We start from the raw sequence: 72,089 nt of genomic DNA on the forward strand, positions 1-72,089 counted from the left end.
GGCACCGGGAACCATGATGGAGGTTTGGCTACTCAGCGGAGTGTGGTGCCAGGCATGCAGTCACACAGGGCCCTCTGCTCTGCCCGCAACACCAAGCTCTCCGTCTGAGAGGAGAGGACAGCAGAGAGAGGAATGGACAGAGCAAAGAGGACACGGACCGTTTTTAAGAGGAAAAACAAAAACGGAGTGATATTAGATTGCATTTGTATTTATATGACAGAACACAGACACACAAACACACACACCCACACATACACACACACACAGTAATTAGTATCATGTGCTCTCTGTTGATAGAGCACTCCAAATTGTATGATGTCTTCCTTACATCATATCTTGTGGATTACCTTGGGAGCAATAATCTTACCCACAAGGATTACTATGGCTTCTGGTTTACAGTCCAATTGGACATCAACAAACTATGCTATAATAATAGTCCATCACTTGAAGAACACATGCAGCGACTGACAAAGCAAGGTTTGCAGATAACCAACAGCCATCAAAACTCCAGTAACACAACCTGTTCAGTCCTATGGAATGAGTGTCTCACCCGGGAGTCCAGGTTAAAGGCTGTCTTCTTTAAGTCCTGCAGAGCCCTCTGCATGAATTCAAAGGCATGACAATCCACACATGGCCGGCCTAGAGAGAAGGTGCAAGTGTTGCAGGGTTACTTGCTGCACAGATTGCCTCCTGTGTCTTATTTCCTATCAGCTGTTTCCAATAACCTTTTCTGAGGCACTCTGATGTCCCACCATCAACAACTGACAGGACTAACAAGACAGTCATGCAGCGAGATTTGCATGTGTTCACCACACACTTTACCCTTAAAGTTGCTGTGAATGTGCCATTTCTTAACAGGTTAGTCGATTTGTTCAACTGTTTTTTCGTGTGTGTGAAGGCCATTTACACAGTTCATGAAAGCCAGACTGATAAACCTCTTAAACCTCATGATGTTCCTAGGCCTAGTCTAGGATAACAAAATGCATGCACTGCATGGTGCTGTTCATGGCTACACCTTGTTGTTGTAAGATGCAGAAAAAGGCCACAACCTAATACTCAGTGAAAATGGCTTACTCTCAGCAGGAATGACTGTACCAGCCTCCTGCTCGGCGCTGATCGGTCTGAGGCAGAGAAGCTGGACCGCCAGGAGCAGCATCATCGCCCGCAGAGCTGCACTCGACACCATCCCGCTACACAACATGCCACTGATTCGGATTAAGATCCTGAAAAAAATAAAAGCAAATTATGTTTGGGGTGTGGTGTGGTGCATGAACGCAATAACATTCATTCTGCAATAATAAGACAGGACCTAAGGGAAGCGTTACCTATCTGACATAATTTGCATTATGCTCACTGTTAACAGTAAAATATATATATTTCAAATCAATCACATAGGCTAAAATTTGGTAATGCATATACTAGGCTACATTATGTGCAGGACCTCCGTAGGCCCACAATAGGCCTACAAGAACAATAGGCTAATATAAAACCATATGTGTTTACCTTTCGCCTCTGATGCGGAAAGCACCTTGATGCTACTCAAACTGTCTACAACAGCTGCCGAATAGACTTATAACAACTAACCTCCGTTTTTTATAGACACTCGTGCATTGACCAAACATCCAGGTTGTCCTTTATAAATGCGTTCGCTAGTGCTTAAAATGATATATTCTGCAGTTGCCGTGTGCTCTGATTCGCCCGAAGAGATCACATGAGCATCTGCGCTGAGTGCGCTCTGATTTTGGTTAGGCTACGTTTTGGAACTGGATCTCCTGCCTTAAGACATTAAGACATGAATATTAACAATGCAATAGTGATTTAAAAGGAACTTCACGAGTCTGTGTTTGTCTGAATGGGCATCGTTGATATTATGGAATTTAATGATGTAACCTAGATGAATAGTAATAATTAAAAACGATGATTTTATTAATGATATCACTACGCCCGCAATGCTACAGTTTGCAGTTTACTGAACATTCCAACAAGTCCAGATGAAACAAGCCAGTTATTTTATTTCATGTCAATCGGACAACTGCGATATGATACAGTATAACTACTCTTGAGTTCTCTGATACTCCAAAACGGTGGTCACGTGAGCTTGAACCGTATGTTTTCTTAGGTAGCCTGCTAAAATGCCCGAACTAATAGTACTTCTTTTTCCAAGATGGCGTCGATGAGGGATAGCGACACCGGCCTGTGGCTTCACAACAAACTAGGCTCAACAGATGAACTCTGGGCACCTCCCAGCATTGCTTCGTTGCTCACAGTGTCGGTTATTGACAACATACGATTATGTTTTTCGAGTTTGTCGCCGCCAGTGAAGCTGAAACTGCTGCTTGGGATGCTGCATCTGCCGCGGCGGACTGTTGATGAGGTGGGTTTGCGAGTTGCAATGAACTCCCAACTACTGGCTGCAGAGTGCACGGTTACGTTGCTGTCTTCTAGCTGCTTGTAGAATGGTGAACCTTCTGTCAGTTGGTCGCTCACAAGACCTGTCAGCATCGAAGGGTAGTTTGATGCTATCTTTAGTGATCTTGGTTGTCCTGCATTCGGCAGACAGCATCGGTGGGAAAATCCCGCTTACATCAAGCTAGCTAAGTTATGTTAGCTGGAAGCACTTGAGCATTAGCAATGTTACGTTATTAGCTAGCCATAGTTTGCAAGTTAGGTAGCAATAAAGTTAGTGGTAACGTTGCCTGCCTGTACTATTACTGCTGTCTTCCCAAGGCACGGGATCGCTATCTATATATTTGTCATACAACAGCAATGTTGACAGTTTAGAGAAGACACATATGTTAGGCTAAGTCTTGTCACACCAGCTAACTTAGCTGCTGGTTGTAAGGACTTGTCACAACCTCGGCTAGCCTAACTTACGTGTTCAATAGCCCTTAAGTTCTAATGTACCCAATGATGTTAAAGCTCACAGACAGACAGTCCTGTTATGTACTTACGGACAAAGTAACTGACTGACTCAGAGACTGACTACCTGTTAAACAATGGGGTTAGGGAGGGAAATGTTAGGGTCAGGGCAGGTGCTTGTATGTTAACGGATAAGTTATGACAGCCCAAACGTTACTTGGTAGTAACATTACTAGCTAGTTAGATGGTAACGAAAGCGTTAGATATTTAACGTTAATGTCCGAAGCAGTTTTTGGATGCGTATGGGAGGAAAAAAGTGTGACATGACTGCAGGCTGTCTATATCCACTTGTGTTTTAGGATAACTAGCCTTAGTCCAGGTAATGGCATGGCGAGTAATGCAACCATATGCTAACCCCGTCTGGCGTCTGCTCAAAGCGTGTATTCAAGTTCGAGTTTGCCCAGGCACCAGTAGACTTTCTCACATGCTGAAATTTGCGCACATGAAGTTGTTGCGGTGTCCGCAGCTTAAGGTTGACCTGCTATCTTGTTCAAATCCATTTCCAGTCACCCGCCACACTGGTGTCTACACTGCCTGCCCGCCCCGACTCAAATGTGAAATTCCTCGACCTTCCTGAAATCCAGCTTGAGTTTGTTTATTGTTTATTTATGGCTCCTCGCAGACGATTTTGTCAGAAGCGACTTACAGTAAACATTACATTAACATTATAACTAACAGTTTATTGTCAAGTATGGCCTAAATATATATGGGAAAAACAGAATCATCTTGAGTTAACATCACTTTCCTCCAGTGTTGTATTAATTATTATTATTATTATTATTATTATTGTTATTAAATAAGGCATGCATGCAAATATGTCTGCAGCTGAAGTTTGGTTGTTTGGAACAATGTTAGTATGAAAAATTACAATACTAAGTAGCATAAGGTCTACATGAAAATATAACTGTGTTATAGCCATAGATCAGCAGGTAGAGCAAGATGCTAGCAACATGGAGGCCATGTGTTTGGTACCCAGGGAGCAGATACACTGATTAAATTATGTATTGCAGGACTGATTTGCTTTGGATAAAAGTGTTTGCGAAATGTGATATGGTCAGTTAAAACCAGTGCTGTTGTACAGCTTGATTGATTTTCCAGGCCACGGCTTACTGATTTTCTTTTGTGTCTGCCAACTATGTTTCCCAGATGAAGGAGGCTTTGACGGAGATCATTCAGCTTGCCACGGTGGATTCCGAGCCCTGGGTCCTGATGGTGGCCGACATACTCAAGACCTTCCCAGAGACAGGGTCACTCAACCTGGACCTGGAGGAGCAGAACCCCAATGTGCAGGACATACTGGGAGAGCTCCGTGAAAAGGGTCAGTCTGAAGCGCACACACAGTTTTGATTTGACTGTCCTGCTTTTTACATCTGTCCATATGTGCAAGTGCGGGATTATATACTGCTCAAAAAAAATTAAGGGAACACTTACAGTTTTCCACAATTGTTGAAACACATTTTTTGAAACTTTCCACCCTTTTCTCCATTCTCAAACTACATTCACAGAATGACTGACAGTTCTTGCAAAAAAAAACACTCGCCTCAAAAGTTTTACTTGTGAACCAAACAGTGTCAGAGTACCGATCCAGTGTATGGTTGAAGTGTTCCCTTAACGTGACCATGCAAATACTGTTTTTGCCAATATGACTTTTCCTCCAGAAATCTTAATGTAGCCCCTTGTTTTAGTGTTACTGTTTACTTTGAGAAATTTTATGAAATTTTCACCCCATCCCAAAATGGATCACTTGGTCATCATGGATGCTGATCATGGATCACTCCTCTCCATACAAATCAGCTTAACCTTTGTATGGGCACACCTGGACAAAGAATTTAGCTTTCGCTGTATTTTCTTTTGACCCAGTGACTTGGCCTGACATTGCCATAAAAAAGTAAGCATTAAATCCAAATGACACTATCTCTATTTCAATTGTGGGGGTGAGAAAATTATTCTTTTGGGATGTTTTTCAACCAGGGGGACCTGGTGACTTTCTTAGAATAAACGGTAACACTAAAACAAGAGGCTACATTAAAATTCTGGAGGAAAATATCAGGCAGTGTGCCGAGAGACCTGCCACAATAGGCGGCATTTGACCATTAAACCACACAATGATCCAAAACATACAGCCAAAAAAGGCAAGAAATGGTTAACAGAGAACAATATCGACATTTTAGAGTGGCCCACCCAGAGTCTGGACCAGACCTTAATCCGTCAAAAAAGTGAGCACAAGGCCAGAGTGATGGCAAATAATTGTTCTAGCCTCAAAACCCAGGTTAAAAAGGTGTGGTCTAAAATCATCGTGGAGACATGGAGAGGCTTGGTAGGTATTATATGAACCATTTTGAGAGCTGTGAATGCAAATAAAGATGTTTCCAGTTATTGTTAAAAAAGGGTATGAATAATTTTGGACACACCATTTTTCATAAAAATGACAAAACTCCTTTTTTTGATTCCTTTTGTCATGTGGCAGTGTCATTTTTAGTCAGAACAAACATATTATTGGTCAAGAGAAAATCAACTTTAAATCAGTATTTGCCAGGGGTATGAATAATTTTGTTCTTAAATGTATATATCAAGTAGTATGTGTAAGGGAAGTCAGAGTAAGTGGTAAACTTCCCCCTTACCTCACTGGTGAGGTAAACCATTACCAGTCATCAGCCATCCTGTGTTTGGCCCTCATCGCACCTGAAGTCCCATCCCTATGACTGCCCTACCATCGCCTGTTGCTGTCCCCTTGCCTGGATTCCTGGCTCGCGCAGCCTAGCCACTACTTGCCCTATGACAACTCCTAATCCCTATGGACAATTCATTCCCTACACTGGACTATTTGAACTTTCTGACACTAAATAGGATTCATGCATTATCATACTGGATATGTAACCATCCTACCTCTTTGTAACATATACCTCAGGTGGCTTTAAACACCATGTTCTATTCTCTACACCTAACTAACCTATTCATTTATCATGTATACAGACCTTACTGCCCTGTAAGTGACCCTAGGCAGATGGGTGAGGCCCTTGAGTCGTGGATCTGCTCGAGGTTTCTTCCTATATGTGTCTCCAATTCTAGGGAGTTTTTCCTCGCCTCTGTTGCTCATGGGCTCTCTCTGAATGTTTAATACTCTGTAAAGCGCCATGAGACATGTGTAATGTTTTGGCACTCTCTAAGTGAAATTAAATTGAAAATGTAAAATTAAACCTCCTGAAAGCAGCCCTATGGCTGGCTGTTGGTCTGTTCTTGTGTTTTTACTCCAGTGTGTAAATGTGTGATTGTGCGCATTCTTTACAGTGAATGAGTGCGATGCGTCGTCCATGCTGCCGCTGGAGTGCCAGTACCTGAACAAGAGTGCTCTGACCACACTGGTGGGACCCCTCAACCCCCCTATCAAGCATTTCCAACTCAAGAGGAAACCCAAGAGCGCCACCCTCAGGGCAGAGCTGCTACAGAAATGTAAGCCCCAAAAGTGTTCCTGTTGCTCAAATGGATTGATAGACTTGTAGATTGTGATGACCACCAACGGTTACAGATTTGATGACCAGAAAGAGCACATAAGAATCACACTTATGAAATCTGCAATTCTTATCCCGTACAGTTCTTGTCAACTGCTACAAATTTCCACACCAAACCACAACTGCTACAAATATGTGGCTATGTGCAAGCACAAAGGCAAACTCTACTTTGAAAGTGTGTTTTCTACTTTTAGCCACAGAGACGGCGCAGCAGCTGAAGAAGACTGCAGGAGTACCCTTCCACGCCAAAGGCAGAGGCCTCGTCAAGAAAATAGACACCACCAGTGAGTTTTCCTTCTCTCTGCCTCTTTTAATTGTCAGCCACTCTCTCTTTCTCTCCCTCTCTCTATTCAAGGTCCTATTCTCTCTTCTCCCTTCTCGATGCCTGTCCACAGCAGTCCTTCTTTGTCTATCTTAATGGTGACTCTCTTAGGATCACTAATGCATGCTTATTGTGTCTTGCTTTAATTGTGGCTTGGGTTGTACACACATACAGTACACACCCTTGCTCACTTCTAAAGATACACGCCCTGCCTTGGAAACCAAAAGACAACAATTTTATCACTAAAATTCTATAGCTGATGTTTTTAGTAAGGTCCCACCTTTGAAGGTTTTAGAATATCTTACTAGCATAGATTTTAAAAAACATATTTAAGTTTCTCTAACACACAATGCTCTGGCCATTTAATAGCCTTAGTTGCTGAAATGGCCTTAAATTATACAAACAAACAATCAATCTTAAGGTACACCATTTCTGTGACGCACAATATGTACACACTTGCTCACCTAGTGTTTGTCTCTCAATTTCTCTTCTCTCTCTCAGCTCCCTTAAAGGGGATACCTAAGGCCCCATTCCGTAGCCCAACTGCCCCCAGCATGTTCAGTCCCCCCAGCACACGCACACCTATCGCCCCTGCACGCACCCCCTTGCGCAAGGAAAGGGGCGTCAAGGTAATCATCTGTTCACAGTGCACACAGACATATTGATTCATAAACATATATATTGTACTGCTATAGGTTTTCCTGTATGTTAACTCATTGAGTGCCAAAAACGTAATATTACGTTTTTAGCTTCTTTTTTTAAAATATATATGTGATTTTGGGAACTCTGTGATGAATGGAAATGAAATATATGACGATTGTGAAACTCATGAAAACGCACAATCTGGACATTTTATCTGGACATTTTATCATAACTCGGTTGCTGCTTTGGGTCGAATCAGTGACGCATGCACGTCAGGTCAAAACCAGGCCATTTTCGCCAGGTCTCGCTGATTACTTCCCAGAATGTTTACACAAGTAAGTAACAGGCAACGCTTCATATTTCACGAAAGACGTTATATCTCCATTTCTAGAAAAAAAACTGTGTAGAAATACACGGTTTGCACCACGAGAGCTTAAAGTCTCACCTTTTAATCGAGCTATTCTACGTGTTCATAGCTATAACACAGAATATGCTGTGGCTGTACAAAAATCATCAACAATGGTCTAGATTGCTTGCACTTTAGGACAAAGCTCCCGAAAACAGCTTGGCATTCAATGAGTTAACATATTGCAAGATAATGTGAGTGTAAGCTGCATTGACGACGAAGCGTACTATACACATGTATTGCACATTTTAGCTTTTAAAGACAAAGCACTGATGTATGCAATTTAATGCTAATGTTTGTGGGCTTTTTTGTTTCCCTGTAGTTATTAGATATTTCAGAACTGGACATGGTTGGAGCAGGCAGAGAAGCCAAGAGGAGAAGAAAGACACTGGGTAAAACACACACACACACACACACACACACACACACACACACACACACACACACACACATATATATATATATATATATATATATATATATATATATATATATATATATATATATATATATATATATATATACATACATACATACACAAATACACATACAAACACAAATATACAAATTTTAACATTTACCATTCTTTTGAGAAAAGAACTTGGCTTGATAACTAAACCAAACCAACTAAACTGGAAAGATGGTCTCTGCACTTGGCTGTATTGCACACATCACACTCAGAGTCTGAAATGGGCTGTTATTTTAGCTTGTATTTTTGCTGTTGAGTTTAGGCCAAAGATTCATGCCTTTCTTTTGTTCACAGACACAGAGACCGGAGAGAAGGCTGCCAAAGAGGAAGCCGTGGTTGAGAATGCCACGCCTGACTACGCTGCTGGCCTGGTGTCCACACAGGTGTGAAACAGACTTTTACACATATGACACATGACCTCACACACATGATCACGCCTGCATGCAGACACACACAAACACACCAATGTTTCCCATATATTGACTTATTTGTGGCAGCCCACCACAATATCAACATTGACCACCACACAATGATTTTTTATGTTGTACTAATTTATATGGGATGAAATCCTTTCTTTTTATCTCTCTCTCTCTAATTAAGTTATGTGCAAGCATATAAGAAGCAGTATCCCTACGCTTACATTAGAATATTGTTGGGTTGTCGAGGTTAGCACACTACAACGTTACAACTACTTGTCAATATCGACTTGTCATGCAAGGCAAGTATAACTATAGGCTATTCATTTTATTGACTCCGACACAGAATGTTTGCTCAACACCCCCAGCACCTACCACCACAAATACAATTCAATTCTGTGGGAAACACTGCACACACACACTATGACTAATAAACCACCAAAATAATTAGGCATCTCACAATTAGTGCATCTACACTTAACTGAATTTTAAGATATCACCAGAGAGAAACACACGAGAGAAACAAGAGTCTTACTACATTGTGAGTTTCATCAGAGTGAATTCCTTGGGTGTGTTTCAGAAACTGGGGGCTCTGAACGAGAGCGCCCTGCCCTCCACCAGCTACCTACCAGCCACGCCCAGCATGGTCCCCTCGTCCTCCTACATTCCCAGCTCCGAGTCACAGCCTGGTGAGACTAGCATGCCCGCTCTGCTGTGGCAGACTACTGGTCTAGTTTTGCCCTCTGTTAACTTTACATTTCTACTTGTGTGGAGTGGTAGTTTCCCAGTTACATTTGCACCTTTATTGTGGTGTAGTAACAGGCTAGTATTTGCTTGTGCGGTATTTCATCTCTGATCTTGTACTGTACTAGGGCTGTGACGGTGTGGATTATTTCTCACCGTGATGAAAAAGCAACATTTACCTGTAGTTTTGCCTTTGGAAGATGGTCAGTTGTGATTGCTAAGGTTTCTTGTGTTTATTTCATGTCTCGTATTTATGATTGTAACTTTGAAAAGGTAAATAAAAATACAAATGTGGTGATTGCAGTAATGATGGTTATCGCCACAGCTTTATACTAGCAGTCTAGTGTTCACCTCTACTTTTGTGATGCATGTTTTTCCTGTTGTGTTTTCCCCTACTGTTCCTTCTCCTCTATCTCATACTCACTCGCTTTTTCTGTATCCCAGCAGGTGCAGGTGGTGTCGCACGCGAGGCCGGTCGACAGCCTGAGGAAACGGCGCCCCCTGGGGGCGGTGCCCAGCTGGCTGGACAGTTCAAGCAGCGGCCGCCCATGTACAACGCCAGCACGGCCAGCCCCTCAACCCCCACCTCGCCCAGCCAGCCAATCAGCACGCCAGTCAACAACGCCCCTCCCGCCGCCGCCACGCCCACCCAGCCGGAGGCTCCGACGCCCACACAGCCAGCCGCGGCCCAGCCCTCGCCAACCCCTGCACCCATCGCCGCCCCCCAGCAGCCTCAGCCCAAAAAGAACCTCTCTCACAGTGAGCTCCAATTGGCTGGGCTGGGAATTACTGATGAATCGGTGACTTAGTATGCCAGTGAATCCTTGTATCATTCATTCGTTTTTCCAAAATAAAACCAAAGAACGAAAAACCATTTGTTTCCAAAACCAAAATTTAAAAAAAGCAGATGAGTTGGATAACGACTGATTCACAGATTCCAGTGCATTTAAGATATCTATACTACCAAGTACCATTTACCAATTTAGACATCTAAAGTACCATTTACTATTATTATATATTTACGAACAGTTTTAAAAGTAAAGTTTATTGTGAAAAATTTGGAAAATGTACAAGACTATTTCAACATCAGCTTTGATTGATGGCTCCAGTGTGAACTCAGTTTGTGGATGACTGCTTAACATGTTTGTTGGTTCATATTTTGTGTGTGTGTGTGTGCGCGCGCGCAGAGAGAACAGATGTATGCCGCACAGGAGATGTTCAAGACGGCCAACAAGGTCACAAGACCAGAGAAAGCTCTCATCCTCGGCTTTATGGCTGGATCCCGAGGTGAAGCATTTGCACACCTTCACTCATATCCACTGTTTCTGACCGGTTCAATGATTCATGGCATTCAGCCAAAAACAATTTCTATGTTTTATTTGGAAAGCAATGAAATCCTCCACCTGCTGAATAGTAGCACAATTAACCTAGCAGTATCCTACTCTCTCTATCCCTGTTTTATCTCCCGTTCTCTCTCTACATATTTTTTGTTTCACAAATCTTCACAACAACTCTTTCCTTTTCTTCCCCCATCCCTTCTTTTATTACTCTCCCATTGATGCTCTCAATCTCTCTCATCTTTCCCTCATCTAACCATTTGGCCTGTCCTCTCATCCATCCCACAGAGAATCCGTGCCCGGAGCAGGGTGACATCATCCAGATCAAACTGAGCGAACACACGGAGGTCCTGCCCAAGGCGGACGGCACAGGCAGCACCACCATGCTGGTGGACACAGTGTTCGAGATGAACTACTCCACCGGCCAGTGGACCCGCCTCAAGAAGTACAAGCCCATCACCAACGTCTCCTGAGTTGAGCGGAACCCACAAACTTGAACAGACATGTTTATGTTACACGCAGATACACACACACACACACACACACACACACACACCAAAACGATGAATAACTGTACAGATTATCACACACACACACACACACACACACACACACACACTTACAGCTACAATTACACTCTCAGATATGTGCATACATACAGAGACAGACATACACACACACCACACACACACATTCACACTCATGGGCCAAAAGCTTAAAGGGGGGTGTGGGCTCCAGTGGATGGGAGGGTTCCACCCTGCTGCGCTCCTGCGCTGCCAAAAGACAAAAACACTGGAAAGGAACTTTCCAGAACCTTCTACTTAGACCTCTTCATCCTGTTCGTTTTGTTTTTTTCTTCTGTTCAGTTTTTTAATCGACATTTAACCCCTCTTCCTTCTGGATTGCTGAATGTTTGTGAGGGGGTGTGGTACAAGATGTGATGTGAAATCGCTGTGTTCGACAGCTCCGGTTCTTTTGGAGAAAACAACCTAGCCTAAAAATCTCTAAAGAAGACAACATGGAAAAAAAAGACTGAATGTAACATGTTCCCAATGCTAAATGAGAGACAAAAACGTCAGTTTCAGTATCAATGCCTGATTTACTTTTTCCCTGGAGATTTTGGCAGAATGATTGATTATCAACCTCAGCAAGAAGGGAAGAAATAAAAGCAAAATTTCTCCAGGCGTGTTTGTTCAAGGCATGTTCATACAGGTCTGAAGTACTGTAAGTAAGTGTATGAGAGACCAAAACCAGATAAGTGAGTAGGGGTCTACATCTTTGAACAAGTCCATTTTTGGAATTATTTTTATTGTTGTACTGACAGTATAACATTTAAATCAGTGTTTCCCACAGAATTGAATTCTATTTGTGGTGGTAGGTTTGCAGAATTAACTTGAATGCAACAGTTTTTAACAAATTAACACAGCGTGGTTATGATGCAAATGTAAGCACAATTTAGCCAGTTGACTTTTATGCCAACAATTGCAGGATTGTTAATGTTTTCTTTAAACGTGCATGTAGGTTTGTTTAGAGACAAGGCTGCACAAAGGTGTACATAACTCTTCAAAGAACAAATTCCATCCATTTTAAACAGTACAACATGGAAAATCATTGTGTGGTGGTCCGCCACAAATAAGTCAATGTATGGGAAACACTGAAAATGCATCCTGCTAATAATATTGGAGATGGATGACTCCTTTTTTGCTACTGGGCTCCCCTACAGATAGATATAATCTCTGAAGAGCCATTTCTACATCCAAAGTAATATTACACAATTTCATACAAATAGTAGGACATTGTACTTGCCATAAAGCATGATTCTTTGGTCAAGGATAGCGAAGTCACAAAGCTGGTTTCTCTAGACGGGTAAGGTTCGGCTGCAAAGCCGCGCCATCAAGTTCACTTACCATCAAAATTACTTTGAATATGTTAGATTACGGTTAAAAAAAAAAAAAAAAACTTGCATAAGATGCCTTTAAATGCAACGGATAGTCTACATTTTCCAGGTGAGGGAGCAGACACAGACAAAGCTTATAATCAAATCAACATTGAGCTTGTATGTTGGAGTAAACTGAAAAGAATCCATAGGAGAAAAAATATGCTTGCCTGCCTGCTTCAATGAAATCAGCCTACATTGATGAGGCGACCCTATTAGCAGGGGCGTCCTTCAACCCTTTTTACTGGGACACGTGCCCCAGTACTGAACTGCTGCGGCCCAGTAAAATCTCAAGTCCAAGTTCAACTAAATTGCTTGCGGAGTACTCGTCACACAGATATACAGATATCATGTGGACGAGCGGAATCTAAGCTTTCCAATGATATTAGCCATTGTGATAAATGGTTCACGAGAAAATTAAAATTACATGAAATGAAATGTACATGAATGTAATCATACAGTATTTGCATTCTGCACTCATCTCTGCACACCCATTACCCTCTGTGAAATATCTCTAGTTCTACTATGATAAGGTACCAGAGGACATGAGAATGCTGTGTCTGATTTGTGAACTTGGCTTTATTGACTGCGCATCCCACCTGTGGATCTTGTGACGAGGCGGCATCACTCCAGGCTCCTCCAGAAACCACGTCTACGTCTTTCAGATTTTCAGAAGTCTTGGTGAATGAAAAGGCAAGAGTGAGAGTGAAAGGAGAGGGATGAAAAACAATTGTAATGAATCCAAGTAAGAGCAGTTGCACATGATGACGGTGGTCATCGCTGCTTGAGTCACATGAACAAAAATATGTATTATGTGTTATTTTATTCCTGCTTGTGTTGAAAACAAAAAGATTCACGAGATCCACAGCTATTAAAATACATTATAGAGCTATCTACAAATGCCCAGGCCTAATGTACATGATAATGGTTGCATGTTACCAGACAAATTGATCATGGTAGAATTGATAGATATAGGGCCCTATCTTGGCAATCTGAAACCCTTGATCATGTGGTAGAATTGATAGATATAGGGCCCTATCTTGGCAATCTGAAACCCTTGATCATGGTAAAGAGACTTTAATCTTGGCAATCTGAAACCCTTGATCACCCCTATCTTGGCAATGAAACCCTAATATGTAATGACAGCACCACTGCACTCTGAAAACTTATATCCAATGGCTTGAGCTCTTATTTATACAGCACAACAAAGCACTGTAGTAGGCTCAACAGTTAATTGTAGCCTAATAAGTCATTGTTATGGAATTTAATTCTTCAAGCATCGGGCAACATATATGTCCTATGGATCTGTGCAGGAACTGTAAAAAGCAAGTCACTTAATGTAATTTTAAAAAAATCCAGGTTGAGACTAGTGGTAGACTACGTTCCTCAAAAGCATATTGCTAACTAGATCTAACTCCGATCTGGGTACAGAACATGAGCAAAAATGTTTGATATGGCCAGAGAATGTCTAGACGGGCTCTGATATGGCACAAAAGGCTAAATTGCCGCAAAGGGTAATTTTGAAGGAATTTTATGTAGCCTAGTTGGGGGTGTTTTGGCGACTCTAGAGCTCCTCCTAGAGTCGCGGAATAGGCTATTTTACCTTGCTGACTTCTCATGGCTTGAGCCGCTGGACTCCGTACACGTGCATTTGTTTTTGAGTCGAAGGACTAGCAACAGATGAAGACAATCTCCAAAAACCTATGTATCTATCTGACCAGGTTCCACTATTTTCGTGAGATTTCTCTGGGTTGCCGTCAGCCAAATTGATGGTTTTCCAGCTGCCAGCATGCTAGTCCATGATTTTCTATTAGCCTACAATTTAGTTTACCGGCAAAACGACTTTGTAGCTTTTGTATTAGGGTAAAACAAACGTACAAAGTGCTGCTTTAAAGTATTTATTAACAAAAATAGAATAATAGCGAAAATAAAAAAAGGAATCAGAAACTAAGGCTGCAAAACAAAGTAAAAAAGGCCTCAAAACCAGGCCCTGGCAATCCCCGGCCTCCCTTTCAGTCTCTCGCTCTGCGAGCGGCTAGGAGCGACTGTGACTGCAATGGTAGCGTGTGGCTTGCACTGAGCGGAGGAGCAGCGTGTGGCGTGGCAGAAGCAAACGGTGTAGCCTACGCACCGTGAGGGGAGCCCCAATCACACTACCGGCAAGTAGGCCTCCACATCATTGGCCCACGGGAACACCTGAATCAAATCCGGAAATAGAACAAAGCGAAGCCAGAAACTGCCACACCACACACACACACATGGCGTGGTGTCGTTTATGCATGACTTAAATTTGATGGACTGTTTTCTGCTGATGGACTGATTTGTGGATGGAAATTGGTGGACTGTTTAGCCTACGTTTTATCTGGAGTGTAGCTATTGATTGCTCTCGGCCCATGAACTGCGTGTTGGGCTACGAGCTCATGTGATTCCTCCCGGCACCAATGACTTGATTTCTAAACAACGAACTTGGCATGAGTGCTGGGCTGGGATAGGTTGTGCTTCTCTATAAAGCAGGCAGATTGAGCTGACTGGAGCGGAGCCGAGAAGGAGAGTTGTTTCTCTGCTGTGTCCTGATCGCCGTAGCCTAGTTGTAGCGGAGCAGACGAGGCCACGGGATAGCTAGCCTACTTCAATGGTCGGTCGATCAGCGGATGGAGTGGAGTGATGGGTTTGACGGCTACTAACTGTCCATGCAACGCTCTTAAACCTCTAGAGTAGTGCTTCTTGCACTGTGTAGCCTAATCCATCCATTCTTCTAAACCGCTGATTTGCTGTATGTGTGGCAGCCATCTGAGACGTTGTGCTTGTGTGTGTTTCCTGAAGAATTCCCTGACGGTCCTGCACGTCATCGGCTTCCTGGTGGGGGAATCCCCGCAAACCCGGTGACCAAAGACTCCAGGAGGCGGGCCTTCGTGGCTCAGTGTCAGACTGCCTAATTATTCAGTTCAGACTTTTGGGAGGGGAGGGCTCCGTCCACTAAGGGTGTGGTGGTCACTGCTACATGTCTGTCACTGTTTTGATGGTACTCTCCCCTCTCACTGGGGTGTGATTTTTACGCTTATCTCTGATTGGTTGTGGGGTTGATTTGCATGGATGAATTGATTATTGCGTATGGTGTGCGATATACAGCTCTGGAAAAAAATTAAGAGACTATAGTGGTCCCCAAACTTTTTCTTCCGAGGGCCAGCTCCCTATGCCTGGCTCTAAGAGAGGGCCAGAGATTCGGAGTATATTAGTAAACATAAATAGCTTAGTGCTGTGAACAACAGCAGTCTACCTTAGTTGAATATTCCATTACATTTAATCATAGGCTACTGCAATTTAATACCATTATTAGCTGTGTTTATATTGCCATCATGCCATATCAGTGTAAAATGTAGCTCAAAATGAAATAATACTAATAAAAAAGACTTTAACATTCCCAAAAGTATTAGCAGGGAGTCCCAAAAGTGTATTTTATCCAAAATGTGTGAACTCTGAACTCTGTGTGTTTGCATACACAGCTCAAGTTGTGAACAAGCAATATCCTACAAATAATTTGAAGTTCTCAAACTATGAGAGTTTTATGAAGTGCAGGCAAAAACATCTGAAATGACCACTTTCACTCACCTGATGAGAACTTGTGAATTTGTATGAACATTTGAACGAATTAGAAATAATTATCCCAGAAAGTCCCAGAAATATGACTTGACTTAGTTATTTATTACAAAATTAATTGATACTGATTAGGTGATCACCTGAACCAAATCTTCTTTAACAAGGAAAGTATAAAAAACACTGCTGTGGTCATCACTATCCTGGCAAAACAGTGCTAGTATTACCTCAATAGTAAAAGTAAAAAAAAAAAGTAAAGTTGGAATAAAAAAATAACTATTGACCATGCCAAAAGAGTTGAAAAGAGAACTTTTGAGTGAGGAAAAGAAGGGTTCAATTCTGGGTTTACTGGCAGAGGGATACAGTGAGCGTCAGGTTGCTTCCATCCTTAAAATTTCTAAGACAGCGGTTCATAAGAACAAGGTCAAGCAGCAGACATTGGGGACAACAAAGCTACAGACCAGCACAGGGCGAAAACGACTCTCCACTGACCAGGATGACCGTGAACTCATTCGAATGTCACTCAGCAACTGTATGATGACATCAAGTGACCTACAAAAACAATGGCAAATGGCAGCTGGGGTGAAGTGCACGGCGAGAACGGTTCGAAACAGGCTCCTAGGGGCAGGGCTCAAGCTGCGGCCGCCTATGTACAACGCCAGCACGGCCAGCCCCTCAACCCCCACCTCGCCCAGCCAGCCAATCGGCACGCCAGTCAACGCCCTCCCACTGTTGCCACGCCCACCCAGCTGGAGGCTCCGATGCCCACACAGCCAGCTGCGTCTCAGCCCTCGGCAACCCCTGCACCCACCGCCGCGTCCCAGCAGCCTCAGCCAGAGACTTTCTAATGAGGAGACACAGGACTCAAAGAATCTCTCATAGAAATGTAAGGGGTTAGTTTGTAACGCAAACATGACAGTCGTCTACAGATGTTCCGCCCCTTCCGCCACCAAAAGTTGTCATGTGAATACATCGTGCCAATCACATGGTGTGAGTACATCGTGCCAATCACATGGTATGTTGTGAATACATTATGCCAATCACATGGTATGTTGTGAATACATCGTGCCAATCATGTGTTCTGATCTCGCAGCTGGAGCAAGGTTGGTGTGTTGTGATTCGTGAAGCATTGCGCACACACAGTTCCTCTCGAAATAGATGCCTTGATAATAGATGCGTTGCAAAATGGCTGCCGAGTGGAGGGATTTGCCCAAAATGAACCTCTCTCACGGTGAGCTCCAATTGGCTGGGCCGGGAGTTAGTGATGGATTGGCAGCTGAGTATGCCAGTGAATTTGTCTAGTATTTATTCATTCATTCGTTTTTCAAAATAAAACCAAAAAATGAAAAAACATTTGTTTCAGTTGAGTTGGATAATGACTGATACACAGATTCCAGTGCATACTGTTGTACCAAGTACCATTTACCAATATAGATATCTATAGTACCAAGTAACATTTACTATTACATGTTTATTAATATTTTTTTTAGGTTTATTGTGGAAAATTGGACAATTTACAAGACTAGTTTACATTTATGCTCCTCCTACCTCTGATTTTGTGATAAGAACACTTTTAGCTTTTTTCAATATCAGCTTTGATTGACGGCTACAGTGTGAACTCAGTCAGTTTGTGGATGACTGCTCAACAAGTTTTGTGTGTGTGTGCGTGTGCACAGAGAACAGACTTTTGCCACACAGGAGATGTTCAAGACGGCCAAGAAGTCCATGTTCAGATATTTTTAGGCTTTGGTATGAATTCATACCAAATTTTGCGTGTGATTTGCGTGTCTGTGTATTCTAGCCTAAGAGGTGATGTGTTGCATCATCAGTAATTGACGTCTCTTAAAAGTGATCCGTGAGTGAGCAGGACATCTCATTTCTCATATCTGTCTCTCCTTCATTTCTCCATCCTCCTATCGTTCCTTCACAAAAATAATTAGAAGGAGGGGTTAGGACAGGAGGAAGGGAGGATAGACAAAAAGACAAATGATCTGAACCCATGGACTCTATGCAGGACTTGGATTTGCTTCCTACTGGGCTTAGGTAACTTCTTGTTTACACTGTACACCAGTAGGCTATGACAGAAAATGACAGATTACTAGCCTGTCAGTTTTAATATAGTAGGCTATTTCTAATTGAACAACATAGCTAAAGTTATCTAACCAGTTCAGTAACATCAGTTGCTTGATAAAGAACATTTTAAACCCTTTTCCTGTTTGCCAGAGGGAGGGGCACACAATTTCAAAAAGTCAGTCAACATTACCATTAAAGTGCTGAAGACAATGACTATAGAAAAATAAACATATTTGCCAATGTTTTAACGTAAAAAAGAAGTTGATATGACAGTACAAGTAAATCCAAAATGGAGTTGTGCATAGAGCATGTTGTGTACAGGGGAGACCAATTGTGGGTGGGTGGAGCAGTCCTATAAAACCGCAGCTTTTGCATTTGGGAGAGTTTTGCAACCAGATATAGCTTCCACACTTGTTTTTGACCTTGCTGTTTTTTCTTATGCTTCGTCTCTTATTTTTCTCCCAGTTCCCTTTTTGTTATCCTACTATGATTTAATAAAACCCTTAGACACAAGCCCTGTTGACTTTTTGTCATTTATGTTGTGGTCAGAACAGGGTGGCCGCTCGAGTAATTCTAGAGTCTGTATGGTCTCAATTCAAGTTCATTCCAGTCCAAAACCAAAGGCCTTTATCAGTGCTGATGCTCAAGTACTGTAACTAAGCACACAGTGACCAGGTGACAAACAACGTTTGTGTTGCAGGATCCACAGATACCTTGCCTGCTTCTCAATTACCCACACAGTTGACATCTCCGAGTGAACACATCCTCAACCCAACACATGACCTGGCATGCAAAAGGATCATTCTCACATGCTAAGTGGCAAGAAAAAACCCCTGAGGTGTGAGGTTGATGAGATTAGGTATGAGGAACAGTATGACAGTTCAGCATCTTGATGGCTTGTGGATAGAAACTGTCTCTGCATCTGCTGGTACAGGTCCAAATGCTCTTGTACCTTCTCCCAGGTGGTAGGAGGGTGAAGAGACTGTAGCTGGGATGACGGGTCAGTGAGGCTCGGTCTTTCTCCTGCAGCACTTGCTGTTAAGGTCCTGAATAGTTGGTAACTCAATCCATGGGCACCGATACTGTGGGAGCTCCAGAGATCGAGCAACCATGGAAAATATTGAGCACCCACGTGTGCCAGCTTACAGTCCCGGCCAAATTTACATTAATTTAAAATCATACATCGCATTTGGTGCTAACTGCAGCATCTGTCATAATGTGATTGCGTATGTCGCTGTCAATTCCCTGCTCCATATCCTAACCACCAATGAGAGCGTTTCTCGAATGAAAACTCCTCTTTAGGCACTTCCCACCTGAAGAATTAACGCAGGGCCATTTTGTCAGGGCTTCAGTCCCAAATGTTTAAAGTATAGTCCAAATATAATTTTAAAAGTAGTCTGACAAAGCCTATTGTTTTGTGACACAGCTAAACACTCATCCCTCTCTATAGAATGTCAATAACATATTGAAGTGATGAGGTTGCAAAAGTAAAGCAGATAGAAAGAAGCCATGGAAATCTAATGTACAGCACGCACACATGCTTCATGTGCAGGGGAGAGAGAGTGCACAGATCTTTAATGATTGTTGGCTTCTGTTCAATCTTTGTCTTTTTTCTCCGGACCCCCACACACACACACACACACACACACACACACCATACTATTAATTTGCGTTTTTTACGTGTATCGGCATCGGCCGATAAGCCGCTGCATTCGCCAATAGAGCGAGGGAGCTTGGTGACTCTAGGGCCTCTAGAGGCCCCTCACAATGAAGAATGACCCCATCCTCCTCACCTTCCCGTTCAAGGACAGTGGGATTAGCAGGGAAGTCATCTATGCTCCTGGGGGGAGTGCCTGCCTCTGCCTCTGACTGTAGCCCCTCCGGAACAGCACTTAATTCAGACCGGTGCACCTGCCGGACTGGTCCTTCTCCATCTATGGGAGCCACAGTGTACACGGTTCCTGTCCCCGAAGGCTTTCGCAGCACCTGAAAAACGGCAGGGTTCCAGTGGTCTTGGATCTTGTTCCGTCCAGGTATATGATTACGCCGGTACACCAGCCTCCCTTCTTCAAGTCCAGGATCATTCACGTTGTCATTGTGGCTCTGGTTTTGTCTGCGCATCAACTCCTCTGATCGCTGCCGGACATGCTCTTGTGTCATTTGCACACTCTGTTGATGTTTGTGGATCCAGTCGTCCATGGTGCCGGCATCCTGCCTCGCTACTCCAGCCCCAAGCAGGAAATCCACAGGTAATCTCGGATGTCGCCTGAACATGAGGTAATATGGGGTGTGGCCGGTGGTCTGGTGAGGTGTCGTGTTGTAAGCAAAGGTCAACTGTGGCAAATGTTGGGGCCAGTGTCTTTTTTCGGAAGGCAGTAGGGTGCCCAACAGGTCATGTAAGGTACGGTTAAATCTTTCACACTGTCCATTACCTTGGGGGTGGTAAGGTGTGGTTCTACTCTTCTGGATGCCATAGGTCTGACAAAGCTGTTGAATAAGCATGCTTTCGAAGTTTCGCCCCTGGTCAGAATGGATACGGGCTGGGGGCCCAAAACGGTGGAACCACTGCTGGATCAACACCCTGGCCACGGTGGAAGCCCTTTGGTCTTTGGTGGGGACTGCTTGAGAGTACTTTGTAAAGATGTCTGTCAAGACCAAAACATTTTCCCGACCATCATTTGCAGGTTCCAAAACTGTGAAATCAATCGCCAGAATCTCATTTGGCTGGCTAGCCTGCAGCGTGCCCCAGTAGGTACGGACCTTTGGTTGGACAGCTTTCCCCAGTACACACCTTTGACAACGTTGGCACCACCGTTCGACATCCCTAGTCATGTTCGGCCAGAAACAGCGGTCCCGTAGCAGCTGGAGGGTCCTCTCCGTGCCCTGGTGCCCTTGGTTGTCATGGACGCTACGGAGGACTTCTTCCTGCAGGCGTTGGGGAAGCAGCAGCTGCAAGGTCTCCAGGCCTCCCCCGGGGGTACGGATGAGACGGTACAACACCCCGTCCTGCTCGACTAAACGATCCCATTGACGCAGTAGTGCCTTAATGGGGCTGGACAATAACTCCCGCTCCTCAGCTCTTGGACGTCGCCCGGCTTGGTGGTATTGCCGCACCGGCCCAATGACTGGATCGGCCTCCTGTAACAGACTCAGGTCTTGACCAGGCCTGGCATGGTATGGCCAGGCAGCACCACCACTTCTCCGCAGTGACTCTCAGCGGTGGATGGCTGGTCCGTATCGGTCAGTACCCAAGGCAAAACGGTCCAGGTATTGCCGGGATAGAGCATCAGCATTTTGGTTGTTTTTCCCTGGGCGATACTTGATAGTAAAGTTGAATGAAGCAAGTAGAGCTGCCCACCTCTGCTCAATCGCCCCCAGCTTTGCGGTCTGCAGGTGGATCAGAGGATTATTATCAGTCCAGATGGTAAAATGATTCCCCAGTAAGTATTCTCTGTATTTTTCGGTCACTGCCCATTTCACTGCTAAAAGTTCCAGTTTCATGGAGCTGTAATTTTCCATATTTCTCTCTGTAGGTTTCAGCCCTCGACTGGCAAAGGCGATTGGACGAATCTTCCCGTCCTGCTCCTGCGAGATAACAGCTCCCAGACCACCATGGCTGGCATCGACTTCCAGGATGAAGGGTTTTTTAAAGTCCGCATAAGCCAAGATTGGGGCCGAGGTAAGTCTCTCCTTCAAAGATCGAAATGCGGTTTCACACGCATCATCCCATGCGGCCGCCAACGGAACTGGAAGAGTCTTCCCTTTTCACCGTGGTCCACTAAGCCTCCCCACAAGATGGTGCAACGGGGCTGCAATCTTAGAGAAACCCTTCACGAACCGCCGATAGTAGCTTGCAAAGCCAAGAAAAGATCTCAACTCAGCCAGATGTCTCAGGCGCCGCCACTCTTTAACTGCCTCGATCTTTTCAGGGTCGGTGGACACTCCCTCCGCCGTGACCACATGGCCCAAATAGCTCACTTAGTGCTGGAAGAACTGACACTTTGAGAACTTGACCTTCAGATTCTGCTTTTGGAGCCGAGCGAACACTTCCCCTAGCCGCTCAAGATGTTGTTCTACTGTAGTGGAGAATACGATTACATCGTCAAGGTACAGGAGGACTGATTGATAACGGCAATCTCCAAACATGCGCTCCATAAGGCGCTGAAAGGTGCCTGGAGCGTTGCATAGCCCAAATGGCATCCTATTGAATTCAAAGAGGCCAAACGGGGTGCAAAAAGCAGTCTTTGATTTATCCTTCTCTGCCATTGGGACCTGGTTATACCCACTCGCAAGGTCGAGAGTGGAAAACCACCTAGCCCCAGACAGGGCATCTATGGACTATCTATCCTGGGGAGGGGATATGAGTCACGGCGAGTCTTGGAGTTTAACTGTCGGTAATCAACACAGAGACGAAGACTACCATCTTTCTTTGTTACGAGGACTATGGGGGAGGAGTATGGGCTGCTGCTTTCTTTTATGATTTGGCCATCTAGAAGTTGTTGGATGTGCGCCTTCACAGTCTCATACTGAGAGGGTGGGATTCATCGGTAGGGTTGCCGGACTGGGGCATCATCAAGTAGCGAAATCTCATGAGCAATCAGGGAGGTGCATCCCAAGTCTCCTTCGACCTTGGAGAAGATACCATCGTACTGGGTCAAGAGGGCCTTGGCCATGGAGACCTGCTGTGGGGTCAGTCCCTCAAAGTCAGGGAGAGCAGGTTCAGGACCGTCAGAGCATGTGGTTACTTCCTGGGTAGAGACATAAGCATAACACCAGGAGACCCTCGGGCAATTGTCCATCTTCAAAGCCTAACGGCTCAAGCAAGAACTCAGCGACCTCTAGCTGAGGGCATGTTACAGGCACCATAGTAAGGGCCCCGGCCTCAAGGCAGATTGGAGACCTTCCCTGGACTTTAACCTTGAATGGCTTGGAGGCATTGAAGATGGCTTTTATCTTCTCACACTGTCGCAGAGCCCGTAGGGCTACTGGGGCCACTGACTTAACCGGAGGGGAGTGGAAGAGCTGCAAGCCATGCTGCTCAAAAAGAACCCTATAGCACTCCGAAAGTACATTCATACCTAATATACCGGGGGTAACTGCTTTGCGGCCTTGTATGGTCACATTTGGTGGATCCCTGACAATCAATATCCCCCTCCACGGAATAAGCTGTCCTAAAACAACTACATCCAATTCAATATAGCCAGTATAAGTTATGTCGAGCCCGTTAGCTGCCTTAAGGCCTAACCAGTTGCAATCTTTCCTCTGCCACTGACTGAAATGCTTACAAAAAAAAACTCTCGGTTACAGTTGTAACCATTGATCCGGTGTCAATTAAACAAGAGACTTCCACCCCTCCCATAACCACACTCAACACAGGGCATTTTCCCACCAACTGCCCAAGAGAGGAAGAACACACAGAGCCAGAACCCTCCCCTCCCAGTGTGTGGCTCTGCACACTGGGGGGTTCTAGTTTCCCAACTGGCTATTAGAACTGCTGGCAAGGGGCCGTGACTGATCAGGGGAATCAGAGGGAGTGAGAGGGACAGGTCTACTGTTGCTAGAAGGAGGAGCAGACTGACAGTACCAGGCTATGTGTCCAGGTCGATCACATCTAATACAGATAGGCTGACCATCAGGGGTACGTTTAAAAGGGCCTCTCCCGTACGGCTGAGGGGCGCGAAGTTTACCAGTAGACTGCCCTAGGTGTTGGACCAGCATATCTAGTTGGGCTTGTTGTTTTAAAACCATTTCTTTTAACTCTGCCATCTCAGAGGGTCGAGCAAAAGTGGCCTCGCACTGAGACGTATAAGGGGTTTCACTACTGCACCCCAGTGCACGGTGACTCCGATCAGGACTCGGCTGCCCCTCCTCCACCCACCTAGTGGCCTCCCGTCTTACATCTAACAGAGATAGAGCCCCATTAGCCTGTACCAGTCGTTTAAGCTCTCTTCGTAACATATGATCTCGCACATTCTCACAAAATTGGTCTGGTTCAGTAATTGCATCCCCCTTGGACTGTTTAACCCTCTCCATAAGCTCCATTAGTGCATGAGAAAATTCAAACAACGACTCACTCTCCCTTTGCTTCCTGTCAAAAAAAGCGTTGCTGCCAATACACATACGACTTAGAGCATCCATATACCTCTTTTAAAACAGTAATAATTTCTGTTATGGGTCGATAGTTATGGGTCGATATTTAATCTCACTCCGGGCTTTGCCCTCTAAATGATCATACAAAAACATTGCCTTCTCCAAATCAGACAAGTACGGTGACCTAATGCAGCTTTGCGCTTCTTCACTCCACTCTTCAATAGAAAGTGACCCTGCTGTTGCTGAGCCAGAAAATTTAGGGCACCGTCTCTCTCGGGGCAGATAGAATACCTGCTCTCTTTGTACCGGCTAGGGCCCACTCCCGCCAGCATCGTCTCCTTGTGAACCTGACAGTCTCTCATTTTCAGCTTGAAGCCGTGCCATCCGCTCGCGCAGTTGCTGCAGCTCCGCGTTCTGGTCCATCCTGTTGCCAGCTGCTGTTCTCTACACACAAACACACTTATGCGCACATCCACCCACACACACACACACCTGGTGCTGCTCAATGTGGCTAACCTACCACTTCCTAACATCCTAACACTTCAAAAGAAAAAAAACAAATCCTGCCGACTACGCCAAAATGTGGCGCCCCCTACGGCAGCGGTCCCCAACCACCGGGCCACGGCACGACACATTTTACAAAATATAATTTTGATGCATGGTGTATGCAAAAAAAGGGTTTCTTTGTTGAACAAATTGGGATAGGATTTCAAAACCGGATTATGAACAGGCTTTGCCATAGAGAAACACACGATAGCGTTGGATTATAAACATGCATGTGCAGCGTTGGTTTGTGTACATGACGTTATTATTTTTCAGTTACTTAGTCTGTTTTTTTAAGCCAAAAGGGTCGATATTCATGGTACCATTAGCCCTGTCTTTCATCTGATATGCTTGCCATATCTATGCGATCACGGGTTTGCGAGTAATTCAAACAAGAGTAATGGGTGAGCAGGTGAACGCAGAGAAGTATAGACTGTAAATATGATGCAATTTGATTTAATTTCATGATTTTCTTTTATTTTCATACTTGATCGTACAGACATAGACGTAGTCTCGTTGGAAAGCCCCACTTCTGCTCTGTCATGCAATAAAAGTTTTATCTCGTTGCAATGAACAGTTCCGGAGCAATGTAACAAAGAAGAAAGGATGTGTTTTTTGACGCACTTTGCATCAATCGGGTTCTAACAAATTAACACGTAGGCCTATGCTTGGTCCTTACTGCATCTCGATTAACATGTTATGGCTGACAGCCCTAATACAAACATAGCGTTAACCATCTCCTTGCTTAACTAGTTGTAACTGCTGCTAGCTAGCTGAAGTTTACTGTCGTAAAGATGTAGCAAATCAATCTTTCTGCCAATTAACATTAGCTTACTATAACTTCATTGAGTAGGCTAAATGCCAAAATCCGATGTTGATCCGTTGTTACCGGATATACGGTTTCTGAGATTCTGAGAGTTTCCAGGGCGGAGTTTAGCGTGAATATTTATGAACGGAGGATGTCTAGACGCCCATTGCTGAAGCGTGAAAATGTTGTCAAAGAAAGTAGAAGACCACTGTGTTTTAACACGTTTTTGGATGTTGTCATGTGTTATTAATGGAAAGTATGACTATGTCGTGTTCGAGTATAGATGCAGTTTGGCGTCAATGTTGTTATCTTGTGTCGCAGCCAGTCAAACAAAACTTTGTGTCAGATTCAGTGGGTCGCTACCATTAAGGATATTGGCGATTTTTACATAGTAGGCCTTGATGGTAGTCCTAGCCTAGCTAGGCTATTATGTTTTTATCGTTTTGATTGTAGCCTAGCCTCTGTGAATCTGTAGTGATGTTAGCCCAGGCAGCAACATAGCCTACATCAGATTGACCCACTGTATAGCCTACAACACAAATGTCTGTGCAAGAAAGAAATAGCCCATGTTGCCTGTGCATGTCCTAACTCTGAACAAATGGTATCCTGTCATTGCCCTCATGCACATGTGATATGTTATTCTGAGACATAATCTATAGGAATTACTACACATAACTAAACACACAAAAAGTTGTAAAAACAATTTATTGTATTAGTTATTTACAGCCAGGGCAAATAAACTGTCCTTCAGTGTCAGGCCAGTTTACACATTCAGTGGTAGGCCTACCAGCCCTGGCAGCAATCACATTTTATCTTCAAGACAAAAAACATTGGCTTGACATCAGTATTAACTCAAAGTTAAACAATATTATCATACCAAAATATCCACAGAGTATTGTGTGCAAGGATAAGGATATACAAAATAAAGTTTAGGTAATCAGCCTTGAAAGGGCAGAAATGGGGTGCCTTGTCTATCTATTGTACAGCAGTTTATTCTTTATAATTTTAATTTTACATTGTAAGAGGGAGTCTGGCCAAGTTAGCCTAATATTCTTAGGGAATAGAACATAACAGCAGATTTGGTCGAAAATGTAAATTCATAGGCATATACATATAGAACAGCATGATATGAGCCTGTCTGACATCAAATACACGAGTGGAGTGATGTGTTTTGGTGAGTGCTGGTGAACATATTTTCATCACAGCAGGCAACTAAGTAACTTGTCAACTTAATCATACACTACAATAAGAAAGCAATAATTCATATTATAATGAACATAAACATAATTCTGTTGTCTGTTTCTCTGTTCCTACCTGAAGGACCTAACTGTTCCTACCTAAACTTTCAAAGATAAGACCTGCTCAAAATGCCATTAACTCTATTAAGAGTGTATGGGCTTTCAATATTATTTTGGAAACGTTATTTTAAGGTAAAAACTCTTCAGGGTCCTTTATGCATCACATGACTCATTTGGGGTTTGAAGGGCCAGATTACTACCTGTTATAATCAGAGCCAGACAGTAACGGAGTACATTTACTTGAGTACAGTACTTGAGTACAATTTTGAGGGATCTGTACTTTACTCGAGTATCATTTTGGGGAGTACTCATGACTTTACTCAAGTACATTTGAGAGGCAAATATTGTACTCTTTACTCCACTACATTTCTATCCATAACCGTGAGTACCTGTTACTTCTTCTTCTAAAAAAGAAAAATCTCAGAAACCCTCAATTTGTTGTTTCCCTCTCAAACGTGATTGGATTGTGCAGGCGCCACTGACAGCCTATCAGCAATCACCTTCAACTTTCCGCCAAAGTCAACTCCATGGTCAGATTTAGATAAGAGATGAAACCATGGACGAAACAATGGATAAAGACGCAGCAGGTCCATCCCGGGAATGTGCCAACCCGTGGCCCCACCTCGCCAGACTATTTCAATTTTCTGAACAAGTTCATGATACTTTTCACTTCAATGTTTCAATTACAATGCTTCAGTGTTTCAATTACAAAATAGTATTTTGTATTTGAAATACGTATTTTATATACATGTATTAGAAATACTGCCCATCCCTGGCAACATGGTAAAAAGATGAAAATTACTTGATTTTACTTTCAATTCCTTTTACATTCTCCAAGGTATTAACATTAACATTTTTCATAACTCCACGTAGGACGTTTCTGTACATAAATGTAAGCACTGTAGCAGTAGTAATGCAATATTTAGAAAATGTACTCTTGTACTCTTGATACTCAAGTACTTTTAAAAACAAGTACTTCAGTACTTTTACTTAAGTAGACATCTGACTGTTGTACTTTTACTTGTACTTGAGTAAAATTTAGCAAAGGGTATCTGTACTTTTACTCAAGTAATGAAGCTATGTACTCTGTCCGCCTCTGGTTATAATCAGCCCATCTGTAGTCATTCCCCCCCAATCATCCTCATTGAGCACATAGGTTCTTGTAAAGAACTACTTAATTGCATTTGTAACCATTACCTTTTGAATACACAGATTCTATATGACCATACCCCACATTAATAACATTAACCCATTCATCTTGTGTATCTGAAGGACTTATGTAAGTAGGCATCATCCATGTAAAGCTAGACAGTGTTTGTAAGGTAATAAAGCATATTGACTTAATGTAGTTATGACCTTTATGGATAAACATAACCAATATACTGTAAGTGCATGGCCCATATTGATGCCCTGCTTCCCTAATGGTACAATAACAACATGATTGTATAAAACAAGTTTTATTATTTCACAAGACTCCAAGATATCAGAATGTCCAATAAAGCATGCCTTAAAGGATAATTCCGGTGTGATTTTGACCTAAAGTGTGTTGAAACATGATACCGAGTGTGAACGTATGTCTCATAGCTCACCTCGGCTTGTCCCCTGCACTCAGAAATCTGGCGCTAGTTAGCCAATGCTACCAACACAGTGTTTCGTTGTGGTGCCTGCTACTGGAAGCAACTGAATCCATGCATTTCCACTGAATTATTTTTGGAATCTGATCCCTTATCATACCTGTTCGATCGTACTCGTCGCTCGACTTATCGTGACTGAATTCAAGATGGTGTCGAACGGTAAAATTCCTTAAGGTACTGTCTGTATAAATCGTCTTGTAAATAAGCTAACTAGCGCCAGATTTTGGAGTGCAGGGGACAAGCCGAGATGGGCTATGAGATATACGTTCACACTCGGTATCATGTTTCAACACACTTTAGGTCAGTATCACACCGGAATTCTCCTTTAATATATGTTCTTAGGTAGGCCTAGGTGGTTGGTGCAGGAATTATTCATACCAATGTTGTTATAGTCATAGTGAGTTGCAGGGAAAAACATTGGCCTATATTATGATGGGCCAATATATTTTATATATATATACATATATATATATATATATATATATATATATATATATATATATATATATATATATATATAAGCAAAATATATGAAACAAAGACAAAACAGGCAACAGGAGAATGGGACGGAGAACCAAATACGAAGGGAGAGATTTGTGCAGACGGTGTAGGAGAAAAGTTGGAGGGGCAGTGGCAAAAACAACATGGGAGGATGCGAAATGTGCTGGTGGTGATTGGTGACACTGTGACTGTGGGGAAAGGAGCAACCCAAAACATTAAATAAAGTTCTGGATCACGTCACAGCGGGCCTCAAAACCAGCCATGTAGTGCTGAGGTTGGTCGTCCGGATCACGGCCCCCCTCATCAGCCTCCTCCACCTGCGTGAAGCTGGCCCCCCATGTTATTCATATTGGTGGATACGTTTACCGTATTGTCCATAAAAATGATGTGCACCATTTATTTGGTACTAGACGAGTCTTTTAGATTACATACAGCAGGCCTGTTTCCTGTCTTGGCTCATGCATGACATCCCTTGGTGCCTGCCTGGCCATACATTCGTCAGAAATTCACCACACTACAGTACTTATGGCAATACGGTTTTTAGTAAATTGAGAAATAGATACATGGTAGGGCTTTTAGTTTCTGAAGCCACATTACTCTTACTACAGTCTCAAGAAAAGTATGTTTATGAATATGACAGTATTTGGATCGTTTGGAATTATCTGGGTTTCTGTATAATTAGTCATAAAATGTGATCTGTTGTGCAGATCTGAATCAGTTACCAGGAGCATTTGCTTCCTGCCCAAAGGAGTTCAACCAGTAATGGACAAGGATTCACTTGCCTTTCCCAACAGGACTAATGTATGGGGGTTTTCATTCATTCATTTTTGCGCCAATAGCTACTGCTATACTATTGACATAGTTTTACTTTCCATGTGCAATTAATGCAGAATACCACACAATTTCAAAAGAGTTCCCTTATTATTTTTGTTATTGTTTTTAATGACAACTGTATCCAAAGATTATGGGAATAATAATAATAATAATAATAATAATAATAATAATAATAAAGGCTGACGTTAGCTAGCATTCGTTGTTAGCTAACTGAATGAGCTAACTTAGATGATCAGATATGTGTCTTGCCTGATTAGGTTGGTCCACCGAGTTCTTGTCTTTTCATCTGCCGGGAAGCGAAAGAAAGAGCAACTCCCGTTGCTGGAATGGGGCCATTCCGGTAGCCTACAAAACACACAGGGCATCGTTAGCTGTGTGGTTTACTGTGACAGAAGGGCAGACAGAACCCGAGAGTGGAGGGAAAATGTGGTGACTTTAGGTAAGCGACTTGGACTTGTAGTCCGTCTAATTACATATTTTCCATAGCATTTTATTTAACTATGATGAGACAAACTGTGACATTCTTGACATGTAAAATCATGTTTTATTCTGAAAAACATCATATGTATAATCCAAGGCACAAATTGATCGGGACCAGAAAATAGTTTGTTTTTCGTCATTGACCACCATTCATTTTTTTTTTTTCGAAGACAGGTCCCATGGAGGCAAAGGGAAGGAGCGGGACTTCGGCTCTCTATTGGCCTGATTTCTCCGCTTATTTCTTTTCAGTGGCTAGAGCTGATAGCTGTTCATTTTCACATTCACGGCATAGCACAAACACATATGGACCTAACATATTTTTTTAAAAAATACAAGTAAAAACGGTTTTGTGTGGCAGGGCACCTTTAAATGGTGTTTTCTCAAAATTAAGTTTCCGTACACTGTGGAGGAGAAATATCCACTTCAGTAACACTTAGGCCTACATAAACTATTAATTACAAATTTCTTCCTATCTGTATTTTGTGTTTGATTAGGGAGGAGTTATGTTTATATATTTTCAATAAGCCTGATCATTTCTTTATTTTATACCAAAAACATCTGACTAAGTAGTATTTTTTAATGGATGGGATGATAGAGAAACATAGCCACAGTCCCTTCTTTAATTTTGTCTTTCTGTATTGTCTCAACATAATGAAACAATACATTTTTAATCTGGCTTCATCCAATTTTCAGATTGTGTGTTTTGCAATATATGCAAATTACGGTATGGTACATTTTATGAATAAATGCATAATTTGCATATATAAACATAAAATCTCAAAAACTTGTAATACATGTTTTCTTTGGTATGATGTCACTGTTCAACTGGAGAAGTTTCATAGCTAGCTATTAATTGAAAATTTTCCCCTATTCTACTCAATTCACTTAGTGTTGGACACAACTTTGGCCTTAAATCTAATATATATATATATATATATATGTTTCACTCCATCTACTGCGGTAGACTTTTAGTATATGATTCAGGAGGGTATTAGGGACCAATAAAAACTATGAGACATTTGCAATTTTTTTGTCTTTTTGGGCTAGATTGACTGGCCTATTATATCTCGAGAACCATAGGTTGCTCAGACACATGGGTGGGACTCTATCTAATCGGAAGAGTCTTGTGAAGATGCCGGTATGCCCTACCCAAATGTGTGTGGATGGAAACATCTTCCAGCATACAGGAATCACCGGAGAATAAGATTGAAATGTTTGTTTCTTATGCTTTGCTTTTGTATGATTGGATGCATCAGTACAACATGGATATTCCATTATTATGGATTCTTACCGACATTTCAAGACTATTTATGACAGGCTGGGATATTGCCATCCTTGTGTAACCCAGACTAGTGGCACATAGCATTTTGATAAGATGCATAGTGAAATTAATCAAATTAATTTTCAAACCTGAAACTTTAAGCCACAAGGCAGAGAATGTTTTGTAATCAAATTATTCAAGTTACTTAATTAAAGCGAAGCCACAAGGCAATCTTTTAATCAAATTATTCTACTTTTCATACACTACTTTCATGATGTTAAATGTATTTGAACAAACAAAAATGTATGTAATGTTCAATGATATTACATGCTATTTTATAGTCATTCAGAGTTCACACTGAAAATCCACTCTTCTTTCTAATAGATTAAGTTGGCCCAAATTTCTAGGCCTACGTCTGAAAGCTCTCACATCTGCTTGATGTTGAAGGTGTGGTCAACTAACACAAACGGGAAACCCTTAAACACACAAAAATGAGGGCTCATGTCTGATTTATCAACTTTGGCTTTATTGAATGGCTGAGGTGTGCACTCAGTCAAGGAGAGTGAAAGCAGAAACAAAGTTTCATAAAGAAGGAATCTCATTCAGAACATACAGTGTGCCATCACGTCTACCTGTTTATACTTTGTATACTACCTATTTATAGCTCTACAGCACCATATGGGATTTGGGATTTAAAAGGATACATACAAAAAGGAAGGCCCAGTGGTCTACTCATCACATATACTTTTCTAGTGAGTCAAGTTAAATGTCTTCTTCATTAGAATAGATGGGAGCTAAAGCCTCTCTTCTCTGCCTTGCTCTCTCCTCCCACTAGCTTTCTCTTTAGCCCTCTTTTCCACTTTTTCCTCTTTAACCCACGATGGTGACATCAGCCTCCCCAGACACCTGTAGAAACAACAGAATTGTGAATAACGGTATTATTTATTATTAATAAAAAGGATGTGTGTATATATTACAGTACAAATGAGGATAAACATTCAAGCTACATAGTATCAGGGTTCCTACACAGTATGGAAAACCTGGAAAAGTATGGAATTTGATGGAAAAAAGAAACAATGGTATGGAGAAATATTTGTGTTTCCAGACTATTGCATCTACAGTACTAATCACTTCACTCAGGTCATAATGAACCATTCCTACTGTTGTGTAGCTTAACTGTCAGTCCACATCATCAAGATACAATTGAATGGGGGTCCTCAGAAAAAAATGTCTCCCACAAGGGAACCCTGGTACCAAAACCAAATCGAGAATCCCTGTTTTATGCAAGTGCCCTACACCATTGTGCACTGGTATGTTTGTGTAGCTCTGCTATTTTCGACTAAAACACTGGTAGACTTTTTTGATTTTGTAAAAGATACCAAGACATGGATACTGCATTATCTGATAAACTGTTATTGCAAACAAATAATATTGTTTATGGTGATTTCTGAGGCCTCTGGCTCTGCCAGCAGTGCACTAGTCTCCAACATATGTACAGTAGGCTATGCTTGTATCTACAGAGAACTAAAAATGTGAGTGCACCTTCCAACACAGCACTTCCTCCAACAAAAAGTATCCAAGGCCTACCAAGTTAATAATAAACATTATTATACAGCTCTTCACAATGCTAGTAGAACGCTCCATTGACAATATCTAGAATATGGACAGAAAAATGTACAGAGAAGTTTGAAAATTTGAGTATGGAAAAAGTTGGAATTTTTTGAAATGGAAAAATGTTTGTAGTATGGAAAAAATATTACTTCAAATAACACCAAAAGAGGACTTGAGTGCCGAAGTGTGTGTGTGTAATTTGTTCTTGAAACCTGTCTGAGAAAACAGTCCAGGCTGGCCACCAGCTTGGTTGGTCCTACCCTCCATGGTGAGAAGCTTTGGGTCCATGACATGGTGGTACCAGGTGCAATCAATCTGTCAAAACACACTCATATATGAATAACTATTGTGTGTTCATCTCTGCCTGTTACAGTGGCTGCATTTACATGGACGTTTTTTTTTTTTCTCAATCAGATTGAAATGAATCGGATTAAAGATTTCTACTGAACTGTTTACATGAACGCTAAATAAACCGAAAGTGTCCATATAAACGAGGCTACTGTTTCTTTGAAGTTCTGAACATGGTGTCTTGTGACTAAGACTGAGAATATAATTAAATGGGCTTGATAAATTACGATTGTTTTCAGATGCAGCATTTATATGTTCAACACCAGTTCATTATTACTCTTTGAATGGTGTGGAATGAAAGTTTCATAAATCACATGTGAGCCCTGTTGTAAGATGATTTCTGCACTCAGATTTGTACTGTATTCTCTACATTCAATTAATAAATAAGGTCCAGTGTGTGTGTGTGTGTGTCCCACCTCTGGATCTTGTGGTGAGGCGACATCACTCCAGGCCCCTCCACACGAATGTCTACATCCTTCAGGTCAAACTTAAAGTTATTGGTGAACTCCACAGTCACAAACATCTCCTCCCTCACTCTTGGACTGCCTGATACCTGCATGACAGAGAGAGAGAAAATGCACTTATAGTTACAGGGGTGAAAAATAGAACGATAAATGGAGTCAAAGAGGAATGAAAAGGAAAGAGTGGAAGGGGAGAGAGAGATGACAGAAAATGTGATGAATCCAAGAGAAAGCAGTTGGAAGATCAACTGATGAGGAATGAGTGAGAGAGAGCTTGTTTACACACCTTCACTGTGAGTTTGGGTTTGCGCATGGCGACGGTGAGCATTGCTGTGGCAATCTGGCCCGTCTCTCTGGACTTCCCAGTGACGATGAAGTGCAGGTTGGCCTGTTCCACCAGATTCGTCATGTAGTCGTCAGCACGAACCGCAATCATCTCCCTCGCCACTGTATAACACACCAGGCAGATCTTAACATACATCTCGTTCACTACTCGAATAAACAACAGACCTGAATTTAACACAATTTATACACGGAGACATGTCTGAAACACACACATATATATATATACACACACACACAAGTCTCACCACTCTTTGGTTCCACAGTGAGGGTGTGTCTCTTGAAGATGACCTCGGAGCTGGGTACACCAGTGTAGTACACCACGGAACCACTGACATAGAGATCAAGTGTGCGGCTCTTCCCACTGAGGTTCTTCAGCTCCACAGTGACCGCAAAGTCATCCCCGACTCTCACCTCTACGGCAGGTAAAATCAGCTCCACGTCGGCCGGTGGGGGATCCACACGTTGCCGCTGACAGCCGTACAACTCCGCCTTTTCCAGCACTGTCCGCTCTTCAGCGCTGCCTGCAGGAAAACAGAGGTAAGTGCCAGTAGAAGGCGAAGGAGCAGTACCAGAAATGTACACCAGAGGGCATAAAAGATCACATCTTTCCCTGAAGCAAAGGAGTGTTCAAAATGTGAGAAAATTTTGAAACAAACTAACAATGGGGTGTGACAATGCAAATGGAACCATGCAGCAAGCAAATACCAATTCACACTGCAAGTACTAATGTGGAAGTAGTACCTGTATTGTACACCAGAGCACAGAGAGCAGAGCAGAACATTGAGCATTGAAAATAAGGGAGATTTCCCGGATTTCGCACCCAAAATACAGGAAAAATTAAACATTCGTCTTTCTGTTGCTCTCCCTCTGCTGAGAGCAAGAATTCAGACTACAAAACTGCTAACATGAGGATAATTGGCTGATAGGTGGAGGTGCAATGTGTTTTGACCAAAGGATGTCTGTCTATCATCATTTCAATGCTTTTAAAACACCTGTTTTGCTGGAAGGGCAAGGGTGTAGCAAAAGGACAACAGTACAAACACTGACAGGTCTGCTGGTAGGGCTAATATTATGAGATTAAAATGATCAAGTTCATTTAACCTTTTAGAACAGGCTGCAGGTTTTCAGCAATATCCATGTCAGGCTTTGTGATTTTAGTGGTCTTACCCTCGGGGAACTTGTAAGCCTCAGTGATTTCACGGCGGCCATTGGTACCAATAGCTTTAGTTAGAACCAGGCGACCAACATGCTTTGTGTTCTTTCGCACCGGAATCAATGTTCCATCACGGTTTCGCTGGTAGAACACCACATCACTGTTCACCTACAGTAAGGAACACAATTTATTTTTGTTGACCAAATCCATAGTAATGTTGGTCCTACTCACAACTAAAACTAACCCATAAAAAAGGCTTGAACTTTGAGCTAACTTTGAAACATTTAGGATTATATAAGAATATTTAAAAATGATCTTGATATTGTGGCATTGTTTTCTAACCTCTGCAAACACAAATGGGGAATCAAATGGGTAGCAGATCATGCCGTGTTTTATAGCATGGACCGATGCAGGGCCACACCTGTACATGCCTGTAGACCACATAATAACATACACACAATGAAAGCAAGTGTCATATGACTCATAATATTTGTTACAAATCTATGAAGTTAGTTGCAAAGAAAAACGCATTGGGATTATTTATTTGGGTAATGATTTGTGCATCTCTCTGTGTGTTGTGTATGCGTGAGTTTGTGTGTTACCATCACTAGTTTCCTGAGGTGTAGAATCCACCACCTGCCAACCCCCAAAGCCGTCAGGGAGGTCAGGACGTGTCATGTAGCACTCATTCCAGCAGTGGTAGTTCCTGATGATACACACACACACACACATTCAGGAACACAGAGTAAGCTGGTATGGAGTGTAAATGATAGTGGCCTTTGAAGTTATGTGACAACATCAGCATATTTTGGGAAGTTCCACCAATTAAAATTGCCACAGGACTGTGGTGATGTAGTGGTTAATGAGGGGTTATGCCTATCCAGGTTACCAGATGGAATCCTTGGTGCGATCCCGGTCCACTTTCCCATTCTCATCCAGGATGATGTCCATCTTTAGGTTGCCATCATTGTCATGGGCAGAGAAGAAGTTGGTCACCACCCTGGCAGGAATCCCCAGGCAGCGCAGGACTGAAGCAATACAAGACAGGATCAGACTAGAAACTATCTAGACCAGAGAGGATCAGGATCAGACTAGAGATCTAAACCAGACTAGAGAGGATCAAGACTAGACTAGAGATTATCTAGACTAGACTAGAGAGGATCAGGACAAGATTAGTCTTAGGCAGGACCAGGACAAGTTTAGACTTAGACTTGTCCTAGACCAGAAAGGATCAGAACCCATCAAGACAGGACTATAGTTCTATACCTATATGTATAGAACTAGACATGATCAAAATTAGATGAGAGATAGATATAAGATCAGACAGAATTAGGCGTGATGGCAAGAGAGGAGACAGAACTACAGTGGAGAACAGGACACATTATGATCAAGTACACTTGAGTCAGCATACCCTCCTTAGATCAATTCTTTAAACCAAACATGAAATCCTCTGATTCAGCATTGTCCATGCTGAGAGTTTCTTACAGGTGTTGAAGACAGCGGCATACACCCAGCACTGGGCATAGCAGACGGGCACGCCCCCATTTCCGTAGTTGAGGAGGATTTCCACACTGCCAGTCCAGGAGGTGGGCGCCACACCATACATGTAGTCCCCACTCCAGTTGCCCACCAGCACCCCGTCATCGTCCCGGCAGTTCAACTGGCCAGGAGCACACAGAGGAGCGGTTGAGTGGTGAGGTGAGGTAAGATGTAACGGTTGAATAGCAAAAGTTATTGGATGAGATCATGAGATAATATTGGTTGAAATGCTAAAGCTCCTGTTGTGCTTATCTAAAAACAACCCAGTGGGTTGCTCAGGGCTCAAAGGTGTTCATTGCTCGTCCCTGGAGGAGCCCTTTCAGATGACCACACAGACCCATTCTCTTCTCACCATGGCAGACGCCTTCCTGGAGATCTTGACCGGGTCCCCGCGGTTGGTGATGGGGAGCTCCCCTTTATCCATGATGAATAGGCAGGCATCCAGGATGCCAAACTCAAACTGCAGGGGCACAGAGCACACCAGGACAGGACATGAGACGGGTCATGGAACTTCTCCACTTACTAGTCCCTGTTTACACATATTATGTATTTTTAGAATCAGATCCGTCTTTGACAGTGTTCTGGTTTCTGGTGATATATGCCTATTTTCATGGAAAGACTATTTAGCTGACTTTTGCCCTGGGGCTTGTGGTTATTTATATTGATATGGAAGAGGTACAGTATGGAGATTCTGAAGATAGAGTAAGTTCAATTATATCATTCTCTCTCAAATAATGTATTATTATTTGTATTAAGATTATACACTGTTACATGTTACACAATGGTAATAATGTATCTACCATCTTGGCTTTGGTCCAGAGACACCTGAATAAGCCTCCCATTAGTAGCTTACTTGACTGCTGCCTGGTGATCTTTAGGGGGAGAAAGTGTGTATGGCTGGCCATACATCATCCCCATAATATCAGCCAGATTTCCTTGTGTGGAAAGTTGTGTCATACACTGGCTCAAATCCAGACATAGTAAAGGAGTCAGGAAAAGTCTATTAAGAGCCGATCCTGACTGACTGATCACTATGACCTTTCCACGCATTCAACATGGGGGCCTGGACACTTAACAGTGGAAATTGAAAAGCCAAAATGTAATATGTGAGATTTTCTGGGCATGGGGCCAGACAGTGTCATATGTAACTGATATGATCTTATATATAAATAGTTATATTATTCATAATTTCAGTACTAATGGGTACCGAAAAGCAGATGACCAGTGTATTTTATATTATGATCCAGATCCAGCCTTGATATGGCTGGGTCCATATCAAAATGAGCTGTTCTCCGAGTGTCAAAGAGCAAATTGGATCAGTTTTGATACAGAAACATGCTGCGGTTGGTTGTCAGTCTAAAAGGAGGTTAGTGAATTGGTACCTGGCCAAAGTTCCAGTTTCTTTCAGAAATGTCGTCGTAGGCTCCATGGTAGACGATCCCCACCTCATTCATCACACACTCCTCTCGCTCCGCCTCATCCTCCAGATACACAGCATCCTCTGAGGAACACACACACACACATTGACTAACTTTAATGAAAACACTTAAATTGTATATATTACTAATGTACAAATACATTTTTTTAATATAATTAGTTCCAAATTAGGATCATGAAGTATTGCACAAAGGACCAAGTGGCTGGACAAAAGTCCTCACTACATATAAGTATATATACTTTTTTGATCCCGTGAAGGGAAATATGGTCTCTGCATTTAACACCATCAGTGAATTAGTGAAACACAAACAGCACACAGTGAGGTGAAGCACACACTAATTCCGGCACAGTGAGCTGCCTGCTTCAACGGCGGCGCTCGGGGAGCAGTGAGGGGTTAGGTGCCTTGCTGAAGGGCACTTCAGCCGCGATTTTTGGAAATGGGAAAAAACAAAACAATTCAGGCAGATATAAAATGATACATAGTGTCCAACCTTTGGCCCATGGATTGAAGAGCACGTAGACATCGAGGCTTGGGTCCCTCTTAGTCCTCCTGATGCCATAGGGTGTCTGCACAGCAACATACAGACGGTACTTTCCCACAATGCTGTCTGGTGTGGGAGTGATGCCCATAGTGAGGACGTTATCATTGGTGTCCACAATGCGGCCCTTCCATGACTTATTACGCTCCTCGCTGGGAAACACAGGGATGTATGTGCCCTTGCTGGCCTGAGGACTGCCCCCTAGTGGAATGGAAGAGGAATACAATTTTGAGCTTGGCACTATAAAGGGAAAAAGATATTCAGGCTGTAATCCAGCTCAGGACATCTTAACAATGTGATCCCTCACTGTAGATTTGAAGTTCTATTAACCCTAAAATGATTGTTGGTGCCAGTCATGTTCTGGTACATATGCATCACAATTATATATATATATATATATATATATATATATATATATATATAAAAATATATGTATATATTAAAAAAAGGAAAATCAAAAGATCTGTGCCTCAGCATGACAAAACAAGCATGTTTCACTGGACAAACATGTCAGGACTCCAAGAAAGAGGAAGTCATTGGGAAGGAAGTCTCAGAGGGAGAAAGTGATGAGGAGGGCATTTCACACATGATTCTGACAGGCTGGCATTTCTGGAAGCAAGGGTCCAGGCAGCAGGATGTGGTTCACGTGCGTTGTAAATACACTGGCATCATGTTCAAGTCCCTAAATACCAGTACAGGAATCACAGAGAATAGGGAAGTGGGGATACTCTGCTTTTTCTGAATAGCGGGTGGACACACAAAAGTCATTGGTTGAACACCCCTGATTTATAATAATAATAATAATAATAATGTCCCAAGTTGACTGGCTGGATAGAAAAATAACATGTCATAGGTGATAGTGGGGGTCTCCATTATTCCAAAGAAACCTGGCAGAACCTCCAATAGGGGAGCCCATCTGCTTGGAGTGACTAGACAGAGTATGTGTACAGCAGGGAGCAGTCCAACTGGTCCTCAATTAGGTGACAGACTTTGTTATGAAACCGGGTTGTCCTATTTCTGAAATTACATTTAAGCTGACAAACTAAATATGGTTGAAGGTCCCAGTTTGGCTGGATGATAGTGGGGGTCTGGAACTCCTCAGTGGGTTGTAGGCACGGTTGAAGGTCAGTTTGATCTGGAACTCCTGTGCACGGCGCACAATCAGGTTGTCGTTGGCGTAGGCAACTGTGTTGTGCTGCTGCTTGTTCACATCACGGCGGTCCTTCATCACGTCCAGGTCCCAGATGTCCAGGAACGCTGTGAAGACACACATACACAGAAACACAGACGCACACACACACACACACATACATTCGCGCACATACACAATAACACATGGAGACAGACACACACAAAATAATTTGTAAGTGCATATATCTGCAAATAAATGAATGTGTGGCTTCTCAAAAAACAGATGGTATGTTAGTAAGGTCACTCACACACACACACACACACACACACACACACACACACACACACACACACACACACACACACACACTAACCATCACTACATGAATGGATAAAATAGTCACCACAGTCAACTTTCTCAAAGAAGTATTTGAGTGCCTAAACTAAAGTGACTGAGTTGGGCTGTTATTTGAGGAAGTAGCTTGCATGGTAAACAAGGAAGCCAGTGATAAGGGGGAATAGGGACTGATGTCAACTGATGTTAATTTGGGTATATTAAAATTTCATTTGTACAACTGTGTCCTTTGGAGTAAACAAAAATATTTTGCACTCAAACACTCACCTCACAATATACACAAAAACGTACTAACACAAAGTCCCGGACCCCTATACAATCAGACCTATGAGACACACACACACACACACACAATGCGTCTCGCCATACCAGCCAGGAACCCAGGTCCACGGGGTACTATCATGCCCTCGAAGGACTCAAACTCGGGCACATCCTCGACGTCGGCATTGGAGGTGGCGCTGGGTGCCACGCTGCGACCTCGGGAGCCCACCTGCAGTCGTTGGTGTCTCTCTGGAGTCTGGGCATCCGACATACTGACTAGACTATGCTGCGACAAACACATTAAAAAAAAAAAAACACAATATATCGTCTCCAATTGAAGGTACATCTTACAACAGAGGGGGTAAAAAGACAAGCAGAAACATATTACTGTCTTTAACACCCCAAAATATATACACACATATAGCATACAGTAGATGTGTTCACACGCACTCGCACACATACACACACTCACACAAACAACATGTGGTTCATATTTGTAGCACCCTGACTGGCAATATGCTAGCTTACTGAAAGGGCTTGTGAACACCGACACTAGCCATGTGGGACTGATAGAGAGTTTTATTGCGCCATTGAATTTTTTATTTGTATGGCTCGTTATTTCATTTCCAGCGGTATTCCTGCTGCTGAGTGGGTATCCCCAGGCAACGACAAATCCAAACAATGTGCTCTCTCAGCGCTTATGTAACATTTGAGAAAGCCCAACTTTGTGATATTTCTGGACATTTTGATGCAAAGTACTAAATAGCAGCAATGGCAGCTTTGCAACAACCAGGGGAACATTTGCCATGCACATTAGTATGCTGTCTGCAGGTACTCTGATTGAGCAATATTTCCCAGATATAATTTATGACCCCTGGTGTTTGTTTGGTTGTTTGTCTCAAAGATGAGACCACAGTTTTGAGAGTTGACCTTTAGTGTGTTGTAAATTACTCAGATCTGTACACAGACTATGCCAGTCTGCTGACATCATTCTATTAAAAACTAGATGTACCGCATAGCGGTACAAAATATGACCGCCGCCAGTCCTGTACATCCGTTCGAAAAATAAATCACACTTCAATTTGTCTCCATATTTTACTCCATCCCCCACTCTTGAAACTTTTGTGTATGCTTGTTTGGCATGCCTGAGTGTGTGTGTCGGCTGCACAGAAAGTACCCTACTGGTGCTGAAAAGGTGAATAGATTGTAGAATAGCCAAAGAAGATGTAGAATTGTTATAAAACCTTTAAAATCTCTAAACAATCACAAGTAGGGCAGTTCATCACAGTTCATCCATTGCAACTGGATTGATGAAAGGTCACTTACACCTGTAGGCTACATTGTATTTGGGAAAAGCAAAAGGTATCAGCATAATGTTATTTATTTATTTATTTTTATGTATTTTTAAACAAAACATCTCTGTCAGTTCCATGCCGTTTTTCAACAGCTATCAAAAACAAAGGTCATTTTGGATGGATGGATTTTTTTGTGAATGTTTCTTCTTCTACATAAGATTTTAGTCATCTTTAGTTCATGTAATACTTTATTGTCAATGCACAAATTAAGTAACAGTAGTCTGAAACGTTATTGTTAATGCACAAATTAAGTAACAGTAGCCTAGTCTGAAACGAAGTGCTGTTTTACATCTAACCAGTGGTGCAAATAACTGACATGTCCAAATGGGCCTTGATGAAATCGTCGCTAGACTGTTCATACACATTTTAACGGGCCAAAGTTGAAGAGCTTTTGTCCGTTATTGTTAGTGCAAATATAGGCTGATTCATGTTCCCTTGCATTGTTTAACTGAGGTCCATGGCTAGTCTGGCTTTCATCAGACCAAGCTCAATCTTTTAAGAAATCAAAAAATAAATGGCCGGGCAGATCAGGCTGGGTTCACCCAGCCTAGTCCATAGGCACCCGATATTGTTTAATGTTCGATTGAGATATACACGCTCTGGCTATTCTAAATGCAAAAATGCATCAGGGAGTTATGACAAAACGGTAACTAACAAACTAGATCCTAATAGAAAGTTGTTAGCTTCCTAAGCTACAGGTAGGATTATAAGGTAGGCCTATTGACAACATAAATTGTCAATAGGCTATCCTGGCGACACAAATAAAATCTCCTCTGAAACCAATGGCTTCGCCTTTACAGTATCAAGCGGACTTAAACTGTCATATCGTGGCGAAAAGTTGTAATAACATTCACGCCCAGCTCCATGAGTCAAGGAAAGCATAAAATGAAGTAGCCACTTCTAAATGGGACCTACTACACAGTAGCTTAAGGTGTTTTGCTAAAACAGCCATAATGAAATGAAGGTGTCATTGTTTGGATACTTCACACACACGTGCTTTTAATTTCACAGACTACAACTACCAAGCTGTAATCAAAGCACATCGATTCCCCTCTCACACCCTGCACGCACTTAAAACAAAATAAACAGGCGTCTCAGTCTCACATGTATAGGCAAACTGCATCAGACCGGTTATAACGTTGGTAAATCTTCCATTGCACAGAATGATTTTGTAGCACGTGCAATAAAATGACAGTCGAAAGATACAAACAGTGCTGCTATACATTTGCTTGGTATAACCGCATTTATAGTTTTCTACAAATGCAATAAATCAAATGCCTCCATCACTCAACCAACTTAACGGTAACATTACCTAGGTCCTTATTGATATTACAAGATTAACGTTGCCTGCAGTAAAACCAAGCATGTCCGATAAACATTCTCAGATTTATTTCGGCTTCAAGAAGAAATGGGAATTACACTTCATGTGAACATCGTCCTATCCTTATTAGATGTTAAGCTCTTGTAAATTACAGTCCTTGTATGAAGCGTCCATTGTTTTTCCAACCCCTTTTTACTTCCAACAAAATTACGTCTCACTGCAACGATGCGCCATCTAGTGGACAAACGACTACTTCTGTGTACTGAAAATGCAGCCATGATGATGATGATGAATATTTATTTTGGCTTTCTTTTAATCCTACTGATTTTCATTTTTACCGGGGGCAAATCACAAATGAGTGATTATGAGCCAGGTTTATGTGGGCCCTTGAGACCAACATACCATAAAAGATTCACAGAGAACTGTGTCTGCCCTACCCTCCTTTAGGGGTCCAGTCCAGCGGGGGCTGCAGATGAAAAAAAAATGGCCGGTTCCATGCTATCCATATGGGGGTACATGCTCACCAAGTTTGTGTACCCGGTCTTTCAGTGTCCCGGAATCCTTGTTGGTGTCGTCACTAAATGTACACATAAATTATTTTATTGTAAGGCCCCCATGAACGAAAGTACACAAAACTTGGCATGCATTCAGAGGGTGTCAAAATGATCCTACACTTTTAATTTTGTGCAGTTTTGACCTTGTCAGCCAGAGATATTGAGATGAAAAACACCTAATTTTATGCTTTTAATTTTTAACTAGGTGGCGCTATACATGAAATAAGTGGTAATGGGATGGGTTGACATGCCCCTTAAGACCAACATACAAAAAAGGTGGACCTCCTAGGCCCTACAGTTCTCGAGATATTCACAGAAAACTGTCTCCGGCCACCTACAGGCCAGTTGGTGTATAGTAACATAAATTAATTTATTGTGTGGCCCCCATGAACGGAATTCCACAAAACTTGGCGTGCATACAGAGGGTGTCATAATGATCCTACACTTCCAATTTCGTGCAGTTTTGACTATGTTAGGTCACAGATACCTTCAATTACACCACCTCATTTTTACTTTTTGTGTTTAACTAGGTGGCGCTATACATGAAATGAGTGGTTATGGAATGCGTTGACATGGCCCCTTGAGATCAACATACAAAAAATAATGGTCCTCCTAAACCTTACGGTTCTCGAGATATTCACAGAAAACTGTGTCTGCCCTACCCTCCTTTTGGGGTGCAGTCCAGCGTGGGGGCTACAGATCAAAACGAAAACGATGGTTCCATGCTATCCATATGGGGGTTACATGCCCACCAAGTTTTAATCTACCCCGGTCTTTCAGTGTCCCGGAATCATTGACGGAAATTTGGACATCTTAAAAGAAAAAAAAAAAAAAAAAAAAAAAAAAAAAAAAAAAAAAAAGAAAAAAAAAAAAAAAAATCTGACTAAACCTATATGACCGCCGCTTCGCTGCGCGGCGGTCATAATAATAATGAAGAAATACTAACAAACCAATTGAATGGGAATCTGTTATATTAACATTTCATTTGTTGCCATGACATTAATGCCCACATGCATGTAACATGTTTCAATAAGTTCAACAGAGGAGCCTGCACCACTAAACCATTTTTTTTATTTCCATTGTGCCATCAAAGGCTAGTTGGGGAAAACTCTGTCATCATTCTCTGCACCTCTCGGAGAGATGAATCATGCCAGACCACAGAGCTGGGGCTGTTTGACCAAAACTTGGACAAATGCTCTGCATACATACATACACACACATGCACACACACACACACACACATATATAAATGTCTGACACACCCATTTGCACAAATACAGATGTGTGCCACTGCCCACACAGCCATAAGTAAGGTAAATCTCAGCAAATACAGATGTGTGCCACTGCCCACACAGCCATAAGTAAGGTAAATCTCAGCAAATACAGATAGACACATGTGGCATCTCTTCTCTGCCTCTTGCACCACCCCTTCTCTTGCTCATGCTTTCCCCCACATTCTATTAGACAAATGTAGATACACACACACATGCAAACAAGCAAACACACAAACATGCACATTCTAAGAAGTACACATTCTAAAAAGTAAAGTGAACTCAACTCCTTCCATCATGAGTCTTCTCTTCCACTCCTCATTCCATTCACCTTTTTGTTTATATCTTTATCTCTCTTTCTCTCTCTCTATCTCAAATGTGTTATAATATTGCATACACATATACAAATGTATAAACATACAGACATACATGATTTTAAGAAAAGTAGTAAAATGCAACATGTTTTGATAAAAGGGAGACACACAGCCACAGTATATCCACTTTTCACTGTGACATGATTCATTTAAAAACAGTGGCATCACACATTCACATCAATAATTATAACATGTATAGCAAATGCACACATAGAATTCATTTGACATGGAAAGTGAGTTCCGTGAAAAAGTATAACCTGTGACAAGTACCCCAAAAAGTAGAGGAAAACAACTTAACATACTGCTCATTTACCTACTATTAATGACACACACACACACACACACACACACACACATAAACACACACACACATAAACACACGTGCATGCTCACCTGTTGGAAGGCAGAGGAAAGAAGAAGCGCAGATGTCCACTAAGATTCAGGAGCTGAGAATCTGGCACATGCCAAGAGCTGCCCTGCTTCCACTTATATACCGAAGGGGAACAGCAGTGTGTGTGTGTGTGTGTGTGTGTGTGTGTGTGTGTGTGTGTGTGTGTGTGTGTGTGTGTGTGTGTGAGAGAGAGATTTCTGTATTTGCTAGTATCTGTTTGTGCCTCAGTGTGTGTGTGTGTGTGTGTGTGTGTGTGTGTGTGTGTGTGTGTGTGTGTGTGTGTGTGTGTGTGTGTGTGTGTGTGTGTGTGTGTGTGTGTGTGTGAGAGAGAGATTTCTGTATTTGCTAGTATCTGTTTGTGCCTCAGTGTGTGTGTGTGTGCGTAGCTACTTGCAGAGACCAAATTTCCCTCACGGGATCAAAAGAGTATATACTTATACTTAAATATGAATCTTGGGATGACACAGTAAAGCACAATTTGCCACTATTTTTGAAACATGTTCCATAGGTAACTAATACCGGTATTATATTCAAATAATTATTCATGTTGACATGAAGGACAGATGAACAGACAACATAGATCAACGTTAACTACAGTATATGGCTATAGTTTGTTTTTACTAAAACTACTTAGAGCAGCTATACTGTACTATACTATACACATACTCTCTCTCTCTCTCTTTCTATATATATATATATATATATACATATTATATTTATAACATGTGTTATGCGTGTGCATTGTTTATTATTTTCTAGGTATGTATGGTTGCATGGTTGAGTGCATGCTTTTGTGTGTGTGTGTGTGTGTGTGTGTGTGTGTGAGGTAGAGAGATAGAGAGAGTTTGACTGTGAGTGACCTCATAAATGCCAGTGAGGAATGTGCCATCTTCATCAACCCAGTCTAGACAGTGTGTGTGTGTGTGAGAGAGAGAAAGAATGTGAAAGAAACAGAGAGAGAATCCAGGGTGTTTAATATAGATACATATGTATTGAAAATATACCATTGTGAAATTGGATATGAAAGCAGCTCACTGATTTTTTAAAGTTGCAGCATAATCACTTGAGCAATGTGACCAAGAACTTAAGAGGCCATGCACATACATGTGTGTGTGTGTGTGACTTGAGTGATGTGTTTAAGAGGAGATTTCACAAAGTTGTGTGTGGAGTATGATACAAGCCTGGAACAAATTATGAATGCATATTATACTGAGCCAAGAAGCCATGTTCCACACACACCTACTGTAGATAGCCTATGTTCCACACACACCGCCTAGAAACAGAGTTCTCACCTGTCTTGTGAAATAGTTAAGAGGGGAAAAAGAAAATCACTTTACATCAACCCCCGGCTCCCAAACCACCACACAACCCACCCCCAGGAGCCGATGAGTCATCGAAATGCGTTAACAGCTCCTGTGAGTTGAGAAACACACACACAGACACACACACAACACACACACACAAAGACACACACACACACACACACACACACACACACACACACACACACACACACATAGGTTAGGACAGAACACTTTGTACCGTTGTGCATCAGACTGATGTTAACTCTGTCAGCACCCTCTGCATTCAGAAATTGGCTAGCACACATGCACACACACACACACGCACGCTCGAACACATGCACACACACACACACACACGCGCACGCACGCACGCACACACACACAAAGCATCTATATTGCTGTTCCAATTTATCAGTATGTTGTAGTAGCAAAGAATCTGTTCATCCTGTTGTAACAAAACATTGTGTTGTGTGTGTACTCTTTAACCATAAACAAAAATGGAATTTAAAACTAGAAAATGTAATTTCGAGGAAATTACCAGTGCATGAAAATATAAACATACTGTATATTAACATAAAATGCAAAACAAACTTTTATTTGGAAACAGTTGGCAGGAGTCATAGTTGATAACTGACAGTTGAAATGTCTGAACAGTTAAATAGTTGAGTAGTTTAAATAGTTAAATTATTTAATAATGAATTATTGTAGTGAGTGAGGACATTTATTTTGAAACAGTTGTGGGCAGGAAAGAGTTGAACAGAATCTGTAGTCTTAAGAGAGCCAGATTGTATGCCTAAAGCCTGAGACAGAGTATATAGTTTAAAAGTTAAATGTAGACAGTGTAATAGATGTTGATAGACAGAAAGTTGAATGGATGTTGATAGGCAGATTGTTTAATGGATGTTGGTGGATAGTTTAATGGGTGGATGAGTGAATGGTTTGTAGAGGATGAATGGATAGAAAGTTGGATTAAATGTGCCTTATATCCTTGTAGAATGGAGAGACACAGAGAGTTGGCCTAGTTAAGCAGAAAGCAGTTGATACAGGTGCAATCAGTTTAACTGGCCTTTTGACGGGTCCTAGTTGAGCAGCTGGAAGTTGATACAGGTCCAAATCAAGTTAATTAGTCCATTGTGATGTCATAGTGCTAATGTATTTGTTAATATCTCAAAAAGTATAAAGTTTACAAAAGTGAAAAATACATTCCTCAAGTGTCCTTTTCAAGACCTACGTTACAAAGTTTGAACAAAGTTTCTACGTTAAACGGTTGAAGCTGAATTAGATGCAGAAATTTGGTGGGAAGAATAATAATAATAAGAAGAAGACTTCGGATAACAGAACAGTGCATTTTCATGCACTGTAATAAATGAATACATGAAGTGTACTATATGTAAGAAAGGCTCTACTGACCTATAGAGGGCAGTAACGAGGCACAGGTTTTTTGATGTGGCACTTATGTGATATGACTAGCTACTTGATATACAGTAAGATATACCAGGACACTCACCTGTGTGTGTGTGTGTGTGTGTGTGCATGTGTATGAGAGGGAGAGAGAGAATAGAGAATATCAGTAGCATGTGTCATTGCGCTGTGTTTACATGTCTCCTCTCCGTTTGGTGTGATGATGGAGGTGGCCAGTGCAGTTTCCGAGCCTATCGCAACACCACACAGGCAACACCTGCCTCACTTCCTGCTTCACTCTGTGTGTGTGTGTGTGTGTGTGTGTGAATATGAATATGTGGGCATGAGCTTGTGTTCAGTTAAAAATGTTGTGTGTATGTGATATTTCATGTCATCTTGTGCATGTGCACATTTTTCTGCGTGCACAAGATGACATGAAATATCACATACACACAACATTTTTAACTGAACACAAGCTCATGCCCACATATTGATATTCACACACACACACACACACACACACACACAGACACTCACGGACAATGATGGAGGCACCCAGTTGCATGAGAAATCTTACACAGGATATTGTACTATGACAAATGTGCAACAGCACACCAATCATATGTGTGTGTGTGTGTGTGTGTGTGTGGCCTACTAGGCGTGCATGAGTAAGTGAAGGTCTCTGAAAACCACAGGTTGAAGTCACATGACCATCCAGCACTTCCACGTTCTGAGCTCCACGGCAGACAGGAAGTGGCGAAGCCTGCAGAGCTGCTGCCAACGCCGAGAAACAAATCAGCAAACAGATAGCAGGGAGGAGCGATGACAGATTAAAGGTTAAAAGAGAGTGATAAGGAGAACCTTGACCCCCAGCAACACAAAAGAGGAGAGGAAAAGAGGAAGAGGAGGAGGAGGAAAGATGGAGGGAAGTGTGCAGAGGAGTCCTAGCAGAGCCGGTGAGTTGCACAAAAACTGCTAACATCACCAATGAAAGAGAGAGAGAAAGCGCGTGCATGAGAGAGGTGGGGGCGGGGTAAGAGATGAACTGGTAGACTTTGTGAGAGAGATGAGAGTAAAATAGATTGAAATGGATTGTAAGAGAGGAAGATGTAGGAAAAAAGAGAGACAGAAAGGAAAGGGTGGAGGGTTAGAAAGAGACAGATGCGTAGAATCAAACGTAAAAGGGAAAGAGAAATCAAACATAAAGAGGGAAGGCAGGAAAGAGAGAAAGAGAAAGTACAGACTGCTGCTTTCCCCCGTGTGTGAGAATCATTGTTAGTAATCCCTCATTCAGGCCTTCCTCAACTTAAACAGATGTTTAAGTATTGGGATACTGGCAACATCAGAAAAGTTTACAAGTAAACTCCCATGCAGTTGCACCTATAGCTATATTACTGTCCTATAGGCAAATCATAATGTGTCTCCCTGTATGGATGAGAACAATATGTCTATAGAAAATAGAGGAACTTAATTCATTCTGTTAGCTTTGTCCTCCTCACAACTCAGTGAAAGACAACTAAATCACAAGTTTTAGTTATTGCTAGCTCATAAACACTGCGGGTGAGGATGTCATCTCTTGCCTGTCCATTGCTATGTGTCATCAGATTTTCAAAGAGGGTCTCTGAAATTTAAGAGGCTTTCCTCCAAACAAAAATGTTTTGGTTCGACACTGTCTCCTGTTTGACTCCCATCACTCATAGTGTTTCCCTAAAAATGCCCCAAGTCAGCATGAAGGCCAGATAGCATGCACGCTATCCCCAGACTACTTTGGCTGAGTGTTGCGCTTGTGTGGATATGAAAGCGAACTCCTCTGCTTATCTTATCGAGCAGGGATCCAGTGGTTCCTCCTCTCTCTTTGTGTTGTGTTGATTAAAGACCCATCCTTGCCTTTTGAAGTTGTATGACGTCTAGACCTACATATGTGTGTCTGTGTGTGCCTGTCTGTTTATCTGTCTCTATGTCTTTGGAAATAGTAAGAACATGCAGTTGGAAATCCAAATCATTCTGTATGTGAATATCTGTGTGTGTCTCTTCTCTCTACTACCCTTTCTCTACACTTGCTGTGACATACTGTATGATCACATGATTACTCTCTACACACACACAGCTCAAGTGATTGCCCGTGTTTGTATTATTAGTAGTACCTACTATTACGTTCCTCCCTTGGACTTGGTCTTACCTATTTCACTTTCTCTTCTAGAACCGTCCAGCCCATCTGGACGATCGGCCCTCCCTGAGCTGCGAGTGATTCTGCTGGGCCGCCGAGGAGCAGGCAAAAGCTCCACGGGTAACACCATTCTAGGAGCAGCGAGGGGTTTCGAAGTGGACCGCTGGACCGAAGAATGCACCAAACAGAGAGGGGACATGATGGGCCGTCGCGTTCTGGTGGTGGACACCCCCGGTTGGGAGTGGTACTACTCGGCCAACGGCACGCCAGCCTGGGTCACCCGCGAGGCCATGCGCAGCATGTCACTGTGCCCGCCTGGCCCGCACGCCTTCCTGCTCATCCTGCGCTCGCGCGCCTCCGTCACGGGCGACTTTGTGCGCCAGGCCAAGCGCCACCTGGACATGCTGGGAGCCGACGACAGCGCCTGGCAGCGCACAATGCTGGTGGTCACCCGCGGCGATGAACAGGGCCCCACCGACATCTCCGGCGTGGAGACATCGCCGCGTGCCGAGAGGGAGGCCTTCCGCGAGCTCCTGCAGCGATGCGGGGGCAGGTGCCACGTGATGGAGAACCGGCGCCGGGTCTCGTCCCCCGGTAACGGCGGCGGTGACGACCGGCAGCAGGTGGCTGAGCTGCTGGTGAAGCTGGAGGAGATGGTGGCGGCGGCCGGCGGTGGTCACCTGGAGGCCCGGGCGGCGCCGCTGCTGCAGGGCCTGGAGGCCGAGGGCCGGCGGAGGGGCAGGGAGAGGAGGAAGAAGCAGCGGCAGATGGAGGCACAGGCCCAGAGGAGCTGCATCAGGGCGGCACTCAGCAGTGAGTAGACCACACGCCTGTGTGTGTGTGTGTGTGTGTGTGTGTGTGTGTGTGTGTGTGTGTGTGTGCGCATGTGTGTGCATGTGTGTGTATGTGTATGCATGTGTTTGTGTGTGTGTGTGTGTGTGTGTGTGTATGTGTGTATGTGTTTGTGTGTGTGTGTGTGTGTGTGCATGTGTGTGTGTGTGTGTGTGTTTGTGTGTGTGTGATGAATGCATAGGTTCAGAGGAGCTGCATCAGGGCGACGCCTGTGTGTGTGTGTGTTGTGTGTAATGAATGCATAGGTTCAGAGGAGCTGCATCAGGTCAACACGTGTGTGCATGTGCGTGTGTGTGTGTGTGTGTGTATGTGTGTGTAATGAATGCATAAGTTCAGAGGAGCTGCAGCAGGGTGGCACTCAGCAATGAGTAGGCCGTGCATGTGTGTGTGTGTGTTGTGTGTAATGAATGCATAGGTTCAGAGGAGCTGCATCAGGCGGCACTCAGCAGTGAGTAGACCACACGCCTGTGTGTGTGTGTGTATGTGTGTGTAATGAATGCATAGGTTCAGAGGAGCTGCATCAGGCGGCACTCAGCAGTGAGTAGACCACACGCCTGTGTGTGTGTGTGTTGTGTGTAATGAATGCATAAGTTCAGAGGAGCTGCATCAGGCGGCACTCAGCAGTGAGTAGACCACACGCCTGTGTGTGTGTGTGTGCATGTGTGTGCATGTGTGTGCATGTGTGTGTGTGTTTGAGTGATAGATAGATAGATAGATACTTTATTGATCCCCAGGGGAAATTCAAGGTCTCAGTAGCATACAGACAACACACACACATTCACTAACAGCAGAAAAAGTAAAAAAATGTGCATCTGTGTGTTTGTGTGAGAGAGAGACAGAGACAAACAGGCTCAGGCATCTGAGAGGAGCTGCATCAGGGCTTAGCAGTGAGTAGACCTGTGTGTGTGTGTGTGTGTGTGTGTGTGTGTGCGTGTGTGTGTGCTGCAATGAATGCATGTGGTTCAGAGGAGCTGTGACCAGGTCAACACGCAGTGTATGTGTTTGTGTGTGATGAATGCATAGGTTCAGAGGAGCTGTGTGTGTGTATGTGTGTGTAATGAATTTAAGGTCAGAGGAGCTGCATCAGGTCAACACGGTGGCACCGTGTGTGTGTGTGTGTGTATGTGTGTATGAATGCATAAGTTCAGAGGAGCTGCAGGGTAAGACTCCAGCAAAATGGTCAAATGTGTGTTTGAGTGATAGATAGATAGATAGATAGATAGATAGATAGATACTTTATTGATCCCCAGGGGAAATTCAAGGTCTCAGTAGCATACAGACAACACACACACATTCACTAACAGCAGAAAAAAAAAAAATGTGCATCTGTGTGTTTGTGTGAGAGAGAGACAGAGACAAACAGGCTCAGGCATCTGAGAGGAACTGTATCAGAGCAGTGCTTAGCAGTGAGTAGACTCTTGGCCATACTTATGAAAGGTGTTCAGTCTGCATTTTTCTAGTCTATGTCTAAGCTTTAAACACTTGATAAACATTGCTAGTACTGTACATGACCAGTTGAACAGCAAACTGCATGTTGAACTGAATGATGAGCAGCACCTGTTTAACTGGCCAGGGATGTGATTCCCAAAAGCATCGTTGCTACAGTAACTAAGTTAGCAACTATGTTGGTTGCAATTTCCTATTGCCAATCAACTAAGTTGCTAACAGGTTAGCAACTATGCTTTTGGGAAACGCACCCCTGGTGGTTTAATCATCGGTGAAAGTGGAAACATTTACAGTAAACATCCCTGGGGGCTTGTTTTATGAGTGCCTAATACAGTTGTCTGGGCAGTTGATGTGAGTTGATGTGAAGATAGAATACAAGAACTCAATCAGGCATTTTTACCAGGCCTTGTTTTGTATGACAAAGCCAGTCTAATGGAGTAAAGTAGTTAAATAGTTTCCATAACAGTTAGTTATATACTTAGATACAATCATATTGACTTATATCAGCAGTTAAATAATATTTTTAAATCTATTTTTAAAACCACCTATGTTGTATGTACAGTATAACCTCTCCATTGTGTAACTAAGGCCTTATGCCCCCCATCCCCTTCTTCATCCATACAGGTGACCACCCCCCATCTGAGGACCAGGAGGACCGGCAGTTGTTCCCCAGGGGAGGCCGGCGTCTCCCCGAGCTCCGACTGCTCCTGCTGGGGGAGCGAGAGACGGGAAAGACCTCCGCCGCCAACACGCTCCTGGGCCAACCGCTCTTCCAGGCAGGCTCAGCCACAGAGGAGAGTGGCAGGGGCCAAGCTGATGTTGCGGGCCGCAAGCTGACCGTGGTAGACACCCCCGGCTGGGAGGGCGGACCTGAGGGGGGCACCCCGGAGAGGGTGAAGCGTGAGATCATTGCCGGGGTGGCACTGTGCCCACCGGGGCCCCACGCGGTGCTGGTGACGCTGCGGGTGGACGTGGTGGTAGGGGCAGCGGCGGCGTCATGCCTGGAGGAGCAGATGGCGTCGCTGGGTGAGGGCGTGTGGCGGCACGCCATGCTCCTCTTCACTCGTGGCGACAAGCTGCGCCCTGGTGTGACGGCTGAGCAGCACATCAACAGCGGCGGCCTGCACCTGCGGCAGCTAGTGGAGCGTTGCGGTAACCGTTACCATGTTCTTAGCAATGTTGCCCCTGCCTCGACAACAGCGACCATACGACCGTCAAAGGAGGTGGCGGAACTGCTGGACAAGGTGGAGAGAATGGTGGCGGGCAATCGGTGCGAGGCCTTTTCACCACTCGTGCACGACATCCAGCAGCTGGGCCGCAGCAAGAACGAACGCTACCACCTGAGGCTGCGGGACCTGAACGATCGCCTGCAGCGGCAGGAGAAGGAGCTCAAGAGGCTCCGAGAGGGGGAGGTCAAGAGCCTCCGCTGGAGCATCCTCCGGAAGAGGGAGAAGGGGAAGCACAGCCCGAGAGGAGGGGGAGGAGAAGAGGAGTCTGGGAGGGAGAGCACCCCTGAAAAGGGAGGTGAGGACCAGAGAAGCCTGATAAGTGAGCTGGAGGACAGGATGACATGGCTGACGGAGGACAAGGAGAGAGAGATCCAGGACCTGACACTGGAGAACGACCGTCTGGCTGCCGAGTTGGAGCGCGTCTTCCGAGAAAAGCAGGAGGCGACCATGGAGGCGGAGGACAAGAGCCGGGAGGTGGACGAGCTGACGGAGAAGATGGAGGAGCAGCAGGTGAAGACCATGGAGCTGGAGCAACATAACCTGGCCCTGCAGCAGCAGAAACGACAAATGGAGTGCACATGGAAGACAGAGACGGAGGAGTGGGCTGCGAAGCTGGAGCAGGCACAGAGAGATGCGGACGACTTAAAGCTCAAATGCGATGAAGACGTCTCACAAGTGAGGATGGAGATGGAAAAGAGGTTGAAGGACAAAGAGAACGAGATGAAGAGGCAACTGCTAGAAAAAGAGAGGAAAATGGAAGAGATTGAACAGCAGAACGCAAAGAAGGAGATAGAGAGGGTGTCAAAGCAGAAGGAGTTGGATGCAAAACGAGAAGAAGAAATGACCAGACTGAAATACAGTATTCAGGAGAAGATGACAGAGCTGGCAAGGCTTGAGCAACTGAATCAGAGCAAAGAAAAGGAGATTGAGAGAGAGAGAAAGAGAAACACCGAGAGTCTAAAAAGGCACAAAGACATGGAAAATGTACTCCGCGAGAAAGAAGAGGAGATCTCTGGGCTGCATCGCTCGCACAAGGAGCAGAGCGAAAAGAGAAGCAGAAATGAAGAGAAAGGTGGATGAAAGAGACGGGCAGATCATTCTTTTGAAACAACTCAACCAAGAGAAAGAAAAAGAGGCAGAGCAATTGCAGAAAACAGTTAAACAAATCCAGAGAGACCTGAGTGACGCCAAGGCCGAGTTCCAGAGAAAAGAATCCGAGAATGGTCTGCTCGTCAAGAACATGGAAGAGGATCACAGAGCAAGGGAGGAGGCGCTGAAGGCAGAGATCGAAAGAACCAATAAGCAAAAGGAGAAGATGAAATCCCAGCACGAGCAGGAAACTAAACGGGCAGAGGCAGAGAAGGCGCTAGCCTTGGAGACGAAAGACGACACCATCAGACACCTGGAAGAGGAGAAGCGAGAGGCGGAGAAACATCTGGTGGAGGTGCGGCAACAGCTCAAAGAGAGCCAGAAGCGGTTGGAGGATCTGCAGGAGAGGAGGCAGGAGATGGAGGGAGAGCTCCAGCAACTCCAGCAGAAGAGCGAGGACCTCCAGAGGGACCTCCAGACCCAGAGGGCCAACCACGAGAGGAGGCAGGTCGAGCTGGAGGACCTGCTGCAGCAGAGCCGAGAGACTGTGCGAGTCAAGGAGGCCCAGCGCATGGAGGTGGTGCAGGAGCACCGGCATGAGGCCACGGAGCTGCGGCTGACCAACGAGACACAGCGCAGGGAGGCAGACAAGATGCGAGAGAGGATGGAGGGACAGGAGAGCCAGATGAAGGAGATGAAAGGATTCTACGAGCAGAAGCTGGCCGAGAGGCAGGCTGAGCAGCATCTGCAAGAAACGGAGAGAGAGCAGGACCTGAGCAGAAGGGAGAGAGAGCTCAAGATGTCCGAACTTCAGGTCACAAATAAGATGAAGGAGCTGCAGAAGGAAAAAGAAGAGCTCAACCGACGGGAAGTGGAGCTGTCGGAACAAGAAAATAACCTAAGAAAGAGAGAGGAAGACCTGGGGAAACAGGAGTGTGAGCTTGGACAACAGAAACAAAACATAGAGCATCTTCAAGAAAATTATCAACTGAAAATCGAAGGCCTAAGGGAGAAAGAGCAAGAGATAAAAGAGAAAGAATCTCAACTACAAAAGCAAGAGGAAGAAATAAAACACCTAGAACAAAAAATGACTGGACGGGAACTCGGTGTTGAAAGCAAAGAGAGTCAGCTTGAAAAGAAAAGTGAGGAACTCGGCCTTAGAGAGAAAGACATGGAGAACTTCCATCTTACACTTAAGAAAATGGAGAGTGACCTGACGGAGAAAGACCAAGCACTGAAGGTTAAAGCCCAGGAACTGGAAAAGAGAGGGAATGAACTTGAAGCTGCAGAGGATAAGTTGGAAAAAGGTAATCAAGACCTAAAATCCAGATCAGAGCAGACACATCGAGACTTGGAGAGAGTTCGACAGGAATTAGAGAGGAAAAGAGAAGAAGCGGACAACAGGGAGGAAGAACTAAGAAAGACAGATGAGGTGCTGACCAATGAGAAGCAAGAGATTGAGAACAGTAAACGTGAACTGATCTCTGCCAAAGAAGAGCTGGAGATGAATAGAACTGAACTGCTAAGACATGAAGAGGAGGTCAAGGAGGAATGCCTCAAGAGAGAAGGGAATCTGGAGAGAAGGGAGAATGAACAGGGCAAAAAAGAGCAAGCCCTGAAACAGCTGGAAGAAAAATGTGAAAACATTTCCCAGGAACTGGATAATAAGCATCAGGACCTTACTGAGAAAGGAAAGAGACTACAGGAAAAAGAACAAGAGCTCTTAAGCCAGGAACATCGACTGAGTTGTGCAGAACAAGACCTTTCAGATAAAGAAAAACAACTGGAGAATAAACTTCATGAATCTAGGATGAAAGAAGAGGATGTGGAAAAACAAGCTTTGATTCTGGAGAAAAAAGAAGCTGAACTTCAAGAGAAAGAACTCTACTTCAGAAATCAAGCGGATGAACTGGAGAACCAGAGGCTAAACATTGATAAAAAGGAAAGTGAACTTCAGAAAAGGGAACTAGAGCTCCAAGAAAGGGAAGAATCGCTTGTGAGTAGGGAGAAGGAAATTGAAGGATGTCAAGTTGCACTAGAGAAGAGCTTACAAGAGCTGGAGAGCAAAAAAGAAGACATAGTGAGACAGGAGGGCCTCCGTGAGCATGAGCTTAACAACAAAGAATATGAACTAGAACAAAGAACCAATGAGCTAGAACATAGAGAACAGGAACTCTTTACAATTGAAGAAATTCTTAAAAGTAAGATGCAGGAGGTAAATGCAATGGCTAAGAGACTGGAGGAAGGCAGACAAGAACTAACAGACATCATTCAAAGAGAGGAGAATCTCGAGAAGAGAGTTGTTGACATTGAAAACAAAACAGATTGGCATACAGGAACAGCATCTACTGAAGAAAGAGGAAGATTTTGAGAAAAGGGAAAGCGAGGTGCAGAAACAGGAACTGGCACTGGTCTGCCAGGAGCAAAATCAGGCCAAGAGGTCACAAGACCTTGAAAGACAATTGCAAAACCTCGAGGAAAGGGGTGGAGGATGACGGAAAAAGAACTAGAGCTACAAAACCTAGAAAAACAACTGAGCAGCAGAGAAGACCTCATCAGCATTAAAGAGAATGAAATGGAAAAATATCAACATCTGGACAGGATGGAAGAAGTCCATAGACAAGGGCAGCTCAAACAGAAAAATGATTTTGATGCAGGAACTGAAAGTATGAATGAATCACAGGAGAACCTTCTGAGGGTCAAACAGGAGCTGGAGAAGAGAAAAGTTGAGATTGACAGCAGAGAAAAGCACTTAGGAGACCAGGAGCAGAACATGAAAAAGAAGGTTCTGGAGTTAGAGCAGTGGGAGAAATACCTGTACAACACAGAACTCAGACTAGTGAGTAAGTCTAAGGCTCCTGGGGCCAGAGGATGGAGCAGGGACGCAGCAGAGCTAGAGAGGACAGAACAAGAGCTGAGCCAAGCAGAAAAAACTCTGGACGATCTGCTGAATGAGAGGAGAGAGAGAAAAGAGAACGGAGGACTTGAGGAGAAGGACAGTGAGGAGGAGGAGGAGGAGAATATCAATAAAATGAATGGCACAGAGATGGAGAGAAGAGAAACTGAGCTCATCCACAAACTCACAGACATGAAAAATCGACTAGAGGAGCTCATCTCTGGCCCTGGAGGAGAGGTGGATGCCTGTAATGACCTGAGTGAGGAGACACAGCTGGACACGGAGAGACAGTTGGAGACTAGTCATGTGAGGCAGCCACAGGTCAACAGGACCAAGAGTCGTCCTGGATCCACACTGGGAGTCAAGGTAAGGGCAAACAGCGAGGGAGAGGATGAGAGCGACAGTGACTATCACAATGAAGACTACCACCAATCTCACAGCTCTCTCAACATCACACCGGATCTTGTGCCCAGGGTCCCAGAGCTGAGGCTGGTGCTCCTAGGAGAGGCCTGGTCTTCACGGCACCCAGCTCGCCACATCTTCCTGGGCCAGGACTTGGACGACACCAGGGCGCCCTGGAAGGGGCAGGTGGCCGACAGGAAGGTCAGCCTTGTGGAACCTTCCGGTCTCAAGTGGCGCTCATGCAGGATCCCAACGGCAGCACAGCACCGGGACGTCCTGCAGAGCATCTCCCAGTCTCAGCCAGGCCCCCATGTGTTCCTCCTCATCATACCGGCCTACCTGTCCTTCACACGGGCATACCGGCACGCAGTGCAAGCCACGGTGGCAGCACTCGGGGATGAGGCCTGGAGGCACAGCCTGGTGGTGCTCACCTGGGGGGAGGCTCTGGGGGAGAGCCCCCAGCAGCACCTCCTCAGGAACAGGGACCTCCAGTGGCTAGTGGGGAGGTGTGGGGGCAGGTACCATGTTCTGGGCCATGGTAAGCAGAGATACAAGCAGGTGGCAGAGCTTCTGGAGAAGATTGAGAGAATGGTAGCGAGGAATGGATACATGCAGCAGAGTGACTAGAGAGGAAGAGATCAGATGTGTGTGTGTGTGTGTGTGTGTGTGTGTGTGAGAGAGAGAGTGTGTTTGTGATTGTAACTAATAAGGTATTGATAATACTGTATAAAGGAACTAATTACTTTTGGGCTTCCTCTAAAACATATGCACAAACACAAACAATGCAGAGGTGTCATAATGTATCAAATAACCATATTCCATCTTCACGTATGCATGCATACAGTATATTCATACTCCGCTGCGCGTCGGGGTCCGGTTCGCCCTGTCGGGACTTATTTTCCCAATAATGACCGGCGTTCTATACATTATCCCTTACATATATGCATTCATAAATATATTACATTTGCAAATGTCCTATTTATAACAGTACTTAACCCCAATAATATCCAGTAAGGTAAAATGTTGTGTCTTTTAGCTGTGTGTGTGGTATTCAATATTCTGTGTATAGTGTTAAATTGTGACAAGGTTGTACCGTGTAGGCTACCATCACAAATATGTACTTCCAAAGTCAATCTAGACATAAATTTTTCATTCAATAAAGTTTGGTGTATACCCATGTAGGCCTAAATGACGTCTTTTTTTACTTGGTAGGTTAAAACACAAATCTCCAATAAATGCAGATGGTGTTTCCCAGATTCGTCACAGGAGGGCAGCCTTGTATTGTAATTGATGTGTGCCTTGAACAGATGGCTTTTTTCTATTAGTTTTAACGGACACACAACCTTACCACAACACAACCTTGTTTAGTGTGGCCCTAATGTTGTATACTAAATAGCAGAGGTGTAAAAGCTTCAGAGAGTAAAAGTCTTGCCACATGTTTGTTCCAACCATTCACTTCATCAACTGATTCTAATGAGCACAACTCTTTAGCCAGGTAAATCAGCTAATCAGTAAAATCACATGTGTTAAGCGCACAGGTAGAACCAATACATGGCAGGACTTTTACGTTTTGAAGCCGGACTTTTACATCTCTGCTAAGCCTAATTAGTTGACTACACAAAATACTTGCATCATGAATGTAATGTTTGGATAGGCCTATATGTGATCTTCGTCGTATCGTAAAGGCTGAATCATCTGAAACATGGCAACCTGCAGTTTAGAGTCAAGTTCAGTGACCGGTGCCAATGGTCTCCTCCCGCACAGCTTAAAATGTATCATGAACTGCACGAGTGCTTGAAGTAGAAGCCGTATCAATTTTTGGGACAGAGAAGGCTGTCGTTAGACAGGTACAAATGTTCTAGAATAGCCTAGGCTACCACCCCGTTAATGGCAGCCAAAAACATAGGCGAGGACAGTCCACCATTATCCCCGGGGGTGCGCTTCTCTCCCCTGGGGTCCAATCTGCCTCTGACAGGTAAATGATGATTTTAGAAGCAGGAGGTCTGTTAGGTTTTCAAGAAAGACCAATTTCAACTGAGGAAAAACATGGCAAAATAGAGCCTTCTTTCACGACTGGCGGGCGGATACGCCGAACTGGCTATACCCAAAACACTCACGTGCAATCAGCGGTAATTGCCAAGTGTCGCTGTCGCGTGCTGGCACTTCACCACCCGGCCATTTACGCAAGGGGAGCTGTCACGGCGCGAGGAGCGACATTGGCGGGGGGCGCGCGTTCAAGGCGTTTCATTTTCAGGCGGACGTTTGTCCTCACGCGGCAGGGGGGCTATTTCAGTGTCATTAAATAAACGTAACATTTTTTATCTACGATTCCATCAAAGAGGGTGAAGCGTTTTCTCAAAGAGCGCATGGGTAGGTTTTAGCCAAACATATAATTGTGGTTGATAACATGCAATCAATTCGCAAATTGACTTTTGATTGCTGTTGTGGGCACGAAATTAGTCCTTTTTAAAGTTAATATCTCATGGCAAATGTTCTGGTGCTCAACTTTTCTTCCAAATATAATGAACATAAGCGCTGCAGTAAACTAGTGGGGTTTGGATACAAATAAACTTTTGGAAATGTATTTAAATCCTTAAAAACTAGTTAATAATAGGTTGACAGATAGGCCACATCAATAATAGATCAAAGAAAGTCTCTATGCTAATTTATTTAAAAGAGAAAAGGCCTTTCCCCACTATTTGGACTTCAAGTCTGCTTTATTTATTTATGGTGGTATTTTGCTAGTTGTATAGGCCTAGCAAAGAAGTGTTCCGTAAGACGGTAACTTTGCCATTTGCTTCATGATTGTTGGCATTAGAGATGGCATTGACATAAGCTTTTGATTATCATATTTACACAACTGTCAGGTATCTCCCCTGTGACTAATAGAGCAGCATTGTTGAATGTTGGATTCAAATGTGGATTCTGTTAGTATTTCACATAGTGGCTGAGGCTATTTGATTGGGCACAGTAAGCTTTTACAGTTGGTATATTTTACGGAGGGAAACACTTCTCATTTGAATAATAGAACCATCTCATGGGGGACTGTGACGGTAGAGCAAAGGGGGGCATTCATGCATAAATGTGGTGATTACCATTTAACAATTCAAGCTGTTTTAATTGGTTCACACTCTCTGCACCTAATGCACACACCTTTAGATGAGGCTCACTAACTAAGTTTTTTTTTTTTTTTTAACCTGCTGCAGTGGACTATGTGTATGTTCGCAAACACCATATATCCAGTGATTCTGTTTCACAGAGAGAGAGACAGAAAGAGAGAGAGCAGGAGAAAGAGAGAGAGGTAGACAGACAGAAACCAAACCAAACCCAACCCAGACTCGTTCTTTCATTTAAAACGCCACCTCTTGATTGCTCCCCCAGTTATTTTTCCCTCACGTTTTTTTTAATGTGTCCTTGGGTCATGTGGTTGAGCAGACAGGGGACGGAGGGGGTGTTTGATGAGCTGTGCTCAATGCTAAAGGTCACTCTCCTCTCACTCTGGGTAGACAGATGAAACCTGACGGGCCATAAGGATAATATGTGGCATGATCTGGAAGCTAGCTCACGCAAAGAGATGCAGACCCAGGCACAGCATACATAACAACACACATACAAACACACACACATGCACACACACACACACACACTAACAGAGACAGAGAGAGCAGATCTATACAACTAAGATACTGACTTACACTGGCACACATACAAAAGTGTGATGCTGTATCTGACATGATATTGTCACACACCTTCACTGTGCCCTTTTACTAGACGGCAGTCTCGGGTGGGCCCATGTGCAGCAACAGGGACATACACACTCTCTTCACTCTTACTCAGATTTTAATGCATGAAGAAGAAACACACTGTGTTTGGTCACACCATCATATAGGTGATGTTGGAGGCACACTGCTATCGGTATACTACAGTCAATACATTACATTACATTACATTTAGCAGACACTTCTTGAATAAGAGTCCCTATACTACTCTGGTGTTTTCCAGCTCCCGAAATGGAACAATTTGAATATGCTCCACATTCATTTGAAAACTCCAGCTTTGTGTTTTCATGTTGACACTGAATTCGCAAACATCTGAAAACAATGACGTATAAACCCTCCCTGATTGGACCTTGTCAGTGTGATGTTTCTTGACAATCCATGACTCACTTTGACTACCACTACTAGCCCAGCACCAGTGAATGCAACATGGAGACCGAAATACAAGCCGTACTGGCCTTGCTGTCTTTGGTAGCATCTGTAGTGCAGTTCAATTCTGCATTTTACAATGCTGACAATGGCGTGAATGGTCATTTGTGAATGGTCATGTGATCTGTGCTTCAGGTCTTCCCCCATACTGTCTATCGATGTCCCGTGTGATGGCAAACGTGTGTGCAGATAATGTATTTAAAACAAAAATGGAGCAGTGAGGAAATAACCAAAGAGTAAATAGTTTTACCCCCCCCCCCCTTCAGGAGGGCCAAGGTTGTAAATGGGGGTGGGTAGGTCAACCAAATCTGTAAATTACACCGTGCCATTCAGATATTGGTGCTGCTATAAATGTTGCATTCAAGTCAGTGAGGTAAATGCTACATTCCAGTATACCATAACATTTGAAGGGGTCACTGCTTTTGCCAGGGGCTGGGGGAATGGCTTGGTTTTCTGGGGTTTGTTCTTACACCTGTGTGCAATGAGGTGAATTCAACAGGGAGCCCGGTGCTCTCTCAAATGCCAGCGTGCCCTTAACCCTTCTCTCTGATCATGATGAGCTGCGGCTCCTCTGACCCACACAGACATGAACCCATCTAAGATGGTTCTCTCCACAGCAAACATCCACTGAACATGAAGAGGGAGAAAAAAGAACAATCATTGTTTTTTTGAGAATTATTATTGAGGGCACTTAACGCTGATAAATCCATGATTTTAAATAGGTATTTGGCAGGGGTTTGTAATGCTGTAAAGTTTTGAGAACCACTGGCCCATGTGTACATGGATTTGACCAGAGCGGCACAGTGTCAGAAATACAAGGCAATATTTTATATAAAACCTTCTGATATAGTGTGTTGTCTTGTCTGCATACAAACATTAAAGATTTTATCAAGAATGCTTGAACGAAGAGATATATATATCTGCTCTGCTGTAAGGACAATTCATAGATAGATTTCAACATGATTGCATAAATGAAGGTAGCTCAATGACAAGAACAGCTCTATGCATAAATAGACGAGGATGTCTCTCTGGGCGTCGCCTGGTGTTCCCCCACCCCCTATCACGAGCGTTCGTTCTTGATCTCGTCTCTTCCGTCTGAGCGCGCTCTGTGGGCCCCAGCCAGACATGGGAATGTAGCTAATGAGACACGCCCCCGAGGGTCTCCAGCTATCTTATTGGCCCTCAAGGGGGTAAGGGGGAGGGGCAGAGCAAGCGAAAGCTCCAACTTTAGTAGTCTGCATAAGAATTACAGTTAGAATAACCTCCAGGTCAGTGGTCCTGTGGTCATACAACTGCAGACACAGTTGCACATCCTTATCTTATTCCCTGTATTTATAGTTTTCATAAATGGTGCTGCTAGGGTAGAGACACCAGAAAAATGTCAGACATGTCAATAAAATGTTATCTATCTACCTACCAATCTATCTATCTATCTTGTACAGTCTTACTTGTGCACAAAAGGGAACAAAACTAGTGAGAGGGAGAATGTTTGTAGTTGAACTGGTGCCTGGCCTTCTTGTTTCTGTAGAATCTAATCTAATCTAATCTAATCTAAGAAGGTCCCTGTACAGGTTCTAGACTGTGATGCGATGGATGAGTCTGTGGCCATACATTTCAGAATCAATTTGAGCTATTATGAAATATTCTTTAGCCAAAAGAAGAATGTTCACCAACAAGTTTTGGATGGTTCTCATGTGAAAATCTTTTGATCAAGACCGTTGATTTTGTATTTCTAATTTCCAGTGAAGTTAAGGCATTTCAGAGGAATGCTTGTGTTTGTGGACATTTTAAGAACTGTTTTTAATTTTTGCTATAAGGCATAGATCATGCAAGTGTTGTACAGTAGGTGTCCCTGCATGATGTACTTACTACATTCAAACTGCAGAGGGCACCATACTGAAGCAGAAATGAAGCTGAAACAAAGTTGAAGTGATTGTTTTACAGTACATTAGTAGCCTAATGCTAGTGAATGTTTCTCGACATACTGTATACGTGAGTCAGTGTCAACCAGCCGTAGGGGATCAAATGTGCAATGTTATATTAAAAACAAATTCAGTTGCTGTCATGTTTTGTAAACCTTTGAGGAATGGTCTATTGCCTCACAGGGAGCCACTTTTCAGCAGCAAATCGGAAAACATTCAAAGTGTGTCTCTCTTACATCCTTCAAGTGTTAAAGGGGGGGGACGACTCGACTTCCTTCCTCTCATCCTCTCATCTCTTCTCCTCTGCTCTCCTCTCTTCTTCCACTTTCTGGGTCACTTTCTGGAGGTCATGGCAAGGTCGAGAGAAAAAAGAGGGGAGACGCACAGTCACAGATTGCCTGTTGGACTCTAAAACAGACCTGGAATGGAATAGGCCCAAGCCAACCTGAATCCTTCCATGTTGGAGTTTATATAACACAAGGAGTCATGGAGAGACACGTCAGAGTCGAGGTGACGTTTCCTCTGAAGTGACACCATTCCCTCACCGCCCTCAGTTACTGATGTCATTTCCACCTCACCTCCAGGGGCTCCTTATTTCATTTTTTCACTATCCCTTCATGCTTTTGTTCCCATGTGAATATACATCTCTCTCTCTCTCTCTCTCTCTCTCTTTCACACACACATACACATACTGAGAGAGAGAGAGAGATTTGAGATCAATTTTCTAAGCCTCATTATTATTTTTTACCATGTGATTGATTTAGTCGTAATCATCCCTCCCCATCTCTCTTACTCTCTCTCTCTCACACACCTTCCGTCTGTCACTTTCTCTACCCCCCCCCCCCATGCACTCCCTGTCTGCCCATTAGCTGAGCATGGCAGAATCCATCTCCTCATTTTAGAGGATCGATGGTTGGTGTGTGCGATCGCATTCCCCTAATTAATCGAAAGGGATCATCTAACACGTGTCCCCGCTGGCGACAGTGCTGGGGTCAAGAGTTCACCGCACGCTATTGCCCTCTGTAGGAGACAGGGGGAAGTGACGTCTGGCTGTTAAATGTCTAGACTGGGCACAGACACCAAAAGAATATGCACACATATGGGTGTGTAGGTGCATGGGTATATCTCTCATACTCATACAACATGTTTACATGTTTTGGGTGTGTGTGTGTGTGTGTGTGTGTGTGGGGGGGGTACCATCCTAAAATAGTCCTCATCCAACCCAAATGCTCCATCTGATATCTTACATAAGACATTATAGTGCTTCAAGGATTGAAAACACACACACACACACACACACACACACACACACACACACTCATGTTCACTCTTACTGACACACACGCACAAACACACTCATATTTAGCATCCTCTATGCGTTGTGTAAACTCATAATCATAGGATAGACACAAACACGGCATTCTACATAAATACATGTTGTTTTTTGGTTATCCCATGTCAACAACTGACTGACACACCAGCAGATTTTATTGTTGTGTTCTTGTCTTCAAGCCATTTCTGAACGTAGATTTCATTCAGAGAGTATTGACCTGTTTGTCTGAAAATGTGTCAGTGAAGGTCATTGGCCATCAACAACAACAACGCCACAGGATCCATGAATGCTCTCTCTCTCTCTCTCACACACACACACACACACACACACACACACACACACACACACACACACCTCAAAAACATCATTCCAGAAATTTGTCTGTCACTGTCTGACACATCCACCAAAGTTTCTCACCAAATGTCTTGTCATCTTCTTTCCCCTCCTCTCCTACACTCTTTTTTTCATTAGATGCGTGTGTGTGTGTGTGTGTGTGTGTGTGTGTGTGTGTGTGTGTGTGTGTGTGTGTGTGTGTTTATGAGTGTTGCTGGGTGGCGGTTGGGGGCAAAATGGAAAGGCAACTCATTCCATTTGGGTTTTATCTCGATTACCTGCATGCAACTTTGATGGCCCAGTAGAGAGAGGCAGCACTTACCTCTGTTTCAGAGCAGCAGATTAAAGATTGATTGTGTATATATAATGAGTTCTCGCCTGGTAGGGCGCCTATTCACTATGTGTGCATGCATGCATGTGTGTGTGTGTGTGGGAGAGGGTAGGGGTATAGTTGTGTGTGGGGTGGAGGGGGGGGTGCAAAAGCATGTGAATGAGTGAATCCATTCACACCACTGTATTTAGATGCTCTTTTACTGAGGGTGCGGTGGACAAGTGTTAAAAATATTCTGAACCCATCTGGTCCTTTCTTGTCTTGTACTTTTATCGCCCAACCTTTCCTCCTTTGGCATCTGTTTTATTTCTATCATCACATCTCTTCCTCTCCATTTTGCAATTCGCAGGAATCAAATCTCACTTGGATTCGTAACACAGTTCACACTGCAGTCAGTTATGGTAATGACTTAACCGAGAAGAGCTGGAGAGCGATCAGTAGACGCTGAGCAAGAGGGAGAGAGGAGGAGGTGACATTTCAATGCAAACAGTTGGAAATGGAGATGATGGCTATCCAGCCAGACAGCAAAACAAGCAAGTCAAACCGAGCAATAATAGACATAGTAAGACAGAGAGAGAGAAAGAGAGAGGGAATAAGTGGAAGAAAGAAAAGGAAGTTGGGGGGTATGTGGGGTAATGTAGGGCTAAGGGGTAGAGAGGGAACTGCTCTTATGGTCTCTTTGATTGGTGGACGACTGCAGCAGTGTATGCCCGTGCGCGTCAGGTCGCATTGCGTTTGTTGTGATGTATCAGTGGCACGCGGGCTTGTGTTCGCTCGCTCACGGACGTTCATCTTGGGCCGCTGTGGACAGGGGGTGGCTTTTGGCAGTGCGTCTCACGGCTGATTTTCATGAGCCATTTCACAACACATGCTCTCTGTGAAAACGGACTAATTAAAGAGAGAAACTTGAGGCAGACAAGAAAAGCAAATTAGACAACACTGATTCACACCAACGATGTTGTTTTGTTCTTGCAGACAGATATGCATCCCATACATTATGTCTTTCTAAAGATCTAAACGTCTTATTTCAGTCACCTGAAGAAAATGATAAATGCATTAGGCCTATGTGTCCCTGCTTTTACTTTGACAATGCCTGAACATTTCCATCTTCAAACTCCATTTTTAGTTGAATGTTTCTCATGTAAAAAGGATTGGTGAACTATCTGTTATAGAATAATATACCAAATGACATAGTGGGTTATACTGTAAGAATTTACTTTAGATTTACTTTAGACTGTGTTTTTGTTTAGCTGTTTTCATGGCCGCTAGTTCTTTTTTGCTGAGAGAGGTCAATAGTTCACGTCCCATCACATGCAACTCAACATCTGCTGCTGTTGCTATGGCAACGCCCGTGGACCGGGGGAGCTCGCCTCTTTAGCCCTTGGAGCGGGTTAATGCGCTCTGACGGAGGCTGGCCAGCGTGCCCCAGCTCACGCGCACCTGGTCCATTCTGGATGTTTTCACAACACTTCCAAACACGTTGTAGTCATACTTCTGGGGGTTGAAAGATATTGTGGTTCGCTTGCGCCTTGATTCCCTGGGAACGGAGAAATCCACCGTGCCTTTACAGGGAAACAGACAGTGGTTTCATAGACTATGTTATTAAAGCCTGCCAGGATCATACAATTAATAGAAACAGGAATTCTCAGGTTAAATAGGCCTATCGGCTTCGAGTTTTACGAGTGTGTGTGTGAGCCTCTTTTGATTATGTCCTCATTTGTATGTCCGCCACAATCCTCCGTTAAAAATAGATAATAGGGATTCACTCTGCTTGTCGCATAAATGTTAAATGTAGTATGAACTAAACATCAAAATATGTTTGCATCTCAGATGTGAAAACACTGCTTCCCCAGGCCCAAATATTTTGGCAATATGCAAAAATGACTTGGAAAAAAAAAACGGAAATAGGCCTATCCCCGTGAACTCAAGATGACCTAATTGTGTTGTGCTGCGACAACACGTGCTACCCTCCACTTTACCTCCGCGAGCTCTCTCCGCGTTTTCTCCGTTTTAAAGGGGCACGCCACGATTCGTAGCAACCCACTTTCACTTCCACTTTTTTTTAAATAGGGTTCAAACATAAAGCAATTTCTAAAATAGTACATAGAAGATAAAAGATGAGTGAGTATATATTATGAAAATAAAAGACATTTCAGCACTTCAACATGTGTCACATATTAGGTAGTTTAATGGATGTATTAAACCAGAGTATAAAAGTAGGCTTTTTTTTTGCTAACAGCAATGGGCTGTGTGTATTAAAATCTAAAATATTGTCGGGTAATAAAATCTATAAGACCGATTATTTATTGAAAATCTGTATCTAATTTTATATAAATAAAAAATGTATACCAAAAATAGGCTACCACTTTGGGATCGCCGTCCATTTGGCAAGGAACAATTTAAGTACAAGATTTTGTAAAAAGCCAAGTATAGGCTAATTTATTTAGTTTAAACCCGAAAATGTTTTGTCCCAACTACTTACTGTAACAGCTATACAAAATGGACTATATATGACACAAAAGAGTATTTTCAGTTGACTGTTGACGATGGCCTATGGGCCTATTTTAATAATAAGAGAAAACAAGGCATGCCCCATATTTAAAAATATATGTGTCATTTTAATTCACAATTTATAATTCGACTTAATTCACCATCCGAGATTATGAGCATGAAAGATGCATGAGATCACTGTGAATACAGAAGAGAAGAAAATGATTAAAGGCGCGCATTGGCCAGGGCGCATTTCCGCCAGACTTAACAGTGCCCGTCCTGAGGCACGGCAGCAAAATAATGCGGTCAATCGCACGCACACGCGGAGAGAAGACACGGCGCAATCCTCGGAATCCACGAAAGAGACAGAATAAAAGACGTTTTTATTCTTTAAAATGCAGGTACCTACATTTTGTAAACTATTTAATAATATAATATTTTAATATACAGAAATAAATTCCAATGTCCTGAAGGTTTTGACTTATATTGTACTTTCAGTGTTCCTCCTAGATGGCACATGATTTGCTCTCTTAACCAAATAGGTAGGTATACATTTCACTATCATTTTCTTCTTGTAAAGTTAGAAATAAATTTCAATTAAAAAATGGATATATTTTGTGTTCAATATACCATAGGCTGTTTGGAAAGCTCAAAAATGCTTTGGTTCATGTCTTACTTTTATTATAATAAAGATAATATTTTAATCTACCATTTTATATTTGGAGACATTTTTTGTATTTTGAGTAATAATAATAAAAAAGACAAGTCTGTTCGGAAGTTGACTATGTTTAGGACCATGCGCAGAAGGACTCTCCTGTGTAGTCATCTCCCCGTGCGCGGTGCATTTACAGTTCACGGACTCGTCAGCGGTAACACGATGTGACGGGAGAACCTTTACAGAAACAAACGGGAGTATAGTATCAGGGAAGGCTGACCGAGCCGTGAACCAGGGCCCTAACACGGAGCAAATTAACATCAACCAAAATAGCACCGCGTTTTCAGATCGCTTATGCGCGAAGCAGCAAATGCTGCCAGCGGTGTCAGGTCTCCTTAGTTCGCGGATGCATAGCTAAACATCTCGTTGCCGAGGGCAGGGCGTCCTCGACGTCCCCGGCCCAAGTTCATAGACGCATGGAATAGAATGAATCGAGCCCAGGTTTACCTTTAAATCGTTGGACTGACAGCACCGATAGCGGCAGTAAAAAAAACGTCAAGCTGCGCGTTTACATCACTCTAGCCTATTCGGGTTTTGCTCGAATCCCTAATATTTATTACCCATAATATCAATAATGCCGAAATGTTGCCTATCAGCTGACATTGTAAGCGTCCCCATGCGTGGCTAATCGCGTCTAATCAGATAGAAATTGATGTCTCTCCAGCTCAGCGACTTATCTGGCATTATGACAGCAGACCTAAGTGGACGCTACACAGCAAGCCAGCTGGAGTTAGCTCATTCTCCCGGTCCTTAATGACCCAACTGCGGCTGCGTGTTTGAGCTACTGCACGGTGATGGGACCAAGCAGCCCCGCAGTCCCTCATGCCCGACTCCAGCAGCACGGCGCAGATTTCCCCCCGTGGTGCGCGGAGCCACACGTGAAGCGCAAACACACTTAAAGATTGATGAAGGCGAGAGAGCTGTCGGCTGCCCCAGCGACTCATCAAAGAAACGGGCGAAGTGCTTTTAAAGTTGTGTTCGCTATCAGCTAATTAATCTATTACTTACGCTCACAAAGAGCGTGGGCGCACACTAAGCAAATAGTGGATGACTCCGAGCGTCATTGCTGTAGGACTAGCCAAACTTTATTGTTTGCAAACATGATAGTGCAAACACAGTTCAGTCTTTATGACACTTGTGCTCCTTATCAGACACACTGATTCTTGGTTGGTTTCCAAGTCAAATTACAGTTAAGTTAAGTTACAGTAAAGTTAAGTTACATCTGTGTTCCTTTCATTTTTTAGTGCATGGTGTTTTGTTTTAAACACTATTTTGGGTGGAGCACAACCATGTTTTCAGAGAAGCAGTTTCTAAGAATAAGGACTGAGGTAATAACAGTGAAAGTTTGTGTGTGAAGGATGTGTGTAAGGGTGTGCATATGTGTGAAAGAGACAGAGAGAGAGAGGTCTGTTGACAGTTCTTTGGAGAGAAACTCGTTAAGACTTGCAAGATGAAGGGGAGCATGATTTTAATGACAACAGAAGCTACACCAGTGAGCGAAGGGAAGAGAGATCCCAGGTTTGAAGAAAAACACTCCATTAAATTGAGGCAAAGCAGGGACCGCTGCAATGTAGGACAAGAAGCAGAGGAAGGAGAGGGGTTGGAGTGTGGAGGGAGAGAGATGGAGGGAGAGGGAGGAGAGAGCAGAGAGAGATAGAAAGGGGGGGGGGTTAAAAGCCTGCCACGGCAACGGAGGAAGAGGTGAGATGTCA

General features: G+C 43.4%; 4 protein-coding genes across 6 annotated transcripts in view; 2 read left to right on the forward strand and 2 right to left on the reverse strand.

The window, feature by feature from the left end:
* The window catches only part of c24h4orf48 (chromosome 24 C4orf48 homolog), a 2,948-nt gene extending 1,219 nt beyond the window's left edge, over positions 1–1,729 (reverse strand). Inside the window, exons 1-4 of one of the 2 annotated variants that reach the window (XM_048236224.1) lie at positions 1,585–1,729; positions 1,075–1,223; positions 551–639; positions 1–104 (exon numbers count right to left, since the gene is read on the reverse strand). The exon at positions 1–104 is cut by the window's left edge and continues 1,219 nt beyond it. In XM_048236224.1, the coding sequence (XP_048092181.1) occupies positions 33–104; positions 551–639; positions 1,075–1,223; positions 1,585–1,622 (348 nt within the window). In that variant the 5' untranslated portion in view covers positions 1,623–1,729 and the 3' untranslated portion in view covers positions 1–32. Of the gene's footprint in view, positions 105–550; positions 640–1,074; positions 1,224–1,503 lie in introns of both variants that reach the window. The other variant, XM_048236225.1, reaches the window with a different exon arrangement.
* A 286-nt stretch (positions 1,730–2,015) lies between these two features.
* Positions 2,016–11,948, forward strand: nelfa (negative elongation factor complex member A). 2 transcript variants are annotated; one of them, XM_048236222.1, is made up of 11 exons: positions 2,016–2,374; positions 4,066–4,237; positions 6,208–6,369; positions 6,623–6,712; positions 7,252–7,379; positions 8,121–8,190; positions 8,562–8,650; positions 9,264–9,372; positions 9,872–10,186; positions 10,613–10,714; positions 11,053–11,948. In XM_048236222.1, exons 1-11 carry the CDS (start codon positions 2,165–2,167, stop codon positions 11,235–11,237), a joined length of 1,632 nt encoding a protein of 543 aa, XP_048092179.1. In that variant the 5' UTR covers positions 2,016–2,164; the 3' UTR covers positions 11,238–11,948. The 2 variants fall into 2 exon arrangements, with proteins under 2 accessions (XP_048092179.1, XP_048092180.1); XM_048236223.1 differs by lacking the exon at positions 2,016–2,374 and adding an exon at positions 2,448–2,508.
* Positions 11,949–24,766: 12,818 nt separating this feature from the next.
* Positions 24,767–46,335, reverse strand: f13a1b (coagulation factor XIII, A1 polypeptide b). Its single transcript, XM_048237028.1, has 16 exons — positions 46,265–46,335; positions 41,105–41,282; positions 40,345–40,506; positions 39,202–39,489; positions 38,656–38,774; positions 37,626–37,733; positions 37,220–37,394; positions 36,624–36,762; positions 36,337–36,440; positions 36,077–36,165; positions 35,749–35,902; positions 34,827–35,102; positions 34,523–34,683; positions 34,192–34,328; positions 33,640–33,742; positions 24,767–24,901 (listed from the first exon to the last, which is right to left on the reverse strand). The coding sequence occupies exons 2-16, from the start codon at positions 41,265–41,267 to the stop codon at positions 24,767–24,769; spliced, it is 2,313 nt and encodes a 770-aa protein (XP_048092985.1). The 5' UTR covers positions 41,268–41,282; positions 46,265–46,335.
* Positions 46,336–49,829: 3,494 nt separating this feature from the next.
* On the forward strand, positions 49,830–60,200 carry LOC125289922 (trichohyalin-like). Its single transcript, XM_048237029.1, is given in 5 exon segments — positions 49,830–49,923; positions 51,168–51,947; positions 54,057–55,735; positions 55,737–58,109; positions 58,209–60,200. Coding segments are annotated over 5 exon segments (6,336 nt in total). The 5' UTR covers positions 49,830–49,886; the 3' UTR covers positions 59,676–60,200.
* The last annotated feature ends 11,889 nt before the right edge of the window (positions 60,201–72,089 follow it).

The sequence above is a fragment of the Alosa alosa genome, chromosome 24, assembly GCF_017589495.1.
Source record: "Alosa alosa isolate M-15738 ecotype Scorff River chromosome 24, AALO_Geno_1.1, whole genome shotgun sequence".
NCBI classification, from domain to species: Eukaryota; Metazoa; Chordata; class Actinopteri; order Clupeiformes; family Clupeidae; genus Alosa; species Alosa alosa.

Coding starts and splice junctions, on each gene's coding strand:
- nelfa (XM_048236222.1), top strand. CDS start 2,165: ATGGCGTCGATGAGGGATAGCGACACCGGCCTGTGGCTTCACAACAAA. Junction 9,373..9,871: donor CAGCTCCGAGTCACAGCCTG/GTGAGACTAGCA, acceptor TCTGTATCCCAG/CAGGTGCAGGTGGTGTCGCA. Junction 10,187..10,612: donor CAAAAAGAACCTCTCTCACA/GTGAGCTCCAAT, acceptor GTGCGCGCGCGC/AGAGAGAACAGATGTATGCC.
- f13a1b (XM_048237028.1), bottom strand. CDS start 41,267: ATGTCGGATGCCCAGACTCCAGAGAGACACCAACGACTGCAGGTGGGC. Junction 36,441..36,623: donor CGCACCAAGGATTCCATCTG/GTAACCTGGATA, acceptor GTGTATCATCAG/GAACTACCACTGCTGGAATG. Junction 33,743..34,191: donor CCTCACCACAAGATCCAGAG/GTGGGACACACA, acceptor GTGTTTTGACAG/ATTGATTGCACCTGGTACCA.